Here is a 68678-nt window from a genome sequence, read left to right as displayed (position 1 = left end):
GCTGTGCTCAGAAAACATCTGCCCTGAGCGCTTGGATTTGGGACCGTGGGGCTCTGTCACTACCTCCCAGAAGGAGCGCTCCTGGGAGCTTCCATCCTCCGTGCCTGCACATGTGGACAAATGGCCCACTCTGCCTCTGGCAGCAGCCCTAGGGGAGACAAGTAACACTCCAAGGCCAAGGCCACACAGGTATGGAGTCAAGGCAGGGGCAGCATGACTTGGACTCTTCACCAAGTGCTCCTCCTAGCCCCTTATGGGGAGCACAGCTCTACTTTCTCAGGGTTCTGTGTGCCACCCATCTGCCCAACATGATCAGAGCAGACACAGTGCCGGCCTTCAGGACCACCAGCAGCAGCAGGAAGCCGATCTATGAGCACAGAGCCTTCTTTCCTCTGTCCTGCTTGGCTCCCGAGGGTCTGCTGAGAAGTCCCTAGCTCTCTCCACTGTGAACTGGAGTCTGCACACTCCAGGCTCCCTGTCAACCTGCTACCACTCCTCCCCACCGGGTAGCACCCCCTCCGCTCGGCCTCCATAGGGGCTTGTTTACCTCTGTCCTCACTGACATGAGGGGTGAAGGGGTCACTCATCACTAATCCCCCAGAGTAGGCGCCCCACAATGGCGGAGGTAAGCAGCCATTGTGATCTGCTCCCACAAAGGAGACTCGTCATGTCAGGGGACCAATGGCAGAACAAGACCAGCAATTCAGGAGAGTGAGTCCCATGTGTGCAGCTGGGGCCCGCAGGCCAAGCTGGGACAGGTAGAGCCATCTAGAGAAGGAGGAGGAGAAGGAAGAGAAGGAGGAGGAGGAGGAGGAGGAGGAGGAGGAGGAGGAGGAGGAGGAGGAGGAAGAGGAGGAGGAGGAAAGGAAGGAAGGACAGACGGACGGACGGACACGGGAAAGGTGGCCTGAACCAGGGGTGATCCTGAGCTTATTCAGCAAGCCAGGTGGACATATCATTCACAGCCCCCACGTGGGGCAGCAGGAAGGCATGCACCCCTTCCAGGAGCTACCCACAGACTGAGGGATCAAGTGGGTGTCACCTGCTGCCCCTGGAATCCTAGGGGCATCTGTGCAGCCATGTGACCTTGAGCATAAGCTGGGCCCCCTGGAGCACTCTTGAGCACCAAGAACACGTCTAGGGGAGCACAGCGCTACTCTCACTGGGAGACTGTGAAGACAGTTCCATGGGGCCCTGGGACCATTGTGAGGACCCAGAGACTCCTCTGGTACCGTGGATTCAAGCTGCACTGCCAGGAGCTGGCTATGTGACCTTGGGCAGGTCCCTGGCATTCTGTGCCTTCATCTGCACATCTATCAAAGAGGGCAAGCGATGGTGGTTCCCTTCGCGCTGTCAACATCTTAAGGGGGTCCAACCTGTGAATGCACCAAACAGTGCCCCGTGCAAATACAAGTCCAAAAAAAAAGAAATTCCAGGCACCACTGTTCCTGTGGTCACTGCCAGCCCTAGGCCTGCCCATGTCCCTGAGGCAGGTGATGCCACCTCCCTGAACAGTGACTGTGAGCACCTAGCCACTGTGGGGGCTGGGGGGAGTGGGAAGTGTCCCACCACACAAGGGAAGCCCTGCCTGGAGGGCTGTGACCTTCGCACTGTGACCTTGGCCAAGTCCTGGAAAGTGTTTGCCTGGGTCTTATCTAATCCAACCGTAGGTAGGTCCCTGTGGAAATCACTTCCCGGAGAGCCTTGTCAGACTCTTTATTTCCACAGGGATGGGAGACTGGGTCTGCTGCGACCCACCTGGGCCTCTCCTGACTGGCAAGGATCTGGAACCTGCTGGAAAGCTTCCTCCTTAGGCAAGCCAATCACACATGTAACACGGAGCAGACTGGGAGAAAGAGGCAGCCCAGGCTGAGCAGGAGGAAAGCACTTAGCACAGGTCCTGCCTCAGAACAGTTTCTGGCAAAGGCCACCACCTGCCAAGCAGCTGGGGCATGGAGGTCCTGGGCCAGGGAGGGCCCAGGTCATGCTCCACTAACGAGACAACTCTCACACACCTTCACAGGCATAAGCAGAGCAAAAGCAAAGGCCTCAGAGAGCCCCCTTCCTCCTGGGAAGCCCAGGATAAGCCAACAGCACCTTAGAGCAGCAGCTCCATCATGGCCTGAGGGACACAGGTGTGACCAGCTGAAACAACTCCAGTCAGCTCCCTCCCTCCCTTAGCTCCCCCCACCCCAAACACAGATTGCTGAGGCAAGGGATGAAGACACTGCAGGGCTGGGCCGGTCGCCTGCCTCACCAGGGGAAGAAAGAAGCCTCCAGGGGTGGGGAAAGAGCCTGCACCCTGCTGGAGGTCAGCAATCAGGTACTGGCCAGAACAAATGCAAAGGCCTGAGTCAGAGCCTGTTCACCGGAGACCTAATGAGACAATACATGGAACAGCACTTTGGGGAATGATAAGAGAGCTCCTTTGTGGTTATGGCTCTGTGTGTGTGTGTGTGTGTGTGTGTGTGTGTGCACAAACAGCAGGAGGATCAGCGGAGAAGCTGTTTTTGATTCCAGTTTTGCAGTGGCATTGTGTATTAACCTTGAATGTGAACGCTTGGCCAGAGCATCCTCACTGGGCAGCTAGTGGTCTAGAGAAAAGGGCAAGCTTTCCACTCTAGCACTGTGGAAGGAAAAACGCCGTTGGGCAAGGTGGATGAACAGTAACCCCAGCTGCAAGGCAATGGCCGGGAGTGCGTCGCCCCCCCAGCAAAAAAATCCAATGGGGAGGCTCACAAAAGGAACAAAGGCAGGGGCTGCTGGTGAGATCACATCCGAATCCGCACCCAGGCCTGGGAAGCCGCGGGGAGGAGCCGCGGTGGCCGGGTTTGGCACCGGGGCAAGCAGCTGCGCTCCCCTGGGCTCAGCCCGGACCCACGAACTCCTGGCCGGGACGCGCACGGCAGGAGCAGGGCGGGTGGGGCCGCAAACCTCACCCGGGCCGGGTGCGGACGCCGCCGCCGCCACCGAGGCGGCCCCGACTCGGCGTCGCCAGCGTCCCTTGGTGGCGGGGGGCGGAGGGGAGCGCACCCCGCGGCGGCGCGGGGAGCCCCTTACCTTCTCCGGGGGCGGGAACTGCAGCTGATTGACATCGAGGGGCGTCATCAGCGGGATGGTGTCGAAGCCGTCCTCCAACAGCGGCTGCTTGCTGCCTTTCTCCGCGAAACTGTTCCCCAACTTCACCATGATGCCGCGAGACCCGAGGCTGCAGCCTGCGCAGGGGGGCAGCGGGGCCGGGCGTCGGCGGGCGCCGGGGCGGGCGGCGCACACCCACCCGCGTCCGCGGTCGGCCGGGCCGGTCACAGCACGGCGGAGGGGATGGAGGGGGGTTGTGTATGTCCAGCTCCCATCTCCCACCCCATTCCGCGGCTCCCTCCAGACGCCGACCCCGTCCCAGGGGCGCGGGGCGCGGGTGACCCGCCCATCTGCCCCAGTCCCCGACCCCGAGGCGGCAGCGGCCCCCGCCCTCGATCCCCCACCCCCCACCCCAGTGCCCGGCAGGCAGCGTCCGGTCCCCCGCGCGGCCCGGCCTCCCGCCCGCACTCACCCCACGCCCGGCTCCGGCAGATCGAGGCTCCGAGCGCGCTCCGAGCCTCCGCGTCGCCCGCTCCCGCGCGCAGCAATGGCGGAGGCGGCGCCGCGCGGGCCGGGCGGGGGAGCAGCGATTGGGCTCCGCGGCTCCCGCCTCCGCGCCGCCGCCTCCCTTCCCGCCGCTCCCGGGGGCCGGCGGCGCGCGAGTGAGTGCGCGTGTGGCCGCGCGGCTGCGCCTCCGCCCTGACGCAGCGCCGCACAAAGGAGCGCGGGGCAGGGGCCGGGGCTCCCCGGGGGGCCCCGCGCGCGCCCCAGCCCCGGGAGGCGGGCCGGGGAGGCGGGAGCGCCCCCGAGGGGCGGCGCGGGGCGCGCCGGGCTGGGGGAGAGCAGCGCGGGGTGCGCAATCGTGGGGCGCGGGGAGATGCGGATGGAGACAGGGGAAGGGGGGATCGCGGAGGTGTAGTGAACCCCCAGAGGCGGAGGGGGGCGGGGAGGGGGCGTCAGACTGCAGTGATGGGCTGGAGAGGGAGAGGAAGCCGTTCGGCTCCGGGACCTGAGCGTTCCTTTGCGCCCGGCCGGCTTGGAGAGGGCGCGGGAAAAGAGGGCGCGTCCTCACAAGTGGGCACACTTGGGAAAGCAGCGAGTCTTTTCCGAGGGGCGGCACGCGAGCTAAACCCTCTCCGAGGACCGGTGACGCGCGTGCCCGAGGTGGAGCTCTCCAAGCACCGAGCAGTGCACGCCGCCTGGAACAAAGCAAGCGGAAAGGTTTGCGTGGTCTGATCAGTGGAGAAAGCGGGGACCCGCCCCCGGCCCCGCAGCCGCCACCCCACCCCACCCCAGCGTCTACGTCTGCGTTGCCCCTCCGATGGTACCCCTGCCCGCAAAGAAGACGGAGGTGCCTGAAGAAAGAGGTGCTTCGTGGGCGGGGAGTGGGGAGGCGCTGTGGGAGCTGCCAGGTTAGGGCCCCCTGATTCAGACTTCTAGCCTGTCCTGCCTGCCCGGCTGCTGCGATGGAAACCTGTGGGACCCAGGTCAAAATGGGGGAGAGGGTTGGGGCAGTCCGACGGGCACCTCCCTGGCACTTGTCACTACGCTGAGTCCTGCCCTGGAGGCGTCCTCAGCTTCTGGGAATCATCAGAAAATCCCAGGGAACAAAGGGTAACAGATGCCTCAGGGACAGCTGCTGCCAGCCAGGCCTTGAACCCCAGGCCCAGTCCAGGAATCTGCTCTGGGCCGCTACATTTTAAACTCCCAGGAGACTTACAGCTAGCTTCAGGGCCCTCACTGGCCAGCCCACTCCTCCAGCAGGTGGAACTAGTCATTGAGGCAGGTCCACCTGGCCGGGCCTAGAGCCCTGGAGGGGCTTCTCCAGGTGGACCCAGAGAGGACAAGGCTTGCCAGGGCCCCCGACTGGGGAAGCTTGAAGTCACCTCTGCCTTATAGGATGCCCTCACTCACAGGTGAGGAAGAGTCCTCAGAAGTCTCCCTTGCACTGGCCTGGCTCACTCCAGCTGTGCAGGTGGCTCTCAGTCTAAGAGCCTATGGCTTGGTACAAGGGAATGGCTTGGTCCCAGAGCCAAGCAGTTTACACCACACACACACACACACACACACACACACACACACACACACACACACACACTGAGGTCAGAATCCCACAGGTGGCAGTGAAGTAGGACTCTCCCTCCCCCTCCAAGACTTAGTCAAGGAGCCAAGGATCCTTGTTGTCCCAGAGAATCACAATTCTCACATTTCAGCATTCTGCTCTCCCCAACTGGCCCACTTGTAGCCTGGCACTGGCCCTTGGCACTTTTCTGTTTCCCCTCTGCTAATGACATCTGGGCTCTGGGAAGGGCACCAGTGACACAATGCACAGGATGAGGAGCTTGTGGAGAAGGTCCATCGACTCCTCCGCGGAGGGAGAGGGAACGCAGGAGGAAGCCCTTCCAGGTGGGGAGAGAGAATGTGCCAAGGCTCCGTGCCTATGGATTAGCTTCTTGTAGCTGCTGGAACAACCAACCACAAGCTTGGTGGCTTAAGAAAATCAACACCACAGAAATGTATTCTACAGTTCTGGAGGTCAGACATCCATATCCAAGCTGCTGTCAGGGCCACAGTCGCTATGGGGCCTCCAGGGAAGAGCCCGTTCCTCTTCAGACCTTGGCAGCTCCAGTCTTCCCTGGGCTGCAACTACTTTCCTCCAACCTCTCTCTGCCTGTACGACTCCAGCCACAGCATCTTCTCCCTTCGTACGTACCTCTCTTTTCTCCCACGGACTCACACGATAAGGCCTGCCTCTCAACTGTCCATCCATTGCCATAGAACTGATAGCCACTCTGCCCCTCGCGATGAGGGTCACAAGGACCCAGGGTGGGACATGGGCAGATATTTGTGAGGAATCGCTCCTCGACGTTGCTCCAGCCAGTGACCGTGTCACACCCAGCCTGCAAAGGACAATCCCTTAGCCCAGAATACACTCCCAACCGCCTTGGCCATTTGGTGAACTCATACTCACTCTTCAAAGCCTAAATCCAATGTCACATCCTCTCTGAACCTGACCTCTTCATGCTTCTCTACTCAAGAGTCTAGGTATTTCTATCTCGGGGAAATCCAGGCAGACCACTTGACCTTTGGCCCCAGCATCTCCTCTGCCTGGAACAGAGCCCAGAGCATACTGGGTAATCTGTTTGATTGGCACCACGTGAGCCTTCTGAATGCTCAGACTGGTGTGAACGCCAGCTCCAGGTGCCAAGTAAGAAAGGGGACAGTCCCATTCAAAGTGGCTGTGGCATCCCTGTGACATCCTCCCCCATGGACTTCGTTTCACCACAGTAAAGCTTATTTCTAGGAAATTCCAAGCATTATTTACAAAATACATAACATGGACACCAAAATATGAAGCAGTCCCCAGCAATTCCTAAGAGTTCTGTTTATTTCCATGTTCTCAGTACTTGCCCTACCACACAGTCAAGAGATCATTGGGGAAGCAGTGGGCTATGTTTTTATCACCATAGGAACTGAGTAAATACGATTATGGGGCCCAGAGAGATTTGTAGACCTATTATGTATTTAAACAGAATGGCACATGTTAGGTCTTTTGTTCTTGTTTTATTTTATATTATCTTAGATAGCCACTGCAATTGTTGATTTCTTGAAATGACTGCTAACTAAGGTCCATCTCACTCTAGCTGTGAGGCCCTCCCTTGCCTTTGGAGAGAGAAAGAGCCCCAAAGCTCTAGTCAGTGGCCTCGCCTGTGCCTCAGTTTCCCTTCCTGTGCATCAGGAATACCTGTAAAGGCATTATTTTCTCAGCTTCAATCTCTGGCCTAGAAGATGACAGCTTTCCAAGTGTGTCTCATTTTGAGTCCCAGTTTGGGATTTGAGAACACTTCTGTTCTGTGCGATGGCTGGGGATAGGTCAGCAGCAGCGGATTTATTTTCTGGGAGTGAGTGCTCTCCGGGATGTCGGGGCCCCACATTTCGCTGACCACTCCTGTCCTGTCGCCCAGCCAGGCCGTTTGCAAACTGCTCCACCCTCAAGGGCACAGGCGTGGGGAGATAGGTTAAAGCACAGGTGCCATGAAGCATTGTGCCCGTGTGACTGGAGAGAGAGCTATGGGCCTGGGGTCCTCCACTGTCCTCTGGCAGAGGAAGGTGGAGGAAAAGCCAGCTCACCCAAACATGGGGGTGGGATGATGGAGATGTCTGAATACCTTTGTGTAGGGGAGGAGTCAACTTTTTTGTGTGTGTGTGCCAGTCCTGGGCTTGAGCTCAGGGCCTGAGCACTGTCCTTGGGCTTTCTCAAGGCTAGAGCTCTACCACTTGAGCCTCAGCACCATTTTCACTTTTTTTTCTATGCATGTGGTACCGAGGAATCGAACCCAGGTCTTTGTGCATGCAAGGCAAGCACCCTACCACTAGGCCAAACTCCTGGCCCCAGGAGTCAACTTCTAAAGCTAAAACTCTACATGGCCAGGCCTGGCAGAGGCAGGAAAGTAGGATGCCAAGCCAGTGAAACAGAGTGAGGTACCCTAGATCCTTGCCACCATTAGATTCCTGGGGCCAGCAGAGAGGTAGAGCCTGTCCCTGGGTCTCTGGCCTGTCCCTTCCCCCAAGGGAGCCATGATGGCTGGGAGCTCACAGACAGATCCCCAGCCTCCTCCAGAAAGGATGAGCTAATGGGCAAAATTGCTATCGATGGAGTGATATGAACTGGACGTATTCGGGGAACTGGCTGGGGTGATTACAGAGGCCAGAAAGATCTCTGACCTCTGCAGGCCAGAGACCTTGGGAGCCAGTTGCCTGGCTCAGTTCAAGTGAGAAAGTTTTCAACCCAGGGAGCTGATGGTGGACTCTCTGTCAGCCAGAGAGCGCAGTGGAGTGGACGGGAGCCCAAAGCCAAACAGCCAGGAGCTCTGCCGGCCCAGGACAAAAGCAGAGGCTGCGGCTTCAGGAGACATGGAAAGCCATTCCTTGCCCTTCTGATCTATCAGGACCTCCAGATGACTGGACTCTGGCCGCCTGCGGACAGAGTGCCCACGCTGTCCACCTCCCCGCAGATTGGACTCGGAGCAGCTGATGATGACAATGACAACGGTGATGGTAGTGTGGTGGTGATGATGGTGGCGATGGTGATGAAGATGATAGGATGGTGATTAATGGTAAAAATGAACAGGAGGAAGATGAGGGTGATGACGGAGGATTGTGACACTGGTGGAGACGATGCTAACAGATGATGGTGGTGGTGGTGGTGGTGAAATCGCTTTTGTTTTCTTGTGTGCTTTGCCAACATTGCGCCATAGAGAGGCAGACATGATGGACCCATTTTTCGGGTGAAGGAATGATGACACTCAGTTGGAATGACCTCATTAATAGCAACTAATGTGCCACATATATCTAGGACTCCAGAGCTCTCTCCTGGCTCTCTCCACCGTGGTCTCTGCTTTCTCTCCGGTGACACTGCCAGGTCTGGGCGGCACACCTATGCCCTGCTGTGTGTTAGGGTGGAGAAGAGATGTTGGCAAAAGAGGGGAGCAGGGCAGACCATTCAAGAACTCAGTCCAAGTGGGGACCCCCAAACCAAAGACACGGCCCCCCTCTCCTTTTTCCCTGTCCTTGTATTCTCACCACTGCCTCCCTCTCTGAAATCTAAATTCTACCTAGGCCCCACTGGAGGAGGAAGATGAGGGAGGGAGAGCCTGCCAAAGCCATATATTAACCTCCTGGTCCTGACTTTATACCAGTCATTGATTTCTTCCACTGTGTGTAATAGCTGTGTGGCCTTGGGCAATTACCGCCCCCTCCCCCAGTCACTTTTTCCTTCTAGTTTAGCCCTCCTCCACACTGTTCACTGTTACCCTGAGAAGAATGGCCCAGGGTAAATTGGACCCATCATGGCTCAGAGAATGTTGAGGTAAAGCAGACACCGCACAAGACCTGGGGGATAAATTACAAGGACCATATAATTTCATTTGGCTCTTCCTTGCTTTTTTCCCCCTTGGCATTCCAATATCACCGAGTACCCTCTAAGTACCAGGTTTGTAGCTTGTAGCAATAACTTGTGTTAAATTATTTAACCGGTAAATGATTATAAAAGCACTTTGCCAAAGTAAAGAACCACGGAGAGGCCAGATTCTAATAACAGTCATACCACTGTACGCTTGAATTAATTATTGAATTTTTTAAAGGCCCGCAGATGGATGAATGCAATTCATTCTCTGCTGTGCAGAAATTGGAAGCCAGTTCCCGGGGGAGGGTGTGGGAAAAGTACAGGCTCCCTATGGGGCGTGGACCTCACCCAGCCCAGGGCTGAGCTGCACTGAGAGGGACCCAGGTGGGCCACGACTTCATGAGAAGGTCTAGGGGGGCGGGGGGAGGGGATGTGTGCGTCCCTTCAGTAGCTGAGGGTGGGGCCTTGGTACCTGCAGAGAGAAGGAAATGATGACACAACTTCCCTGGCCACCCTGATTCTTGGCCCATCCTTGGACTTGACATGATTCTTTTCATAACTCAGAACCTCTTCTACGTCCAGAAGGCTCCCTTGTTCTCCAGCCCTGCTGCAGAATGGAAGTCAGTTCTAAAGGAGATTTTCCTGAGATTCCACATTCATCTGTTTAGCTCTGATTTTCCTCCTCTGAGTCCAGAATTATTCTAAGATGCAAGGACAGGGTCTTATTTTCCAAAACCTTGAAAAAAAAATTAACCATACCCCAAAGAATCAGCTCTGTGAACCCCCAGCTACTAAGGTGGGCCAGGCAGGTGCCTTGCATCACACCGAATGTCCTTGGCTGCAGGGAGGGCTTGATATGTGGGAAAAGTTGAGGTGGGGGTGTCTGTTTCTGTCACCATCTGTGCCCTCCACATGCCAGGGCTTGCACAGCCATCCTTCCACTTGCCCCTCGTTTCTTGGCCATTTTTAGTCCACAATGAGCAAAAAGTCAAAATTGCCAAGCTTAGCAGAAGGACATCAAAAGTTAAAATGGAATGGAAAAGAGAGAAGAAAGAGAAAAGAGAAAGAGTAAGGACGCTGAAGGGGTGAAACTATGTCGTCCCCAAATCCACAAGCAGCACCTGGGACCTCAGAATGTGACCTTTTGTTTGGAAATAGGGTCCTTGCAGACAGACGTCACATTGTAAGGATCTTGAGAACATCTTGGGTTTAGGGTGGACCCTAAATGCAATGACCTGTGTCCTTGTAAGAAGGGACTTGGGGAGAAGGCCAGGGATGACAGAGGCAGAGTTGGGAAGATGGGGCTGAAAGCCAAGACATGGTGAGGAGACCCAGAGCCTCCTCACCAGCAGAAGAGGAATGAGCCAGGAGCAGATAGAGCCTCTTCCCCAGCCAAGCACAGCCTTGCGCTGAGGGCAGCTTGATCTTGTCCATGCAGCTTCCTGGACAGATAATGAGAGGATAGATTTCTGTTGTGTTTCAGTGGCACAGTTTGTGGTAATTTGCTAGGACTGTTCTAGAAAGCAAAAACTGGGATTCTTCAGTCCAAATAGCCTTTATGCTTTTCTAACGTTTGTACCCTTTCTGTTTTAATCATCTACTACATGTTTGATGTCACTGTTGTGGCTTAGAGTTTTGAAAGGTGTGCAGTCTGCCCCTCCCCTAGTGCCTGCACAGGACAAGGTGGGGCCTGGCTTTCCATCTCCTTGGCTGGAGCCTTGTCCTGGCACAGGGCCTCCTCTTCCTGAACAGAAGCCTCTTCTCTGGAATTAAGACCCACAAGCCTGGATTTTAGAACTGGGATAGAACTTAGAAAACTTTCACAGTTCAATATCCTCAGCCTTACCTATGAACTTGTAAGAAATGCAGGGATTCTCAGGCTCCAGCCTTGCTCTGTCAAAAGCTCTAATTTTGTTTCTTTCCCTGACATTACTAGGACTTGAACTTGGGCCTTGGGGTCAGTCACTCAGCTTGCTAGCTTATCTGGCATTCTACCAGTTGAACCATACCTTTGGGCCTGCTTTCTGTTGGTTATTTTCATGATTAAATCTCCCAGGTTTTTCTTTTTCTTCTTGAGCTGACCTTGAACCAGCTCACGAAGGAGCTGAGTTCAGTCTCCTGAGTAGTTAGGATTATAGACAGGATATGAGCATCTTGAAAACTACTTTTCTTTTGGGGCCAACCTGACCTTCAGCCCAGATCCCCTGACCTCCACCTTCCTGTAGCCAGGAAAACAGGAGGGGGCCACTGTACCCAACTCTACAGCTCGACTTGTGAAAGTATGGGCGGTGAATTTTCACCGGTAGATGCGCAGCAGGTACCAGCAGGTGGTGGAGGGAATCAGGGAAGGGGCAGGTTCACAAATCGTACCCAACTCCAGGCCCTGAGCTTGCGTGGCCAGCCCACTCTGCCACACTACCACAGATTGTCTTCTGTGGCCCTCCCCACCCTGGGAGGCAGCAGGCCCCTGGCTCCTGTGGGGACCCCAATCTGCCTTAGATCCTCTTGCCTGCTCCAGCCCTCCCCTCTCATGTGGGGGTTCAGGGAGGCCCAGAAACAGGGCTTCCTTCAGACAGAAGCAACCTACAACAGGCCAGGAGAGGAAGGAAGAGGGGACGTTGCCATTTATTTGGTTTCTTGGGTTATCCTGGCTCCCAAAGATGGTTTTTGCCCCCCCCCCCCGACAATGACCCCTGAATGTGAAATGGAAATGTTCTCCACACCAGAGGCTGGCAGGGATCAGCGGCTCTGGCTGGCTTCACCTCCACGGGAGGAAATGAGATTCATAAATGATACAGCTAATTGTGTTTTTCTACAAGATTAATTTTACTGTCCCATTATCTGCTCCTTCTGAGTGTGCTCAGGGCGGATTCCATCCTGGCGCTCATCTCTCATTGCAGGGCTCTCATTAATAATCAGGTCACCTTTGAGCCAGGCGCTCCTGGCGCCCTAGGCCTGCGGAAGCCAACTCCCGGGGTCCATGCAGCACCCCAGGCCTGACTTCGCGCCTGTGGGTCACAGCTGGCTGCTTTCCACATCTGTGTCAGGAGAGAATCAGAGTCTGCCCGTGTCTCCTGGGGCCCACTCATTGATCTGGGGTGCCTTTTGAACCCCACAACCACCTCCACAGTGGAGATTATAGCCCCATTGTACAGAGGAGAAGGCTGAGTGCGACCTCTGCAGGATTGTAAAGCAGGCGCCATCCACCCCATCACCCAGCACCTGTCGCCAGCCCCTCAGGTCAGAAGGCAGAGTCCACTCTGCTAATGTAAAACATCACCAGAGCATCCCACCACAGGACAGCAGGTACCAAGGCACTCTCAAGGCCCCGTTTCCTGTGGTGGGGACTGTGAAATCAAGATCTTGCTGAGAAGTGGATATGTCCTTCCTTTCCTCCTTCTCCCGCCCTCCCTTTCTCTCCTTTCTTTCTCCCTCCCTCCCTGCCTTCCTTCTTGTCTGCCTCCTTCCTGTCTTCTTTCCTCCTTTCTCCTTATCTTTCATCCTTCCATCTTGCCTGTCTTATTTCCTCCCTCCCTCCCTTTCTTTTTCTCTCCCTCCCTCGATTGACATTGCATAGGAGTAGCCTGAACTATACCTCTCAAGGGATCTAGGCTCACTGCCCAGGGATGCAAGTCCTGGCGCTTGGAAGGGCAGAACATGACCCTTCTACCTCAGCCTTCCAAGTACTGGAATTGCAGGTGGGGGGAGTGATGGCTGCTGGGTTATGAGGCCCTGCTGGGAGACCGAGGGTGAAGGCCACAGCTACTGAAATGCCCATGGCCTGCGGAGGTGGCCGGACTCCCTTCTCTCCCTCAAGTCCAGAGCTTCCCAAGCAGCTTTCCTCATCCTGCAGCCGCCCTGCAGTTTGCCTGCCTTTCAAGCAATAAATCAGGGTCTTTACACCATAAAATCAACATTTGGACTCCAGTCATGTGCAAGGGGCTCAGCCTGCATCTATGCACCCAGAAACAAAGCACCCTTGGCGGTGGGTGGCCAGGCTCCCTCCCCTGTGGGCATAGACAGCTGGGAAGATGGATTCAGTCCTGGGAGGGGGGCCACTCAGGGCCTAGGCAAAGCCACAGGCTGGCAGTTAGTGAAAACTGGCACCAGGTGGCACCCCTCCCAGCCAGGAGGCTCTGTGCTCTGCAGGCCTGGCCTTCAGGCTCCTATAGGGCAAAAGGAAGGAACTAAGATCACCCGAGTCCATGCTGAGGAACTGAGATCACCTGATGGGCCCGGGGGCCCTGAAGCCCTGGCCAAAGCCTTGCCTCTGAGCCTGGCTACCCTGAGGGGCAGAGAAAGGCAGCCTAGGTGCCCAGACACTCAGACCAGAGCCATCACTCCTGCAGCTGTTCTCAGCTTAATGCTGCTACTTCAGTACCCATTGCAGGAAGAAGGCACAGGAACCCCAGATCTAAATGGAGAGATGGAGGTCTACAAAGTTAAGTCGTGTGTCTATCTTTGAGGTCATGGAGGTTTTCAAAGGGAGCCTTCTGAGGAGGGCCTGGCACATGGCTGGGCCCCTCACCCACACAGGGGGAGGGAGAGTGGGCAGAGTCCAAGAAAAAATAGAATGATGACCTTATTTTAGGTTCACTCCCCTCCCCCACAAGGACTGAAGAGGCTGAAGCTTCAGGTGATTTGGGGGTGCTGGGAACATCGAGACCAGAGAGTGAGCATTTTTAAAACTTTGATATAAACAGATTCTGAAATGAACTCTGAATTAGTTTAATACTCTATTTTCCAAATAGTACTTAAGCCTTTGCTTAAGCATGAGGCCCCAAGTTCAATCCCAAGTACACTAAGGTGTCAGAAGCCAGAGAAAATCTGCAGAAAAACACCAGCAATTATCTTGATAATGCACAAAATCTTTCAGCTAGATTTTTGCAAATTTATTCAAGGCAGAACAATAGACCTAGAGAATTAGGTTCTACTTTTGCATCTGTAAGTTAGAGAGATCTTAGAAATTTTTCAGGTAACTCATATACCTAAGTTTTTTTTTAATTTGCGTGTGGGCATGCACATGTGTGCACATGCACTAGACCTGGGGCTTGAACTCAGGACGTGGGTGCTGTGACTGAGCATTTTTGATCAAGGCTAGCACTGTACCACTTGAGCCATAGCACCACTTTGGGATCTTTTGGTGGTTCACTGGAGATGAGTCTTGTGGATTTCCTGCCCAGGCAGGCTTCAGCCTCCTCAAATCTCAGCCTCCTGAGTAACTACCAGCACTCACTGTACTGAAGCTGTGGCAGCATTTGTGTCAGTCTTCTATGATCTCTTCAGACAGTCCTAAAAAGTTCTTTTTTTTCCTTCTAGATCTTTGCTCCCATCCTTGCCTTCTGGAACTATCCTTTGGGATAAGTAAAAGATACTTCATAAAATCTTCACTCATCTAAAGGCATTGTCTATTCTATTTAACTTCCATTTTACTCTGTCCTTTGAAACAACTTGTACACAACCTTTGAATCTAGACAAGAGTATTTCTTTTCCTAGGAAAATTACTGAACAGTCTTAATATTTCAATGAAGACTACAGAAGAAAGCAGTCTCAAATTGTCCTTCCACACAAATATTTACAAAAATGCATTTGTTCATTTACCTAAAAGCACTGTAAAAGAGAATCAGACTAAATTATAATTATGACAGAGTGAAGCAAATTAAAGCCACCTGTCCACATCTAATCAGACAATTTCAGAAAGCTTTGTTTTAAGGTGGTATTTTTTTTCCTTTAGCTTGAAAGTTAACTGTTGAATGTCTGCTTTTCAGTTACACTTGGCTGAGACAAGGACTTGTGGAGTGACCTATTTTTTTAAGACACAAGTTTTTATGTATCGACTTTGAAAGTGTAGTTGAAGAATCATGCTAAGGGAGCTGGACATGGCGGTTCATGTGTGTAACTGCAGCTACTGGAGACACAGAAAAAGAAGGATTGTAGTTTGAAGTGAGCCTTGGTGAAATCTCTACAGACTATCCAGGCATTCTTCATGGCTTAACCCTAGCTGTGTGGAAACCATAGAGGCAGGGGAATCACAAGGCTAACCGGAGTGGGGGAGGGAATCAAGATTTTATCTGAGAAATACTTGAAAGCAAAAAGGGCTGAGGGCATGGTTCAAGTGGTATAGCACCTTCTGAGAAAGTACAAGGATTTGAGTTTAGACCCCAGTACCAGCAAACAAACAAACACACAAACAATGAAAACAAAACAAAACAAAACAATAAAAAAGCCTATCTTATAGATGTTCATACACACATACACAGTGTCAAAAAAGATTTCAAGGGGCCGGGAGTTTGGCCTAGTGGTTGAGTGCTTGCCTAGCATGCATGAAGACCTGGGTTCAATTCCTCAGTACCACATATATAGAAAAAAAGCCAGAAGTGGTGCTGAGGCTCAAGTGGTAGAGCACCAGCCTTGAGAAAGTCCAAGGACAGTGCTCAGGCCCTGAGCTCAAACCCAGGACTGGCAAAAAAAAAAAAAAAAAAAAGATTTCAAGTTAGCCATGTCACAACCAAACTGTGCATTTGAGGCCAAAATGAAAATGGATACAGGTAGCCCATCAGTTATTTCCTATAATTCAGAAATTACAGATTAAATGTTGCTCAACAAGTTGAGCTCATGGTCTTCCATTCCTACGCAAATAACAGCAGATCTCCTTAAGCCTCCCGGGTTCTGTGTGTTGCTTCTCTGGCCTACTAATAACTTAGTATCCAAATTTTCCTGTCAAACAAATGGCAGAAACCCAAATCAGTCTAAAATTACTCAGATGGATCAGATCACTAAAATTGTAATTGGAGAGCAAAGGTCTAATGCTGGGGCATTTTAATGTCAGAGCCAGCTGTACCATCATTATAGAAAATTCATTTTTTCCACTTAATCTCTCTTCCCTAAAATCCCAATGCGTCAGGCATCAACAGGAATGCAAATGGTGCTTTTCTCTTCTTGTTTAGTCTTAAAAGTACAATCAAAGTCATGTGTCAGTGACTCCTGTCATAGGGAGGATTACAGTTCAGCCCAGGGAAAAAGTTTGAGGCTCCTCCCCCACCATGGGACCCGTTGGTCTCAGCAGCTCCCAGCAGTAGCTAGCGTTTGCTAATTGGCTGTTCCTTGGAGGTGGCTTCATAACCCAGGCTAGAGCAAGCCCGTGCTTCTCATTCTCTCTGGCTTCCCCTTTGTGATGAGCTCTCTTTCTCACACATGTGCAGATGGCATGATCTCACATAGCTGAGGGGTTCTCACCAGAGCTGGGCTGTTGCTAGCTCCCTGGAGAATGCAAAACTGTGAGCTAAATAAACCTCTTTTCTTTGCAAAATATCCCGCCTCAGGCATTTTATTACAGTGCTGTAACATAGACTCATATGGAAAATAGGTGCCAAGCAGTAGGGCCTTTATTGTACCTGAAAATATGGAGGCTGCTTTGGAGTGGGTTAAGGGGCAGAAACTTGGACCTTGGGGACGTTGAAGACAGCCCAGAATGCTACAGGTAGGCATTGCAAGGGATTCTGCTAAGAACTCACCATGGAGACCAAGAAGGGACAGGCTAAGAGGCGGTGACCAGAATCAGATGGGAATGGGGGCACAGGTAGAAGGGGGCAGATGGAGGGCTTGGTTAGAAATCAGGGTGACCTACACCCTGCATTTCCCACAGCCTAGAGCTTGCCTGCACTGTGTCCCTGTGCCAAGACTTGATAGGAGACGAAACGTCTGTAATGCCGTTGGACCTTACCTTTCGAATATTTATTCATTTAATTGCCTCTGTCTCCTCATCTGTTTGTCCTGCCACACTATGACCTTTAAGCAGTCATCAGGTCTTGAGAAGCCCTGAGTGGTTTGGTGGCTGGCCTCTGGGTTTGTCACGAGCATATGTTCTAAACGCTGATTGGCCCTGCTGTGGGAAACCCTAGGCCACCAAGGGACAGCCGAGCCCCCACCAGGAAGCCAGCTCTAGCCAGCTCTAGCCAGATGTGGCCCCTGGACCTCAAACCTCCCAGCCACCAGAATCCTAGCCTAGCGAGCCTTTATCCTTCACAAATTACCCGGTCTGTGTGCACAGCCACAGACCAAGGCTATGGAGAAGTTGCAATTTGAACTGGCTGCCTCTGCTCCCTGACAGAAGAGGTCTGCAGGGCCAGGAGTTTGGCCTACTGGTAGAGTGCTTGTCTAACATGCACAAAGACCTGGGTTCCATTCCATGGTACCACATACATAGAAAAAAAGCCAGAAGTGGTGCTCAAGTGGTAGAGCTCTAGCCTTGAGAAAGTCCAAGGACAGTGCTCAGGCCCTGAGCTCCACCCGAGGACTAACAAAAAAACAAAAATGAAAACAGAAGGGGTCTGCAGTGCGGCCCTATGGCTGGTCCTCCACCTGTCCCTTTATGACCTTCCCAACTCCGTTCACTCTGGATTTGACATGGTGACTTCATTTTGTTTCTGACGTCATCTACACAGGTGAGCAGACAGGTAAGACAGATGGACAGGGAGAGGCTTGTAGGTAAAGCCTCCAGGCCCTCTCCGGACACACCAGCATCCTTCTTGCCTGGTCTGTGGTCCTGGGTTAGGGGCCAGAAGGTCTGTGGTCTCCTTGAAGAAGAGATTCAGAGAAGAATTGACTTCGGGGTACCGGCTCTGTCCCACAGATCCCAGGACAATGGATGAAGAAGGGGCCATGCAGTGATCACCCATAATAAATTCATGTCACCATGGGAGCTGGTGGCAAGTGAAGCAGATGTCACTCTCTAGCTGAGAGGAGAGGCCGGTTCAAGAATGACCAGCCAGGCCTTACTTGGTGATTTTTTTTCGGGGTGGGGGGGGCTTGTGGAGACATGGATGGCCATTCCTGGAAAACGGGAGAGCATACCCTGGAAATCAAGTTAGGTGTGGCTCCTCCCGCGCTTCTGATGTCCACACGGGAGCTTTCCGTCTTCCAGCTGCAGGTCAAAACCAGCATGTCCTCCACAGTTACCCCCCAAATTGCAGGGATTTCAGAGCAAGAATCCCAGCACAATGACATTTTCTCCTCTGACATGCCCTGCCTCTGTGCTGGAGACCGAGCTACCATGCTTCTGGTAGTTTTGTGGTTTTTGTTTTCCTCTATTTTCCAGGCAGATATAATAGCATCCTTTAATAAAGGCCATTCTAATGAATGCCTCAAGTCCGTTCAGTCCTACCCAATTTTCTCCACATTTGCAATCCCTTTGGGAATGCAATTTTAGATCTTTTCTCATGGCATAAGCATTCTTTCAGGCTTAATATAAACTCCCAGTGAACATTTTTCTATCCAGCCAATACATTGTTGTTTATTTAAGTAACCCCTTATGGTTAGACATTTAAACTATTTCTAATTTGCTTTTTACCACGATATATATATATATATATTATTTTAATGCTGCAATCATATCTTTGTACAGAGATTTTGGCCGCATCTCTGATAACTGTCTTCGGGGAGATTTTTTAAAAGTAGAATCATGGAATCAAATGGAAAGAGCCTTTTAGAAGTTCTCAGGAAACAGGATCAAGTTACTTCCCCATAAACCCCTTGAGCAATGTGTGTAGAGGGGCTTTCCGTGCTCTTTTCCAGTATTCTGCCTGACCACTTTTTTTGGGAGGGGGAGGAAGGAAACAAATACAAAAATTTGGGGGGGGGTGGAGCAATATTTGGGTTTTGAACACAGGCCCCATACTTGCTAGGCAAGCCCTCTACTGCAGAGCTATGACTCCAGCCCTTTGCACACTAGTTATTTTAGAGCTAGGGTTCCACTTTGTATCTGGATGTGTGCTTGGACCCTGATCCGTCTAGTTTGGGCTTCCCATCACAGCTGAGATTACAGGCACACGCTCACCACCACGCCTACTTCTGTTGAGCAATCTTTTGATCGCTTTGTGTTTGGTTGGTTGGTTGGGTTTTTGTTGCTGGGGGCTGGCCTAGAACTGCAATCCTCGCAATCTCAATCTCACACAAAGTGTGAGCCACCAGTGCCCACCACCTCACCCAGCTATGGATTCGGAAGGGGACCCGTGAACTTAGCAGTCAGGACTGGTTCGCCTCCTCAGTGGCCATGGCATCCAGCGCGGTCTGGGTGGGAAGTTCCATGGAGAAGCTCATTGTTGAGAAAGAGCAGAGTGGCCTCTCCGAGCCCCACGGATGGGTGCATCTTGAGTGCAGGTCACTGTGACCTTGACTAGACGTTTATGAGAAGGCCTCTGAGGCTCATGGTTGTCATAAACCTCAGGATGTCCTTTCTCCCTGCCAAGTGGGACGTGAGCGCCACAGCACAGAGATGGCTGCTTCCTGTGCCATGCCAGCCACCTCAGCCAGCACCGGGGGACAGTCCCCACAGCCCACGCCTCGGAATCAGGGCCAGCAGAGCCCTGTGGTTTGGCAAAAACACACGGCTCCATATTCCCACATTAGCTTTTTCTTTAAAAGGAAAAATGATCCCAGCAGAAAAAGGAGAATCTGAAAACCACAGGGCTGCAGGGAAACGTAGCTTCTAAGTCTCCTGCTTTCCCAAAGGGGTGATGTCATGAGGAAAAAAATCCAGCGATGACAAAGAAATAAAGTAAACATTTGAAAGTAGGAAACACACCAGATGACATTGGTGTGTGTGTGTGTGTGTGTGTGTGTGTGTGTGTGTGTGTGTGTGTGGACATATTGGGGGTAGAACTCGGGGCCTTGTACTCTTGCTTGACTTTTTTCACACAAAGCTAGCACTTTGCCACTTGAATCACATCTCCAGGTCCAGCTCTTTGCTGGTTAGCTGGAGATGAGTCTTTTAGATTTGTCTGCCTGGGCTCGCTTCAAACCAGGATCCTCAGATCTCAGCCTCCTGAGTAGCTAGCATTACAGGCCTGGCTGTTGACATTTATTTCTAAATATTACCTGGTGCCAGGCTTGTGCTAAGCACTCAGATATGTCAATTTTACTTAAGAGGTAGCTTCTTCAGCCTGTATCAAATGCTGAGATTTTAACAACAATCCTTTCTTGCTTTGGACACCTGGAATCCTATGGCGTCTTAGTTGGGTCAACCATGCATGCATTCAATTGCTAGAGTGCCATACAAAGGACATCCCCTGGTTCTGGTGACCACAGTCTGAAGTCAAGGTGCCTGCAGGGCCTCGTACTCTCTGTGGGCATTGGGGAAGGGTCTGCCTCAGGCCTCTCCTCATTTCTCATCGTTCCTTGGATTGTGGCAGCAAACCTCCAGTCTTCACAAATGTTCTGCAGGTATCTGTGTCAGATCCCCATCTCTTCTTTGGGGAGTCAGGAGGCATAGTGGAGTAACTTATTCCCTGCTCAGCTGATCTCTCCAGCATCTCAGCCTAGCTTATTAGATCTGGACAATGAGCTCCAGCAAGGTCACGGTCTAAGGTCCTGGGGTTTGGATCCAGCATGTGAAGTCTTACAGGATATGGCTGCCTTCTCCCTTTGTCCTCAGATGGACTCACAGAGCCCCGGTGAGCTTATTTAACCTGCCCTGTTTCCTAACACCTGCATTTCCAAATACAGCCTCAACTGGGGTCCTTATGAATTTGGGGGCTCACAAGCGGCCAGCCAGCCCATCAATTCAACCTGTAACTGTACCCTTGATGTTTTGAATGCTTGGCCTTTGTCTCAGTCTCTACAGATGTTATAGCTTGGGGATTTTAAGACAGGGTCTGACTACGGGGGCCAGGCTAGCCCGGAGCTTTGGATCCTTCTGCCCTCCAAGATGCACCTGTAAGTCTTGAGATGTTTTAGAAATGTAAAATGTGTATGTTTCTAGTTTTCTTGGAGGCAGTCTTCCTCAATAAGGGAAGATGCCCTTTTTGCTGTACAGACTCCCAAATGACAGAGCCCTGGGTCCCACATTTCTGTCCCTGGTCATTTGAGAATTTGAGAGACCAAAAGTCTAAGCACTTGGAGTGGTTAGGCTGGCCCTGCAGCCTTGAGCGTCAGGATTGTGGCATGATGGGAAGATTTTTTTTTTTTTGCCAGTCCTGGGCTTGAGCTCAAGGCCCGAGCACTGTCCTTGGACTTTCTCAAGGGTAGAGCTCTACCACTTGAGCCTCAGCACCACTTCAGGCTTTTTTTTTCTATGTATGTGGTACCGAGGAATCGAACCCAGGTCTTCATGCATGCTAGGCAAGCACTTTAACCACTAGGCCAAACTCACGGCCTATGGGCAGATTTTTTTTATCGTGTTCTTGGCACACATTACAAGCCATCTCTGACAGGGCTCCTGGCCCCCTCTCACCCTCTACATATAACAAACACAGTCTTCCCTTGCCTGGTCCCCTGACCACTTCCGTTTTTCACTCTGTCTCCTGGGCAAGTTGTACCCCTGTTCATCCGTTGAAGCTTTAGGCCGAAGGCCCTCCAGATGTGCCTGTGAGGAGACAGGGCCTTGAGAAAGGTGAGTAGATTCAAATCAGGTCATTTGGGTTGGGCCTCATCCAACCTGCTTGGCTGGTGTCCTCATAAGAAGTCTAAATCAGGGCACAGATGTGCGCAGAGAACTTGGTCACCGAGAGAGGAGGCCCCCACAGGCCAGGAGGCGAGTTCCCCAGAGGGGCATCCACACTGCCCCAGTGAGATGGGAGGCAGCGTGGCCTCCGGTCACTGCTTCCCAGCTGACAGTCTACCAAGTTCAACCGTGAGCAATTCTGCTGAAGTGTGGGACTATTTTCCCTCTCAGAAAGCTGACAGGAAAAGGTGACCTCAGGACCCTGCCATGGGTGTCGTGACTTGCTTTGAAGATTTTGCGTGGCCATGGGTGAGGGAGGGAGTGGACAGATGTTCTAGAGGGAGCAGAGGAGCAGCTGAGCCCCAGGCACAGCGAGATCAGCGATGAAAAGGAGGCCAGATTGCTTTCTATGGCCAGAGCAGTGCGGGGCCTCTGTTGGACAGGCAGGAATCTGCCGGTCCCCAGGCAGGGAACGGGCAGGACAGCCTGGCAGGTGCCTCAGGCTCTGACTGGCAGGCATCAGCCTAGGAAGAGCACATGTGTAGAGATACCATGGGCTCTTGGTGGAGGCGTGGCGTGTGTGTGTGTGTGTGTGTATGCATATGAGCACATGCATGAATGCAACAACAGTACCTGGAATGGGAAACTTTCTCTGACTGCCAAGGCCCTTCCTCTGACCCGCTATGGTTTCCTCTGTGGTCACAGATGAAGCTTCGTGCAGCGCCTGCTGGGATGCTTTTCCTGCCCTCCAAATGGCTGCTCTTCTGTCTAAGTTCCCTTTGAGTCATTTTCTACCCCTTTAAGGTTCTTGTTTGTTTCATTTTGTTAAAAATATATTTCAGTGCCAATACCAGGACTTGAACTCAGGGACTCGTGTTCTTGCTTGGATTTTTCACTGAAGGCTGGTGCTTTATCACTTGAGCCACACCTGTACTTCAGATACTCACTGATTAATTGAAGATGAACACCCATTAGAAGGCAAGGGGGAAACAAGACGATTGGGAGGGGGAAGGGAAAGTGGGACAAAAACATGAGAAGGATGAGAAAGGTTATGAGTGTTCAAGAAGTGATGAACTCAGTACCTGAGGAATGTAACTGTAACCCCTCTATATGTGACCCTGACAATTAAAAAAAAGCCTCTTCAAACTGTGATCCTACTACTGAGTACTGAGACTACAGGTAAGAGCCATTGATGCCTGGCTTGTTTTATTTATTTATTTTTGAGATCATGTCAGTAGCTGGTCTTGAACTCATGAGTCTCTTGTTCTGCCTCTCGGGTGCTTGGATTACAGGAATGTGCCACTATGCCTGGCTCCGTAAAGCTTCTTACTGCAGGTAAGAATGACAGTAGTAATGATTCATTGTCATGTGCCAGGTACTTCGTCTGTGTATTTCCTTATTTATAGTTCATTTTCACTTTAAATATTTATATGTAAATTTATTCATTTCACGACATGCATAAACCCATAAAATAAAAACCGCATAAAATATAGGTATGTAAAGATACACATTATGCAACCTTGAAACAATTTATGTCTTTTCCATTCATGTAAATATGAGGAAATAAAATGTTGAAGTTATTGGGTTAGAAGAGAGAATGAAAGGAAATGAATGAGAAGCTTAATATTGGGAGGCTGTGAGCTATAGAGAACCACATCCAGCCAGTGGAGGGAGACACAGGCAGATTTCCCAGGCCCTGTGCACAGGAGGGGCCTGGCCTGGCCCACTCTTGTCCTTCCTGTCACCCAGGGCTGAACTGGGTTTGTGTTCTGTATGGGGCTGGCTTCATTCTATGGGGCACTGCACACCCCTCATTGTCTGCACACCCCTAAAACAGACAGACAGACAGACAGACAGACAGACAGACAAGCCAGACGACAACTGAATGTCTTTACCTGCTCAGCGATATCTAATGAGGAATAGATTTTCAGATCTTTCACGTGAGCCTTCCAAACATGTATGACTGGTTTGCCAGGGCTGTGGTGACAGAAAGCCTCAGACTCAGTGGTCAAAAACATCTGTGGGGGCCCGAGGCCGGATCACAGCATGGACCCTGGTTCTTCATCAGGGCTTTGCAGGCAGCTGTGGGGTTCTGGACTCTTAGGCAGCTCGCCCCACCCCTGCCTCATGCTCCCACGTCAGTCTTGCTGTGCCACAGGCCTTGCTCCAAGAACGCAGGGCACATGGGAGCAGAGGACGTCTGTGGTGCCTTTGCAAACCTCATTTTAACTGAAGACACCCGCGGTGACCCAGTTTCTAAATAAGGTCACACGGCCCTAGGTGCAGGGGTGAGGACTTCCGCAGATGAAGGAGGCAGAAGGGAGAGTGACACACTTGTGGCTGGGTTTTCGGTTGTCAGATCGGCGGCCATTTGGACTAGTGTAACAACTAGATTGGATTGTTTACTACACACTGCACTTCCGATCATCATTCACAACCACCGTCTCATACCTGTGGCATGTTGTACCTGCTCGGGGCAGGACAGGATGGCAACGAGCAGAAGTGTCACCCACAGGCTAACAAGGACAAAAGTCCACGTGGCCTCACCTTCATGCCCTTGGCTCTGGAAAGGCCCATTTCCCCCAGATGGGCAGTTGTCACCATGACATCCTGCACAGGAGGAGGAAAGCAAAGCACGAGTCATGGTGAGGTCACTCTTGGTGGCTCCCATCTTCACACCAATATGGGACAACAACGGGATGACCTCCACGTCAGCTGGTCCTCTACTGAACTGTCTTGACACAACCCTACCTATGCACAGGCCTGAGGCTGTCCCTGAACACCCAACTCTGGGATCAACAGCTCTACGGCTTCAGCAGAAGCAGAAAAAGGGTCCAGGCCCCTCGCTGGCTGGGTGGAAGCTGCGCAGAGCCTGTCAGCGGATGTGGGCAGCCAGGATGGATTTCACCCCAGGACTCAGTGGGATGCAGCTCATCGTGTAAAAGGTGATACATGGGATTTCCACAAGACAGATGGCTTTGTATACTTCTGGAGGCTGGAAGCCCAAGATAGAGGGAAGGCAAGAGGGAGGAAGGGAGGTAGGGTGCGGTATCTTCTGCTTAGGACACTAAAGATGACACTGCATCGTCCCCACCCTATGAGCTCATTCGCTTACCCCCTTAAAGGCCTGTCTCCTCACTTGGGGGCTTTAGGGCCTCATCCCTTGAAGAGGGATGGGGCCATGCAGGCTTTGACAGCCACTCCGGTGGTCCTAGATCTTTTTCATCTTCCCATACAGAAACTTTGTATCTATCCATCAAGCAGACATTTTCCTTGCCTCCTTCCCCCTAGGGCCTGGCATGCTAATCTGCCTTCCACCTTTCTGGCTTTTCCTTTCTGACATCTCATAGAAAGGCAATTGTAGTATATGAAGGACAGGGCCATAGGTGTCTGGTTTCTTCCATGGAGCACCCAGGATGAGCCAGGATCTAGACCCGAAGTCACACCCCGTTGGGTGGAGTCTCACCAAACCAGGACCGGGCCTTGTGTCCCCAGGGAGTCTCCAGCCTGGAGACTAGAGAGGCTGGGCTATAGACAGGAGCCTGAAAAATAAGGAAATGATTTCCCCCCTTGTAAGTCACATTCCTCCAGACAAGGGACAGGATTGTCACCCCACATAGGCTCTCAAGAAGGGTCAGGGTGGCTGGAGTGCTTTGTCACCTGCGTGGGGGAGGGAGGAATGAGGGTGGCCATTAGCTTTAGCTCTCAGGCCGCCAGGCCCCATCTCTCCTGCTGAGCGGTGATACTGCCATCTGCTGGCTAGAGGAAAACCCAGCACAAAGCTGGGCCTGTTCCTGCACTGCACAACCCTAGCCCTGCTGCTGGTGGACCTTCTGGGAAGCCTGCTGAAGTGCAGATTTCAAGGTTATCACCTAGAACCAGTGCTTACAAACACCCGCAGGCACAAACTTGCACTGAGCTTCCAGGGCATAGAGCAGGGCAGTGGTTAGTGGTTCTGAGATCCTTCCAGCTCAGACACTGTAAGACACAGGGTTTTCTGACACCTTTCCCAGTTTCCTGGCCTCTGCTCTCCAATTCTGTAATGATAAAGCAATGCTAGACCCGGTAGCTTCTAAAGGAACCTTGTTCTTAAAGGATTGTGGCTGGATAGAACCAAGATTGCATAGTATGTCATAGAAAAGGAAGAGCATTCATCACCCAGAAGGCAGAGACAGAGCTGGGAACACAATCCCTGGCCTCCTGGCTCTGAGGTCAGTGGTGTGGGCATGAGCATGTGTATGGGTGTCCGTGCATATACACACACATATATGCACACACACACACACACACACACACACACACACACACACACACACTCTTGCTGTGTGCATGGCAAAGCAAAGACCTGCCCCACCGTCAGGTTTGCTGTTGAAGGAGACATTGCAGGTTTTTCACCTGTTTGGATTGTTTTTACTTAGGGTAAGGCTTTGGGGACAATGCCAAAGAGAGGAAGGGAAGTTATGGGAAATGTAAATTGAGTTGGGTCTTACATTTTCTCCCTCGGGTTTATGGTCCTCACAAGCAGAGGGACATCAAGAGCTGACATCACAGAGCTGAGCCCAGAGGCGGGGACACAGGAAGCACCCAGTGGCTCACCTGCGAGGAGTGGCAGGTGCAGAGGCTGTGGCCCAGGTGGCAGGGTGGAGGGCTTGCGGAAAGCTCTTTTCCAGTTGTGTCTGTTCTTAGGGCAGTAGGGAGCAAGGCCCAGGTGGGAGGGAGGGGAATGACGCAGGGACTGAGGAGGTGGAGGATGGTCACCAGGACAGCAGGGAATGCAAGGAGGTGGGACAAGGCTTGAACAGGGAGCAGGGCCGCATGGCGCCTGCCTGAGCAGTCGCCGTGTGCAAGCACGGGGCAGAGCTGGAGCGTGCCAGGCCCGGGGGGTTGCTGCACCCAAGGCTTTAGCAACTGATGGGGCCAGGAGCTGGAAGGGTAGCGGGAGGAGAGCGGGAGGGAGGGAAGCTAGCAGCTGGCCCAGAACACTCCTGCTCAACTGCCCTGCCCATGCAGGCAGCCACCCTCTGGAAGTGCAGGCTCTCACAGCTCAGGGTCTTCCCAGGAGTGGCAGGGCCCTTGGGGGACCCTGGAGACCAGGGAAGGGAGGGACCCCGGATCTGACTTCGCAATGCACTGCTCCATGAAAACACTGTCTTCCTGTGAAGATGTCACCTGCTGTGGTAGCACCACACTTCTGAGAGGTGATAATGCAGAACCCGAGGGTACTCTACAACATTCTAGGGGTCAAGGATCATCCATGTTCCGCTGTACCGTGGCCAGGTTTCTTTCCATGCATCTGACCTCTGACCTCACCCCGACAGTCCAGCTACAGCACTGTGGACTTTGGGCCTGCGGAAGTGAGGAGGAAATGCACGGCTCAGCTTCCTTGTGTCATTAGAGCTATGGACGACGTGGATTACACTGAAGAAAACCCCTAGAGAGGGCTGCTTGGAGTCAGGGCGGGTGAACCCCCCCAAAAAGAACTGGCCTGGAGGAGGAGCAGCCACTCCCAGCACAAACGCTCCAAGTCACACCTCAGTGTTATATTTTATATTCCAGAGGTGCTGAGGATCCAGCCCAAGGCCTTACACGGTATTTTATACCACTTCCAATGAATAAAAATGCTGAAGAAAACATATATAGAAAAGATTCATTTATTCAAATTAAATTACTGAGTTTCATATCCAAATAGAATCTGTGTAAATATTTTAAAATACAAGGTGCTACAAATTTCCATTTTATAAAAATGTAAAAATAATATACGCATTATTATATATACTTCTTTTAACATGACAGGATGTACAGTAGTCGACACAGGACAGACTCACATTGGCGGAAGCTGGGGTGGTGGTTGGGCCCTGAGCTGCCTCCATGCTGCCCCCACAGGGTCTAGCAGGCCTTTCTCCTGCCCCTCGTCCCCCCCAGTCAGGAAGGAGATCATCTATCTCCAGAGGTGAGCGAAGACCTGGGCTGGCAGGATGGGCTCCCGGTGTGCGAGGCCACTGAGAAAGCACTCTGGGGCTGGGCGCACACCCTCACTGGTCCAGCTCGTTCTCATTCTGCAGAGTCTTCATTGCTAGTCCCCAGAGGGTCATGCTGGAGAAAAACTGGCCCTCGGGGTTCCTATAGGCCGTGGGGGCTGCACGGCCGGCCAAGGGGTCGCTGCAGTGGTGGTCCAGAGCGGCCAGGGAGGAGCGGATGGTGGCCATGCTGTCGGCCTGCAGGGGCTCGCTGCCGGCGGAGGTGTCAGCGTCTGGGTAGGTGAACGCCGGGGGCTGGCCGGGCAGTGCCTGGGGCTTCGCCAGCTTCATGGGATCCATGCTCAGCTTCTGCTCGCTCAAGTCAGGAGGGGGGAACATGGAGCGCAACTTACAGCAGGAGTCTGCAGAGTGGTTGGCAAACTCTGTCACAGCATTTTCCACTGCGTGCCCGGGCAGCTTGACTGACACTGGCATCAAGGTCATAGCCACGTCCTGGGAGAAGGAGTCGGAGGTCTCGATGGCCTGGCCGAGCTCATCCAGCACGTCTGGGCTCGAGGTGCTGGCCCTGCAGTGCATCTTCTTGTGGCGCCGGAGCACGGCGGAGCGGGTGAAGCACTTGTTGCACACCTCACAGGTGTACGGCTTCTCCCCCGTGTGCGTGCGCACGTGCCGGCGCAGGTCGCCAGAGCCCCCGAAACACTTCCCTGCACACGAACAAGGGGAGGACTTAGCAAAGCCATTCCCCAGTTCCACTGCGCTGCTGGCACTGGCTTACTTTGGGGCACACTCATCCAGCTGTGCCCCCCATGGGGCACAAATCCTCGAGGGACTCGGTCTCCTGCGCAGGCCACCATGGGAGCCAGCAGGCCTGCTCCCACTCCTGGCTCCACCACAGCAGTGCCATCTACCACATATATAGAAAAAAGCTGGGAATGGAGCTGTGGCTCAAGTGGAAGGGGCTCTAGCCTTGAGAACGCGCAAGGACAGTGCTCAGGCCCAGGACTGGCAAAAAAAAAAAAAAAAGAATCTCATGGACTTTCTTGCCTGGGCTAGCTTTGAACCATGACCTCAGATCTCAGCCTCCTGAGCAGCTAGATTACAGGTGTGAGCTGCAAGGTTATCTTTCAAGTGTGCACGGAGCCCAGCTCAGTGGTTTCTACAGGTTAGAAGTTTCCTACCCATTCATAACTGTTCGTTCTAGCAATTCTCACTGGTTATAACTTTGTACAAAGGCTTTGCATGAGCTCAATGGACATCTTTTGTTTTTCTCTCCCTCTGTCTCTGAAGCATCTTTCAACAGCGGACAGCGGGAGGAGGTGAGCCAGCTGCTCTTAGGGTCCTCAGTACGCATGCACCGTAGCCATAATTGAGTTATGGAGAAGGGGCTGGATGGAGTGGGAAGGAGGGCTGAGAATCTGCACACCCCATCCACAAAGCTTGAACCCCTCCCCCCTGCCCAGAGGGCTGGGGAGCCCCCAGAGGAAAGCTTGGGTGAAGTCAGGAGCGTCCCTGCACTTGGGAAGTACAGCACTGGAGGAGTGTGTGAGGAGCTGTGAGCTGCCAGTGCATGGAACAGCTTGAAATGGCAATGCTCACAGCAGATTTGCTAAGTGAAAGACTTCAGTGACAAAACACCCGTGCCGTGTGATTCCATTTACAGAAAGTTCTAGACCAGGCAAATCCAAGCAGCAGACTGGTGGGTATCCAGCTAGAAGCTGGATATGGAAAAGGGAAGTGCTTGCTAACGACTGTGGGATCTCTTTTTTTGGGTTGCCAGAAGTCCTAAAATTACACTGTGCTGAGTCACACAGCGTGGCGAGCGTACACAAGGAGGGATGCTGTGGTATGGGAATGTTATCTCAATACTGTGGACTCTGCTGGGGGAGGTGGGCGGGAAGGAGGGTGGGGGTGAATGCACGGGGAGGGTGAGTACAGTGGAACCTGCTAAAATTGTTTTACGAAAGGAGGGGCAGGAAAAGAGTGTGAAGGAGGGGAGAATTTGGTGGGGGTACACTATATGCATGTATAGAAATGTCACAGCGAACCCCCTGTGCAACTAATGTATACTATTTAATCTCAAAAGAAAAAAAGCTCAATTTGAAAAAAAAAAAGTGTTAGTCCTGGCTGGAGACAGGGGCGCGGCAGAGGCAGAGTGCTTGCCTAGTACGTGCAAGCCCTGGGCTCCACTGCCTGCCCTGTAGGAGGTGCGGGGTGAGGGGCACTCACCGCAGGCCGAGCAGCTGTAGGGCCGCTCGCCCGTGTGCCGCACCCGGTGCTTCACCAGCTTCCTCTGCATGTTGAAGGACTTCCCGCACTCGTCGCAGGTGAACACCTTGTCGGCCGTGTGTGTCTTTTTGTGTTCCTTCAGGTTGCTGAAGTTGCTGAAGCCTAGAGAGAGCACAGCACGGTGAGCTGAGGCCCGGCCCCTGTTGGGCGTTGGTGGTCCCGGGCAGGGCGTGGGGCAGGGCAGCTCCCGGCCTTACCTCGGCCGCAGGTGTCACACAAATGGGGCTTCTCTCCTGAGTGGATGATGATGTGGCGCTGCACATCTCCAGAAGCCGCAAACCTGCAACGAGGCCAAAAATGCCAGTAAGAGGCTGCAAACACTGCTGAGGACCCCTACACCTTGGTCCTAAGGCCGGAGAAGAGCTGCGACCCCACGCAGCATGACTCAAACACACAGGCTCCAACATCACCAGAAATGTGCTTTTAAAATCTTCCCTCTCCTCCAGAGAAACCAGAAAGGGCACACATATTGATTCTCCCTCCCTAGTGTCTCCCTTGTCTTTGTTTTATACAGCCCAGGGCAGGCGTGAGTTGACAGGGCTTCATTGGTTCAGGACTTACAGACAGAAATGGTCTTTGTTCATAGAAAATCAAGGCCTTGGGCTCTGTGTTCCTTCCAGGGCACCAGCAGCTCAACATGCCAAGATGCTAAAGAAAGCCTAGAATGGGTGTGACCCCAGCGGTGGCAGGAAGCCCTCACAGCAGGAAAAAGCTCTGGAGTCTGAGTAGCCATGATGTAGAGGGATCATAAAGGCTTCTGGGAAGAGCAGCTCCTCCTGTACCCCTAGAAGTAGTGCTCACCCTCTGGGAGCCACAAACATCTATCCTGCAGCTGAATAATGAAGGGAAGGGAGTGGGGAGTTAGCAGCACTCATGGAGCAGCTGCTGCAGGTCAGGTGCCACACCACCTGCCTCACACGGCCAGATGAGGAAACCCAATGTGCAGACAGCAGCCTGGTCAGAAAGTGCCTCCAAAACAGGCCTAAGGCAGACCAGGGTGAATGACACCCCCGATGCAGCCTGGTGGTGATGTTATGCCATCGGAGGAGGTCCATGGTGAAGTGACATCGTCAGAGGCAGTCCATGGTGAAGTGACATCAGAGGTAGTCTGTGGTGGTGCCACCATCAGATGAAGCTCAGGAAGTGACATCACTGGGAGCCGTCCACAGTGCTGTCATCTGAGCAGAGTGAGCAGAGGATTCTGAGCTTGTCTTCCAATGTTCCACACAGCTACAGGGGAATGTGGCTGGCTGGGCAGCTTCCATTTCTTCCATCAGTAAAGACAACTACACTTCTGGATGGACTGGGGTGGCACTTCTCTGCCACACCCGGGGTGAATGTTGCAGACTGTGGGAGAACTCTAACTTCTAAATATCCTCTCACCCCTGTCTGACCTCGAGACTCTTCAGTGTGAATTTGTCTGAGCAGAGAACCTGGACAATTGGTTTATTAATGTCTTTTTTATTAGTGTATGTAAGTTACGCTTGGTAGGCTACATTGGTAAATTTCCATTCATCTTTACAATATATTCCTGGCAGAAAACAGAACAAGTTTCCTGGTTCTAGTTTCACATTACAATCTACCTCTTTATTCACTCCTGCTAGTACCCTGCCCTCCATCCCAAACACAGCCTGTTTCTTTGCCCTACCAATCCCTTTCCCCTCTTTCATTCATGTTGGTGTTGGTGTTGGTGTGTGTGTATGTGTGTTTTGGCCTTGAATTCAGTTGTTCAGCCTTTTTCACTCACAGCTGGAGCTCTACCACACGAAGCATACTTCTAGAACAGCCATTTTTCTGGTTAGCAGGAGATCTGAGCCTCACAGCTTGCCCTCCCTCCTAGAATCTTAAGTCGTCAGGCTCTTGAGCAGCTGGGATACAGGTGGGTCCACCACAAGGGTTCACGGAGGTCCTTCTACAGTGATTGCACATGCTTGCAATGTCCTTCCCAGCGCACAGCACTGAGCCTGGCAGGCTCACGGAGTGAACACACAGGCAATGAATACGAAGGCCAGGGGACCCTTGCTCACTGGGTGACCTGGTCTTGGGTGCCTGTAGTCTAGCATAGTGCCTACCCGGCACAGTGCCAACCCTTAGATACCCAGTCAAGTTAGGGCAAGCACAGGAGGGCCCCTGGCACAGGAGTCAACTGCCACACTGCTCACACCCTCAAGAGGCAGATTCTGTGACGCCAGCTCAATTTTCACATGAAAACCCTAGGCACCATGGACTTTGATGCCTTTAGGCTTTGCTTTGTGTGAGGGAGCTCACAGCTTGTCTGGGATCCATAGCTCAGGCACCTCCTGTCACCTCCCCTCTGAGTTCTAGTCACTCAGGCTGCAAATACCATTCCCCTACAAGACAATGCCCTGCCTGGGGCAGCCACCCTTTGTTGGGGCTTTTGGACTGAGTGAAAGATTGCCATGAGCATGGCATGTGGTAGAGTGCTTGCCTAGTACACACAAAGCCCTGTTTGATTCTTTGGTACCACATATACAGAAAATGCCAGAAGGGGTGCTGTGGCTCAAGTGGTAGAGTGCTAGCCCTGAGAAAGCTCAAGAATAGTGCCCAGTTCCTGAGTTCAAGCCCCAGAACTGGCTAAACAAAAAAACAACCCCTCCCACCAAAAAAAAACCCCAAACCTGTTTTGCATAAAGCTCTATTCCCTCCTTACTCTCTCGTGGGTCATGTGAGTGGGGGAGGTATGAATGTACCTGTGCCCACGGTGGCTGGGAATCCTTAGGTAATAGTGGCAGAACACTGGACAGACAGACAGACAGACAGACAGACAGACAGACAGACCACAGAGGTCTCTCACATGTGGCAGACCAAGCCCAGCACTGACCTCTTTCCACAGATCTCGCAGATGTACGGCTTTTCACCAGAATGCCGGCGTAAGTGAGTCTGCAAGTTACCTGCCTGCAAAAACAGGGAAAGAGAAACACACAGATATGAGGGAGTTGGCTTTGGTTTTTTGAAATTACACAGATTCAAAGGAAAACTGATGGCTCTTGCCAGGCTCTTCCACCTGACTTCAAATGAAAACTACAAGCGCAGCACTAAGAGGCCGAGTGAGGACAGCCAGCTCCACCACAGCCGGCCTCCACTGCACACGGAGTCCTGGCTGGGGCCTCACACGCTTGGGGCCACGCCATGGCCCCTTTCTTGAAGATGGGCCCAGAGCCCTGGTAAAGGGGCTTCTGTCCTGAGGCCTGTATTTTAAACAGAATATGATATCTTTGTTTGGATATCTATATACATCATTTAGAAAAATAAGTACTTGGTACATGTTTCAGGTTTTTTTTTTTTTCTAAAAGGCATGCAATGTTCACAAAAGGGAGAACATGGGGCCGGGAGTTTGGCCTAGTGGTTAAAGTGCTTGCCTAGCATGTACGAAGACCCGGGTTCGATTCCATGGTATCACATACATAGAAAAAGAAGCCGGAAGTGGTGCTGAGGCTCAAGTGGTAGAGCTCTAGCCTCCTTGAGAAAGTCCAAGGACAGGTCTCAGGCCCTGAGCTCAAGCCCAAGACTGGCAAAAAAAAAAAAAGGGAGAACATTTCCACAAAATATTGCCCTGACATTACGGGTTGCCCCTGCTTGGCAGGCTTGCTGTACCTCTGTACAAAACATATCTCAAGAGAAGCATAGCAGTATTTCAGGACTTTTGTGTTTTACTTGGTAAAAGACTTTGCAAAGAATAACACTGAAATAGAGAATACCAAATCGATGCCATGTTTAAGCAATAGGAAATCAGTATTCAAATTGCCTTAACTGCAGTGAGATTACACTGGAAATGCCTCCGGTATTAAAAAAGCTACTTCGTAGGATTTGGAGATAAAACTTTCCACTGACACAGTTTAAGTCTCAAACTGTCATTTTCCTCATTCAAGTTTTTACAGCTTTCTGTTGCCCCAAACCAAAAGAAAACCACAAAATAAACTAATATGCTCATAGGCAATAATGTGCACAACAGAGCCAAGTGTAAGAATGGACAATATCCATGAAAAACACCTGGCTTTAAAGTGTGCAAAGTAGGGCAAGGACAGGTATGGTTATAGGCCCAAGAAGAATCTGATGTCCACCTGTGAGCAGAAATATTGTCTGATTATGCAATGTGGGGGTTAGGATGTCTATCAGGCCTGGGCAAAACAGCTAAACACTATGTTTAAGATATCATGAATACAGATTAGAGAAGGCTTAGGTTCATTTTCAATAACTAGAGATAGAATTTGCCAAGGCTTTGGGTGATAACCTGCTTTTAGCATCATGATCACTGAGAATGACAAAATAACAACACATATCAGCAGCAATATCAACTTGTAGGAATCCAAACTCAGCCCTTAGATGTCACTGGTAATTGGTGCTATTTGTTTTCTAGATGAGGAAACCAGTTACCCCAGAGTCGACGTCAAGCCAGAAGTTAATGCTGTTCTGTGACGCTAGTGTTTTCTTTACCGTGACTAAACTAGCATATTCTGAATAGCCCAGGCCACAGCTGCTCTGACACCCCAGACATGGCTTGCAGAGAGCCAAGATGGCACACCACTGTTTCAAGCTAGTCACTCCCAAATTCCCTAAACACCAAGCAGGGATGAAGCACTGTGAGCAGTACTGGTGCCACTATGCCTCCTGCCCCAGGAGGCTCTGTGAATTATGTGTTACCATTAACAGGCAGTCTCTGTCAATTATCAAGGCTGAGTCTTTCCTTTAAACTGGGGGCCGTGGCTCACACCTGTCAGCCCAGATGCTCAGGAGACTGAGGTCTGAGGATTGTGGTTTATGAAGCCAGCCTAGACAGGAAGGTCTATGAGACTTTTATCTCTAGCAAACTACTCAGGAAAGACTGGAAGTGGTGCTGTGACTCAAGTGGTAGCCCTGAGCAAAAGAAGTTTAGTGACACTGCCGAGGCTGAGCTCAAGTCCCAGGAAAGGCACTGCTTTTCAGAGTAAATATAAACAGCCTTCCACTTAAGATTTTAGTAAGTACTAATGAAATTTTAACATATTTCTTTACTGGTTTCGTACTGGAAAAATATCATCTAAATAATCAAGTGCTCTCTTCAGATACAGAAACTTGCATAAGAATGGATTAAGTAAACTCATGGAATGATTCAGGTAAAAAAAAAATCCACAATATGTGCAAATACCTTACATCAAAACTCAGAAATGGAACATTAGCCAGTGTTTTTCATTTTAGTAAATTTTCGTCAAGCCCTGGTACTATTGACCGAGCACATCTCAAAAACGGTCTATAGTTGCATTCATAAAAATTCTACCCTGTAGCAGTGGCTGTTCCATCACTTACCAACAGCTTCTTCTGCATGCAGCCGTCTGCAGGGGCTGCACAAGGTATTTAACTGGCCACTGTTGCATTGTGTCTCACGAAGTAGTGCCACCCCTAAGAGCGGGGTCAACCCAGGATCCGAGAGGGTGGAATCTGGCCTCTGTCATAAGACGGGGGACTGACCATGCTAATTCAGGCATATTGTTGATGCCAAAGCTTGTGCTCCTAAAACTTTGCTAAAGATATCAGCAAAAGAGGGATTTACATCAATTCTAGGTAAATACTGTTTTAAATTAAGATTGGAATGTTTAGTGGAAAAACTTTGCCAGAGAAAAAGAACCATTTGAACTGGATAATTTCTGTAATATACTTTCTGATAAGGACTTCAACAGCAGAACTTAACCATAAACAAATCCCGTCTCTGCTCCTGGGCATGAACATTCTCAAAGGCAGCTGTTACATGAAACAGTCAGAAAACCCTCAAACCAGAAGTAAAAGGCTTCAGACTTTCAAGACTTGAGGGATGGGGGAAGGGAGAAGATGGCAGGTTAGAAGCACCACCATTTTGACTCAGGATGAGAAGCCAGTCAGATAATACAGGAGACGACATTTTGAACAGAGAAAGGGACAAAGAACTCTCAGAGACTCAAAGAGGTGGCAGGGTAACAAGGAAAGAGAGGCAAAGGCATCAGAGAACAGCAGCCACAAGTTCTAAGCCCTGTCCAGACTCCCCTTGAGAGAGAGGTCAAGGGCACTGGCCAAATGCCTACATTTCTAGATGTGAAACAAGGCCCTACCTCAGGCAGCCTTCATTCTAGCACAGGTATTAGGTGGGTCAGAGACTGCTCTGGTGTACCCTATGATGCATAAACAAAATACAAGACAGCAGACCTGTTCTGCAGCTGGAGAAAGGCTCAGTGCACCTCACCTAATCCCTAGGTGCCCAAAGGGAAGCCAATCTTGAGCACAAAGTGCACATCTGTTTTCTTCTGTTTGCCTGTTTTATTTCCAATCCCCAAGCCCTCCCTACCTCTCCTAATGATGCAAAAGAATGATTAAGTCTCCATGCAGGCCAGGAGTAGCGGTTTATACCTGTAAGCCTAGCTACTCAGGAGGCTGAGATCTGAGGATCCTGGTTCAAAGCCAGCCTGGGCACTAAAGTGTATAAGCCTCTTATCTCCAACTAACCACCAGAAAACCAGAAATGGTTTGGTGGCTCAAGGGGTAGAGGGGATAGCCTTGAGCTGAAGAGCTCAGGGACAATGCCCAGGACCAGAGTTCAAGTCTCATGACCAAAAAAAAAAAGATCACACAATCCACTAACCTGGTAGGTAGGGAACTGGATGGGTTCACACAGCTAGCTATTTAATGACACAAGCCACAGGGTGGTGGCTGTTGGGACAGAGGGCCAGGCTGGTAACCTGGGATAAGAGAGCTGGTTTCCGTAGGCTGGGTTGTCACTTGCTGGATGCAGCCCACCTCATGTGCAAAGCTCCCAGATGTGACAGGACTCTGTCCTGCCCACCTAAGCCTGGGAGATCTCAACACAGCTCCACCCAGCATGGAGCTCCCCACTTGCCCATGGGCAGAGAGCCCTGAACCTTGCCTGATGGGGTTGGCATCATGCACATTGAAACTTCTGAGCCCTGAAGCTGTTGCCACGTACCTGGGCTATACCTGGAGGCAGTTTGTTATAGGGCCTGCTCAGAGGGAATCAGACCCAAACCCAGCCCACACGAGGGCCAAAGACCAAGACAGGGCTCAGCCTGTGGCCACAGCTCTCTCGGAGAGAAACAGGCTGCTTTGTTTTATCCCGCTCTTCTCCAAACCAATCTCTTTCTCTGTAATAATTATAGGGCTTCAAATATTATTTCCTAAATCTTTTTCCTCCCATATCCTTAACTTTCTACTTTTTTCCTTTCCTTATTCCTAACTCCCCCCCCCCCCCCGCCAAGTTTTGAGCTTGAACTCAGGGTCTGGGTGCTGTCCCTGAGCTTCTTTTGCTCAAGGCCACTCTGCCACCACAACGCCACTTCTGGCTTTTTCTGTTCATGTGGTACTGAGGAATCAAACCATGGCCATCATGAATGCATGCTAGGCAAGCTCTCTATCACTAAGCCACATCCCCAGCCCCATTTACCACTTTTTAATCCTTATGTATAAATAGCACAGATTAAACAGTCTCAATCCAAAGCTCCAAAATTTTCCAAATTCTGAAAATCATAGGCCAGCCCTCCTAATTTTTAATACCTAGGCTTTCCCCCATTTCCAGTACCAGGATGTGAACTCAGAATCTCATACTTGCACAGCTTGTCTCCTTGGCTGGTGCACTACCACTTGAGCCACAGCTCCAGCCCAACATTTTACAGGTTATTTTGCAGATGAGAATTTCAGACTTTTCTGTGAACTGCCTAGGTGAACCACAGGTGTTTAGCTTAGTACTTAGTTTAAACCCCTGTTAAGCTCCCAATCTGTTCCTTAAGAAATAGTGTTTCTATTTAGTGGTACACTGCTTGCACGCACAAAGACCCAGGTTCAATTCCTCAGTACCACATACATAGAAAAAAGCCAAAAGTGGTGCTGTGGCTCAATTGGTAGAGTTCTAGCCTTGAGAGAGCACAAGGACAGTGCCCAGGCCCTGAATTCAAGGTCCAAGACTGGCAAGAAAGAAAGAAAGAAAGAAAAAAGGAAAGAAAGAAAGAAAGAGAGAGAGAAAAAGAAAGAAAGAAAGAAAGAAAGAAAGAAAGAAAGAAAGAAAGAAAAAGAGAAAGAAAGAGAGAAAAGATAAAAAGAAAAAGAAGAGAAGTTGTGTTCCTCTACAAACGTACTGGGGAAGTAGCTAAGGGTTCCAGCTGTTTTTATATATCTAAATATCTGGTTTATTGCTGGTTTACTGTTGAGATGTTATTTTAGTGAACCTTTCACTGAAAGTTAGACTCCCCCTCAAGGCATTGAGATATGTTACTGTGAGAAACTAATCAGCCAGGACGACAAAGCTGACCACACACAGGAAGAATGAGAGGACTTGTATGTCAACTACAGGTTCAGGTGGGTGGAAGATGAACTGACACCTGCCACAGCAGAAGAATGCTGGAGTAGCTGGAGAGGGACAAACAAGATGGTATACACCACACTCCACGCTGCCTCCTTCCCAGAATGACTCACTGAGGTCCCACTCCCTGCTGGGGATCAGTCTGAAGCCATTGCCACACAAGGCCTCAACAGATCTGTCACTATGGACAGGACAGCAGTGCCAGCTCTGCCCTTTGCAGAACTCATTCTTGAGCCCTAGGAGGAAGCTGGGCCCTATTCGGGGCCATGTAGAGGGACCTTCTATTCAGACAGAAAAGTAGGTTCCCACCAGGTGCTAGTGGCTCAAGCCTGTAATCCTAGCTACTCAGTAGGCTGATACCTAAGGATTGAAGTTCAAAGTCAGGTAGGCAGAAAAGTTCCCTGAGACTATTATCTCCAATTAAACACTCAAAATTTGGAAGTATAGCTCCAAGTGGGAGAGCACTAGCTTTGAGCAAAAGAGCTCAAGGACAGTGTCCAGGCCCTGAGTTCAAGCCCCCCGACTGACAATAAAAAAAAAAGAAAAGCAGGTACCCAGAGCCAGACAAAGACATTCTAAGTTTCTTAGAATAGTACCATTCTAGGTTTGTGTCCAATGGAGTGAATGAAAAATAAACGTTTGCTGTGTCCACATGACATCCAGAATGGACAGCAGTGTAAATAGGAAATAAAAATAATTTTGTCTATTTTCTCACAACATTCTAAGATTTACAGTTCCAGGAAGAGTCAGATGATTTTGTTTTGCTCCAGCCAGCACTGCCTGCTGCCTCAGTTGAGTCACTTTGTCTGGGCACTGGGAACTTTATGCACCCAAGTCAGGACACATACTGACTGGGGAAAAGAAAAGGTACAGTGAGCAGCTGCACACATGACAAGTGTCACCCCGCTCTCCAATGAACTAAAGTTCTCACGAATGACCTCCTGATTCAGTCTGAAGTCTTTAAGTATCATCAGAGATTCCTCTCATAAGTATAAAAGTGTCTCATTTACAACACAAGTAAACACTGGTTCGGGTTTCCAAGTATTAACAGTAAAGAAGAATATTCCCACCTGAGAGAAATGTTTCCCACAAATGTTACATTCAAAAGGTTTCTCACCTAAAACAAAGCAAAACAGAACAGAACAATTTGTAAAAATCCATACTAGTGCTTGCATAATAATTTTCATTTAAAATATCTGGATGCTACTGTGTCCTCTCTTTCAAAATAAAACTTTATCCTGATGTGGGACAAGGGGAATCTAAATCAATCTCTACGTTCTTATTCTTATCCCCCATCTGAGAGGGTACAGACGTGATAAAAGTCTCTTTCCCTTTCCTCTAAAATTAAACTGTTCTCCAAATAAAAATCTACTGTGGCAGCAAACATTTATTTGTGGTCAAAGACTACCAGAGTTCTCCTTCTGCTGAAAATCAAATGGACAACCGTGCGCCACACCACGTGACCCTGTTCACATATTCTTCAACCTGAGTCAGCTTCGCCATTGAGCTCTAACCTACGCACACCATACGAGGTGGGAGTAGGGACTACACAGGGTATGACCTTCACAGGACAGGGAAAAGACCCTCCTCGACTGGGCTCACAGGGAAAAGGGAGATTTCCTTGTGGTCTTCTGAGGGACCTGAATTTTTAGTAACTAAAGTACTGAACTTCGGAGTAAAATAGATTGCTACTACAAGAAGCCACAGCTGCTCTGGGGATGGTTTGATGTAAAGTACCTGTCCGGGTGCTGGCTTTGGTCTACCTAACCCTGATAAATACAATGAATCTCAGTTCAAGGCTGGTCTCAAACTCATCCTCCTATCTCAGCCTCCCTTGTTTAGTTACAGGAAGGAAAGTAACAAAGTGGTATGTATGTATGTTTGTATGTATGTATGATACCTTAAAATAACTGTTGAGAAAAAGATAGAGTATATGAATTAAAATGATAGCCCCTTGAAAATTCAGTCTAAAACTGGAGAATATTCCATTTGAAAAGATCAAATACTTAAAGCTGATTCTAAATTTTCCCCCCAAATCACTATTTTTTCAAATCAGTATTCAAATTACTGAGAACTTATAGAATAAGCTATCTAAACTCTCAGTGACTTGAAAAATAAGCTTAATCTAATTCTAAAGAAAGAATACAGTGTATAAGCTTTATAGTTGTAAATTTTGAGTGAATCAAAATAACTGCACTTCTTAAGAGATGAACAGTTTATCAAAAACTTAACTGAAATCAAAACTAAAAGTTTGCCGGTTTTGACTGGTGCCAGTGGCTCACACCTGTAATCCTAGCTACTCAGAAGGCTGAGATCTGAGGACTGCAGTTCAAAGCCAGCCTGGGCTGAAAACCCATGAGTCTCTTAATCCTAATTAACCAGCAAAAAGCCAGAAGTGGATCTGTGGCTCAAGTGGAAGAGTGCAGCCTTAAGCAAAAATGCTTAGGGACAGTGCACAGGCCCTTAGTTCAAGTCCCAGGACAGGTACAGGAAAAAAAAATAGTAAATTTGCCATCTTTTTGAAGCAGCTCTATAAAACTAGAGAACTTCAGGATACATCACAAAACTTGACAAAAAAAAAAAAAACCCATCAGCTAGTGCCCTCGATTCTGTCAAGAACACCAGACGAGTCAAGAAAGAGTAGAGCTTCTTAGAGAAATGAGGACAGCAGGGCGTGAGGCCTGGCAGCTCCTTCCCGGCTGTGCACTTTGCCGGTGTACCTGTATGAGAACGTTTGTGCAGCTCCAAATTGCTCGGATGTTTAAAGGGTTTCCCACACAGTTCACACGCATATTGTCTCTGGCACTGAAGGGCCTGGGTCTGCTCCTCCAGGGTGGCCGGGATCTCTGGCCTCTCCATCCCACTGACCCCACAATTCAAGTCCTCAGAGGCGAGCTCTTGGCGTTCTTTTGCTTCAGTGCTTGGGCTGCTAGCTTTCTCTCCCCCATCTTCACTAGCAGGTTCTGCCCTTTTTGCCAAGCCATCAGTTGACTTGGGTTCCACTGCTGGCTCAGTTGATTTCTGTGCCTTGAGGAAATTTAATTTCTTCAGGTGAACAGCCTTTTTGAGCCTCATCTGCCTGGTAGGTGGCTGGCAAGGGGCATCTGACTCTGGGTCTGGGGCAGGGTCACTGAGTGGCGGGGCCAGGAAGGTAGAGGGTAAGTCTTCTGAAGACTCTAGTAGGCATTCGGGATGATTGACAGCACACGGCTGTGTTTCCACAGCTGCCAGGTCCGCAGAGGCACTGAAAGCGAAGGGCTGCTCTGCCACCCGCTCATGGCTGGGACAAGCGGCCTGTTTATAATACTGCTTGCTGTACAAGTCTCGCAGCTTGTAATAGTAATTCTGCTTGCAAGGCAGCTCTGCACAGCTGCCATCCAGAGCCTCTGGGGCTTGCTTTGACATTTCCCCTGTGGAATGGTGAAGACTGTCAGATGGAGCATGAGAACTCGATCTATCTAGAACCTTCCCAGGCTGGGTCTCGGCTGGACAGTCCTGCAGTAAGTGAGGAGGAAAGTGTTCGCTCATGACACAGGCAGCGTCTGGGGTGAGAGCGCCCTGCAGGGAGAAGGCCCCGGTGCAGGGCAGGCTGGGAGGCTGGTCTACGGGGGTGGACTTCAGAAACGTGTGACACAGATTCAGAACGTTCTGAACCTGCAGACACTGTGCCGTGTCCAGCATCACTTGTATGTTGTCCTGGTTGAGATCCAGGTGGGAAGTGTACATGAAGTCCAGGATCTGCCCTATGCCACTGACGTTTTTAACATCCAAGTGGAAAACATCGTTCTTCTGGCTTGAGGAGTTCTGAAAGAGGCTCCTGGTGGGAGGGATGACAGTCAGTGATGTGTTAACAACCAGCCCCTCTGCCAATACTTCCTTACGAGTGACACACATGAGTGCTGACACGAATGTCAACACCCTTATGCCAGGGACTCCTGTTCAAACTGAACAGCTATAACAACAGTCAGTACACTGAAACATGACTGCTAGTGTCAGTGAGTGTTTGTAATTCATGTAAGCAAAAGAGATTAGAGCACTCAAACTGAAGGTTTTAAATGGAACACAAAAACTAAATTCCTTAAAAAATAAAAAAGGAAAACATCATATAGGATATTTCCTCCACTAATTTCTTTCTTTTCTTTTTCTTTCTTTTTGCCAGTCCTGGGGCTTGAACTCAGGGCCTGTGCACTGTCCTTGGACATTTTTTGCTCAAGGCTAGCGCTCTGCCACTTGAGCCACAGCGCTACTTCTGGCTTTTTCTGTGTATGTGGTACCAAGGAATTGAACCCAGGGCTTCATGCATGCTAGGTGAGCACTCTACCACTAGGCTACACTCCCAGCCCCTCTACTGACTTCTTATTGCAGAAAAATTCAATACCTCAATTATTTTATGCTGAAAGGAAAAGAAATACAGAGTACTGAAAATACATAGAATTAAAATCAAGAGAAGCTTACAAAGTTTTGATCATTCCTCATACATCTTAGCCTTTTTTTACTAAAACAAAAGTGGTACTATTGTGGTACTATTGAACTGAAAAAAAAAAAAATAAGAAACACCACAGTCGTTATGCTTGTTTAAATTCAAAGATAAGGATAGAAAAATCCTTGAATAACACATAGCCAAAATGCTTCCAGGTCAAAAGAGCTCCCCCTGCAGGCAGAAGAAGCGATGGGATACACACCGGAAATACTGGCTGAAGGCAGCCAGCACATTCTTGTGGGCTTTGAAGCAGACTCCCCGCACCACCAGCATGCAATCACAGAGCAGGCCTTGAATCCGCTGCTCCTGCAGCTGCTGCAGGAGGTGGCAGCTGTGAGTAGCCACAGGGTCCATGCTTGACCATGAGACCTATGGGAGAGAACACAGGTAAGGGACACTCATGGGCACCACGGGGATGGAAGGAACTGGCACAGTGATCCAGCCTCTGGTCACTCCCACAAAACTGTGTGGCAGCAGTCAGACCCTGCAGTTTGGCAGCTACCTGCACGGTGAAAGGTGAAATGCTCTTTGCTCATTGTTCCATATAGCACCATTGGCCGTGTGCACTCTTTAAAGTGTTGGAAATGCTGTGAATTTATTTAAATGAGCAAATCTAGGGACTGGGAGTTTGGCCTAGCGGTAGAGTGCTTGCCTAACATGTACAAAGACCTGGGTTCAATTCCTCCGTAGCACATACATAGAAAAAAGCCGGAAGTGGTGCTGAGGATCAAGTGGTAGAGCTCTAGCCTTGAGAAAGTCCAAGGACAGTGCTCAGGTCCTGAGCTCAAGCCCAGGACTGGCAAAAAAAAAAAAAATTTAAATGAGCAAATCTAGAATATGACCGTGACAGTATACATTATTTTCTGAGATCTATTTAGAAATACGCCAACTTAAAAGATGCCAAATTAAAAAGAATACACATATATAAACATATATAAGGTTCTAAAAAAGCAAATCAATTAAGCTCAAAGCTTTACTTAGTAACCAACTACATAGAGCTCAGTGAATGAGAAGCTGGAGAAAATTAGAAGCCTATTTGGGGAGGAAATCCTCAAGTCAAAAGAACTCCTACAATCAGACAAAGGCCAAAGGAGGCCTTACAGAGGGGTGTGCCCCAGGGAGAGCACACAGGAAGAGCTCTCACATGGAGGAGCTCTGACATGCAGTGTAGAAGGTGACAGTTTATGGAAGAAGCCATGGGAAGAAATAAAACAAAACTGGGACAGACTATGGGGAATAAAATGTCAGTCAGCTACATTGAAAAACTAAACGTTGTTATTGGTTTTGGCTGACTACATGACCAGTTCACAAGCAATACCAAAAAAATCACTAAGCCCAAACCTAAGCTTCTCCTGCTTAGTAGAACCTGGACTGAACCCTGGGCCTCTCACTAGACAAACGTTCTACCACTTGAGTACTGCCCCAAGTCCCTAATCTACATGTTTTGCATGGCCCTTGCTTCCTTCCTACCATTTTCTTTAGTTATTTCCTGTTATGAGGTTTGGATATGAAGTGCCCCTCAAAGATTGATACACAGAAGGCTTTGCCTCTTGTGCTGCATTGTTCACAGTGGTCTTGGGAGATGACTGGATCATGGGTCTCTGACATCCATCTCTGACATCCCAGATATCACAGCTAAGTGGATAATTGTGGGTGGAGCTTAAATATACAAAGTAAGGCCTTGGAGGCATACCCTTGAAGAGTCTTCCCTCCCCTCATCCTTTCCTCCCTCTCTCTTTTTTCTCTCTCCTTCCTTCCCACCCTTCTTCCCTCCCCCCCTCTGCTTCCTGGATGTCATGAGATAAGTAGCTTCCTCTGCTACTCATTCCCACTGCCACCAGTCTCAGCCTTAACTCGGGCCCAAAGAGATGGATAGAGTCAACCATAAACTGAAACCACTGGAAGGGAGCCAAAGTCAACCTTTTCTCCTCTTGTTTCAGGTATTCTTTGTCTTGTGACAAAAAGCTGACTGGCATATTACCATATGCGCCAGCCAAAATGAACTACCTGTGGCTCCTCAGACATATGTCTAGGATAGTGGGCTGGAGCCTCAGCTACACTGACAATTAGCAGGACTTTTGTCTACTGTCCCCACCCTATCTCAGAGATTCACAGCAGAGGGGCACGGTGGCTCACACCTGTAATCCTAGCTACTCAGGAGGCTGAGATCTAAGGATCCTGGTTCAAAGCCAGTTCTGGATGGACACTAAAGTCCGTGAGACTCCTATCTTCAATTAACCACCAGAAAACTGGAAGTGGCACTGTGGCTCAAGGGGTAGGGTGATAGCCTTCAGCTGAAGAGCTCAGGGACAATGCCCAAGTCCAGGGACAGGGCCATAGCTTTGAGCTGAAGAGCTCAGAGACAGCACCCAAACCCAGAGTTCAAGCTCCACAACCAACAGACAAAAAAAAGAAAAAAGATTCACGGCATCCCAGGTAAACCTGGAGAACAATATCCTAATATCCTGGATCACTTGGGGAGCTGGAGAAACAGGCAGATTCCTGCGTGCTATGCCATCCCATAGCGTCTTCCTGCCAGTACCACTCATACTTTCAGACTTTTCAAGGTGATCAAATGAAAATGTGGGTGAGCACAAACAAGAATGAGACACACCAATGTACCCTGCGCACTGAAACACTGGGAACATACTGCTTTTTAACCTTTTGGCCATTCCGTCACTCTTGTTGCAAAGCTTTGTGAGTTCCTTCATATATGCTCATCTGTGCTCCTCAGCATTTCAGAATATGACTCCGTGAGGAGATCAGGCCTTTAAAGAGGTAATTAGAATAAAATGAGATCCAATTCCAGTCTGAATGACATCGACAAAAGAATGAGATACAGGGGCCGGGAGTTTGGCCTAGTGGTAGACTGCTTGCCTAGCATGCACGAAGACCGGGGTTGGATTCCTCAGTACCACATTACATAGAAAAAAAAAAGCCAGAAATGTCCTTGAGAAAGCCCAAGAGCCCACGAACAGTGCCCAAGCCCTGAGTTCAAGACCAAGGACTGGCAAAAAAAAAAAAAAAAAAAGAGATACAAAGACCCCAGTGGTGTAGCTGCAAAGAAGAAGAGGTATGGCTGGAAGAAGGCCATTTGCAGTGAAGGAGGCAGTTTCCAGATGCAAGTGAACTGTACAGGCTTCTTTTTTTTATCTTGGTCTTCCGCTCTCTGGAGATGTAAGAAAAGGCATTTCTGTTGTCTAAAGCCACCGGGTCTGCTGCGTACTGAAATGTCAGTCAGAACAGCTGGAGGAACCTATCTGCTCTTGCATGCCTGTCTCTCACCCTCCCATCATCCCCGGCCCCCTAGCCCGAGGTTCATTCTCACAGTTCCCCTCTTCACACCTTTCAACCTACCCAGCAAAGGCAGTGACTGACCAAGCGAGCTGGGGCCTCGTGAGGCTCACTGCGCGCTTACCAAGTGGCAGGCACTGGAGGAGTCCCCTACCCTCACTCACTCTTGACGGAATCCTTCAAGGTCCCCAACAGCACAGGGACCGTTGGACGGGTGGGGACACTGAGGCACGGGAGGGTCCTAGACGGCACGAAGGCCCAGCCAGGTGGGCCCGCTCGGTGGTCTCCGGCAGCTCCCGTCCTCCGACGTGACCCGGGCATCAAGCCGCCCACGGTGGGGACAGGGCCCGGAGGGGGCGGGAGGCCGCGAGGGGGTCCTCGGGTGTCCGCCTCGGGCAAATGGGCGCCGACTCCCGCCGCGGCCGGCAGCCCACGTCAGACGAAGGCGGCTCCGGGCGACCCAGGCCGCGCCACCCGCGCCTGCCCCCACCCGCCCTCGGTCCCCAGGGCCGCCGGCCACCTTACCTCGGGAGGCCGCGCCGCTCCCCGCCCCGCCGCTGCTGCTGCGCCTTCGCCGGGGGCCCCCGTGGAGTGCCTGGTCTCACAGGCCGCGGCACCACCCGGGCCACGCCCCCTCGGGGGACGGCTTCCGGTGTCGTCACTTCCGCCCCGGGCGTGGCCGCGGCTGCGCACTGGCGCGCGAGACTGCCCCGGCTTCATCTCTGCGCGGCGCGTCCCGAGGCCGGCGGCGGCGGCGGTGGCGGCGGTTTCACGTGTTCCCCGCGCCGGGTGGAAGCCGTTGGTGGCCCCGGCTGAGAAGCGAGAGGTGAGGGGCGGCTGCTCGCAGCCCCGGGGCTCCGGGGAGGTGGGACAGGAGACGGGGAGGCCGAGGGCTGCGGTCCGTCCGGGTGGGCGCCATGGGCGCACAGGTGGACGCAGCCTTGGCGCCCGTGTCCGGACGGATGGACGGACGGACAGTCGGTCCCTGCGGACCGGGCTTCGGGCTTGGGTCCGAGGCTGTTCGCAGCGTCTCGGTCCCTACCCGAGACCAGATGAGCGGCGATCGAATCCAGTGTGCGCCCCACTGGCCGGAGACCCGGCGAGGGCGCGCCCTCCCCACCCCTTTGCGGGGCTCCCCTCCCTCGTCGGAAGGGGGGGAGGCCCTGAGCCCAGCCTGGGGAGGGGGGAGCCGGGGAGGGTTCCAGGAGCACGAGGGGGCCCCGGGGCCGAGGGGCCTGACTTTGCTGCACAGCCGGCTCCCCCCGAGCCAGGCCCCAGGCCCGGCGCGGTGCCGGGACGCCGTCCTCACCCCGGGGATGCCACACCTGGCCGGGGCCCCCACCGCAGAGCGGGTATGCGTGAACCCACGTGCAAGGCGTGGGGCAGGGTTGGTGTTGGTCTGCACTTCGGAGCCAGGCCTGTCTGTAGTCTCTCCCCGCCCGCCTCGTGCGCGCCTGGCCTTGGATTGCACAGAGGAGGGAAAACTTTGAAGTTTTAAAGAGCACCGTGACTCGGGCTGAATCGGAATGCGTGTGGGGCTTTGGGACTGGCGTGGTTGTCCGCTTTTCAAGGTGAGCCGCTGGGGAATGGAGATGAGGGAAAGGGTTGGGCATGCATGGTGTCACTCCTGTAATCTTCACTACTCAGGAGCCCAACAGACATCAAAGGGGATCTGGACTCCAGGCCAGGCTAGCTAAAAAAAAAAAAAAAAATTTAACAAGACCCTCATGGCAACAAATAAAGCATAGTTTTGTTATGGATATGGGAGGTTTAGGTAGAAAGATCACAGTTGGAGGCTGGTGGTCCCAGCCAATTTACAAGAAACAAACCAAGTGGCACTGTGGCTCAGTAAGGTAGAGTGGTAGGTAGCCTTGAGCTGAAGAGCTCAGGGACAGCCCCCAAGCCCAGAGTTCAAGCCCCACAACCAACCACAATAAAATAAGTCTGCTGGATGCTGGTGGTTCACAACTGTGATCCTAGCTACTCAGGAGGCTGAAATCTGAGGATCATGATTGGAAACCAGCCCTGCCCGGCGGAAGGCAGGAAAGTCCCTTGAGACTCTTTATCTCCAGTTTAAAACTCAAAAACTAGAAGTGGAGCCGTGGCTCTAAGTGGTAGAGTGCTGCCCTTGAGCAAAATAGAACCCAGGCCCTAAGTTCAAGCCAACTGCAAAAAAATAATAATAATAATAATAATAATAATAAGGGGCCAGGAGTTTGGCCTAGTGGTAGAGTGTTTGCCTAGCATGCACGAAGACCCAGGTTCAATTCCTCGGTACCCCACATACATAGCAAAAAGCCGGAAGTGGTGCTGAGGCTCAAGTGGTAGAGCTCTAGCCTTGAGAAACTCCAAGGACAGTGCTCAGGCCCTGAGCCCAAGTCCAGGACTGGCAATAAATAAATAAATAAATAAATAACAAAAACAAAACAACAAAAAAGCCAGAAGATCCTGTCTGAAAAATAAACTAAAGGGCCGGGAGTTTGGCCTAGTGGTTAAAGTACTTGCCTAGCATGCATGAAGACCCAGGTGTGATTCCTCGGTACCACATACATAGAAAAAAGTCGGAAATGGTGCTGAGGCTCAAGTGGTAGAGCTCTAGCCTTGAGAAAGTCCAAGGACAGTGCTCAGACCCTGAGCTCAAGCCCAGGACTGACCAAAAAAAAAAAACTAAAGCCAAAAAGGGGGGAGGTATGGCTCAAGTGGTCTAGACCTTGCCTATCAAGTCCGAGGTCTTGAGTTCAAACCCCAGCTACCATCAAAAGGGGAGGGATGCTATTTTTATTAGAAAGCAAAAAATAAAACATGTACAAAAAGAAGATTTAAACTTCACTCTAAATTCTAATCCCTGAAGCAAACTTACTGGGGATGTTCTGGGAACAGGGTGAGAGAACAGGCAAATTTGTTTGACTCTGACTCATCCCAGGCAAGTCTTTCTGCAGTTGGGGAGGGCTCTGCTGTGTTCCATGCAGTGCTTTTAGGAGGAGATTAAGCCTGTTTGACGGATGGCAGAAATTAAGGTACCTTGAAGACATTGGGTTTTGGGGGATCTTTGGCATTGGCTGAGGCAGGTCCAGACCCAGTCCAGCATGCCATGGCCCACACCTTGGTAGGAGAAGACCAGGATGCTCAGCGTCCTTTGCAAGTTTCCAGTCTTGCTAGCAGCTCTTTCTGCCTTCCAACTCAGCAATGCTGCCTTCAACCCTGTGGTCACGCCTGTCACATGGGTGGTCTGCTGACCAGTGTGGGCTGGCTTTGGAGATATTTCAAATATTTACATATATTTACAAATATGTGAATGCCCCCCCCCCCAACAACTTTGGATGAAGATCTCAAATAGGAAGGTAGGAAGGTTAGAGATAGAGCTGGACCTGGGCCTATTGCCTGGACTGTCTGCCTCAGCCACTTGCTGCCAGTGGGGCAGGTCTCAGGTGGGCAGTGGTGGTATGGTCCCCACTCTCCTGGGGCTGGGTCATGAATGTGAAGTGGCTTTGTTGTGCACTCAGGCCCTTTCTTGGTGGCACTGGGTAGACAGGAACCTGGGCAGAAGTGCCCACGAGGACCTAGCTGCTTGCATGAGGTCTGTGTGTGTCTGGGTGGCATAGCTCTGATAAACACATAGTGCTCAGTAAATAAAATGTCCACTGAACTGCATGAGAGCTGAGCTGCCCCCAGCCCTCTAAAGGAAGACCCAGAGTTACCATGACTGTTAGGATTTGCTGGAAGAGAGGCGAGGAAGAGGGAGTGTCTGGTATTAGGTGCTTTGTGAAACTTGTCTTTTTTACACTGGAAGGATAAGAGTTGAGCCTCTGAGCCTAGTGTTTGATACACTGAGTGTTAATGCAGCTGAAATGATGACTTCTCATCTCTCTCCTGTCATCTGAATGATACATTGTTGCTTGTTTCCTGGAGCCATGTTTGCATTGTTGCTTTGCACAGGATCCTTTCAAAGCTGGTGGTAAGCCTGGACTAGGACAGGGTCTGCACACCTGCAGTTGGGTTGTTGATGGTTCTGAGCTTGTCATTCCCTGCACCCTCATAAGAGAGCACGTATTGTGGAATGATGAACATTCGTTAGGGTGAGGGCTTGAGTGAGGTGTCCTCAAGACTAAGCTCCTAATAGGTGTGATCTCATTAGCCAGGCAAGAGAAGCACTGCTGCATTTCATCCTACAACACACAGAAAGAGGCTGTCCCGCCTGCCTCAATATACAGACGCGAGACCAGCGTAAATGGCTGAAAGGTTTTTCGGGTAGACATGTGGCCTACTCCCATCCCCAGAGTTGGCAAGTATACTGTGCTTTTCTGTCCACATCCCTTGCTTCTTTTTGTTCTTGCATTTTACTTCCCTGTTTTCCCGCAGGCCTCTAATTCTTGACAGCACTTCCACTGCACATGGCCCTGTGGATGGAGAATGGAGGGAGGGATGGCCCTCCAGTTGGATCTTAAGGTCTGCTGAAGCCTTTCTATCTATCTACCCTTCTCCCCTTGAACAGGACAGAGTGGTCCTCGGTAGCCCAGGTGGAATGCATTTTGAGTCCCTGTCACCCCTTTCAACATTCTCTTGTCCCTTCAACCTACTCCTTCCTTTACTTCTATTAATTTTGTGGCATGTACAAAATTATATCCCTCACCTTTCTCTCCTTCATCTGCCTCTCTTTCCTTGATCCTATCCCCTTTCTTGCAAGTCCTTGTGTCCTAGTGCCTATTTTGTTGGGCTTTGACTTTATCTTTGTAAGGAATTACATTATTTGTATTCTCCTGAGTCTACCATATTTGTTAATACATTTGTAACTACTTGTATGCTACCTAGTATGTTTACTTATAGATGTGTAGGTGAATTCTAGCTGCTACAAATGAGGGACACTACGCAACTTATTCTTCTCTGGGTCTGGCTTATTTCACTTAGTATTATTTATCCGAGTCTTTCCACTTTCCCTTTCCTGATGAATGGTACAACTATCATTCTTTCTGATGGAAGTGTAAAATTCCATTTTGTGTGTGTGTGTATACATATATATATATATGTATATATATATATAATTTTCTTGATCCATCGGTCCATTGAGAGGCATCTGAACTGATAATCTTGGCTGTGCTGCATTGAACATGATTGTGCTGCTGGCTTTACTGTACCCTTGCTTGTGATCTACTAGAAAAATAAAAGGCTTTAAGTTTTTTAGTGAGATGTCAGTGGCTCATGCCTGTAATCGTAGCTTCTCAGGAGGCTAAGGTTCATAATCTGAAGTCAATAAGAAGTTCCCAAGACTCCTATCTCCAATTAACCAGCAAAAAGCTGGAAGCAGAGCTGTGGCTTAAGTGGTAGGGCACATTGAGTGAATGAACTAAGTAAAGGCCTGAGTTCAAGCGCCAGTACCAGCACACAAAAAGAGCTTTTGGGGCAGGTCATTTGTCTTGTCACAGCTGCTTCTACACTGTGTATCCATCTGCAGTCATTTGATTTTCTTCCATTCTTCCATTTGCTGGACCCTTCTGCTTTGCTTTGCCAAGAATGGGAGACTGTGTTTGTGGGAGTGTGGTCCTGCCTTTGAGCTGTGCCTGTCACCATCTCCAGCAAGCAGATGACTACCCTTCCCAGGCTCGTCCTGCGTGCTTTCCTCTGGTGGTGCCAGCTGCAGCTGACCTCATGAGTTTCCTTCCTAACCTACCCTGGTGTGGAAGGTGAGCTGGTGTCCACGGGTGGCCAGCTGGGTTTCCATACATGCTGGACAGCTAGACAGGATGCGCCTGTACATTTCCATTCAAGGTTGAGTGGGCTGGGCTCCGCAGTGAGCTTAGCAGCAGTGGCCTGGAGATTATAACAGGGGTAGCTCCTTTGAATGAGGTCAACAAGGAATTTATGTGGAAGAGTACTTGACCCTCACTCTGAGTCTCATAGTGAGGACAATTCTGATTTGAATAGTTCTCAGTATTTTTCCTATGAGACTTGTGATGGATGATTATGGAAGCATAGATAGTCATGGGGACTTCTGTAATATTTGTGACAGAGCACGCACACAGATAAGATTTTAAGTGCTTATATAATGACACATTTGATGTCAGGCCTATTCAACAGCCTGCACTTCTAGGGCTGGAGCCCTGCAGTACCCAGTACTCTGTGGCTGGGTACAAGCCTTGAGGAGGAGACCTTGCATCTGGGAGTCATCACTTAACACCTGTGGTACCAGCCACCCTACAGGAATGTCCATGCACATGCCTGTACTCGACCTGTGTGAGGCCTCTCGGCCACCCTGCACTCCCTCACTTGTGCCCTTGTGTTGGGGACCTGAAGTCTTTCAAGTGCACACCTAACTTGTGATGATGCCTTTTGCAGACTTGACTTTGTGTATTTCTTAAATGTTAACTTCTTGTCAGGGGTTACAGTTACATATGTAAGGTAGTGAGTACATTTCTTCTCGAACATTGTTACCCATGTATTTCTCCCCTTTCCCTCCCCTAATGTGTATATATATATATATATATATATATATATATATATATATATATATTTAATGGCAATTGTAGGGATGGATCAGGGAAGAGCTTGAGGGTATTAGGGAAAGGCAGACTTACCCATAACACCAGTAACCCAGTTTTTCTGTACTGCCAGTCTGCCACGTGTAAAGCCTGATTGTGTGACTGTGTGTCCTGGGCCAGGTTAGTGTCTTTGGACCTCCGTGTCCTCGAGTAGAATTTGAACAGTGACATTCCTCAGCTTATAGAGCCATCTCGAGGACTACATAAACTGACCCAGTAAAGCTCGTTAAATAGTGCTGCACCGGCTCAGCACACACCAGAGTGGTACCAGTGATACTTTACTTACTGGGATGATTGTATTTGGTGGTGGGTTCACTTTAAATCTGTTATTTTCCTGTGAAGTTATGGTTGAAAAGTTAGTTGAGTCGTTACGGGAATAGAAGTTTCATTTCTCTTTTTTTTTTTTCTTCCAGGACAAGAGTTAAAACCTCTCTTGGATTGAGAATATCTAGTCATATAGATAAAAATGGTATTTTTCACGTGCAATGCATGTGGTGAATCAATAAAGAAAATACAAGTGGAAAAGCACGTGTCTGTGTGCAGAAACTGCGAGTGCCTTTCTTGTATTGACTGTGGTAAAGATTTCTGGTAAGTTCTGTACATTTAGGCAGAGCCACTGTGGAGAACCAGGCCTCAGTGGGAGCCACTACAGTTCTGGAAGCCTTGATGCTGCTAAGCTAAGAATAATGTAAAATAAATAAATAAAATGGAAGAGTCAGGTAAAATGGGTGTGAGTCTTTAAAAGAGCTTTATCCACATGTGATCGTGCAGTGACACTTGCCCCTGTGGCCAGGGCCAGGTCTAAGGCTTTGGGGCGGTTTTTGTTACCGCAGGACTAAGATGTGCCCACCACAGAGGAGATGAGCCTAACCAGGAAGTAATCAAGGAACCAGGGTGTTTGTGCAGTGGGCAGATGGGGGAGCACCCCTAGGAGAGCCCCCACCCTTGGCTCCAATTTAATTGTGAGACTCTGAACCACTTTCAGGGGCGATGACTATAAAAGCCACGTGAAGTGCATCAGTGAAGACCAGAAGTATGGAGGCAAGGGCTACGAGGGGAAGGCCCACAAAGGGGATGTGAAGCAACAGGCCTGGATCCAGGTAACACCCTCCTGACCTGTCCTGTGCTGCTCTGACACCCTTGAGATCAGTGGGTTGCCAACGCATGCTGGTTCCAGAAGCATCATAGCTTGGGATAGACCTAGTGCAATCTAGGCCTTCATGAGAATTGTCTCTATTTTCACACTACTAATACAATTGCTACGCCTTTCGTCCTTGATCTCCGTGTTGACAGATTTGTCTCAAAAATAGTTGAGAATTCTCACTACCTTTTCAGAGCCAAATGTAACCTTTCTAATCTTTCTCTCCTAATCATAATGTGACTTTACAGCACAAACCATTTATCATACACGTCCTCAGAGTCAGACAAAATGGACACTCTCAAAATAAAGCGTTTTCTGCCTAAAATGAGAACATGTGAAACATAAATGACAAAAGCAATGAAATCCTGATGGGACTGAGAGGTATAGCTTCTAGAATGCTGCTGACCCTCCTCTGCAGGACAGAACGCTGAAGGAAGCCCCTGGGTTGAAAGTAACAGCTCCTCCCTGAGTTGAGTGATCCCCGCAGTAGTGCAGCTCCATTTATAACGGACCTGATATCTGCTCAGTGCTGTGCATGCTCGCAAACATTATCCTCTTCCCACAGTCCCCCTCTCTGGGGTTCTCAGACCACTAGAGGGCATCCTTAGGCTCCTCTGCTGTCATCTTCTCCATCTGCTCTCAACGGAGTCCTCTTAAGCAGACGTGGGACACACCAGAGCCCACAGGCCAATTCTTGTAAGTGAAGTTTCACTGGAACACAGCCCTTCCCACTGGTTTATGTGTGGTCTTTGGCTGCTTTAGTGGTACAAAGGCAGCCGTGAGCAGTTGTGACAACTTGCGAAGCCTGAACTGACGTTTACAGAGGAGGAGACTGGCTTGGTTTTGAACCAGCAGCTTCTTCCCTGGAGGCTGGCATGGCCTTGGCCATTTCATTCCAGCACTCTGCTCTTCTACATCTCGTGTTTTCTGAAATCATAATAATGCAGGAAGTACACAGAAGGAAGCAACCAGAATCCCAGAATCAAGCAGCCACAGGAGAATGATGTGAATGTTTGCTGGGTTTCCCCCAGACTGCAGAGGACTGGAAAAAGGTCTCTCGTGTGCTGTCTATTTTCCTCTGCTGATTGTTATACTGGTTGTAACCATTTTCTAACAATTTTTCTTAGAAAAAAATTGTGTGGACTCTTTTAAGATTTTATACGCATACAACCACAATTGGATATGCAAGTTACCAATGAATGAAAATCTCTTCTTTCCAACTAAGAAAGCTTTATTTTTCCTGCCAAACTGCTCTGGCTAGGACCCTAATAAAAGTTAATGTACACAGACTGGGAATGTGGCTTAGTGGTATGGTGTTTGCTTAGCATTCAGGAAGCCCTGGATTTGATTCCTCAGTACCACATAAACTGAAAAGGCTGAAAGTGGCACTGTGGCAAAAAGAAGCTCAAGAGACAGTGCACAGATCCTGAGTTCAAGCCCCAGGACTGGGGGGGGAGGGAGGAGGAGTTAATGTATATATTTCTAGCCAGGGACCTGTAATCCTGACTACTCAGGAGGCTAGGAGTTGGAGGCAGCCAGCCCAGGCAGAAAAATCTTCACTTTAAAATAACCAGCAAAAGGCCAGGTTGGAGGTATGGCTTAGGTGGTAAAGTGCCAGATTTGCGAGAGCAAGCCAAGCAAGAGCACCATGCCCTGAGTTCATACTCTGGTACCAGCATAGAAAGTTAAAGAAAAAGAAGAAAATCTATATATTTGTAAGCATAGACATAAATACAGAATTTGGACTTAGACCATAGACACCACTTTAATTGTGCAAAAATTTAGCTTTCGTGAAATTAATCCGTTGTTAATCTTTTTTTTCGTAGAAAATTAATGAATTAATAAAGAAACCCAATGTCACCCCCAAAGTGAGAGAACTTTTAGAGCAAATCAGTGCTTTTGACAATGTTCCTAGAAAAAAAGCAAAGTTTCAGGTACGGATTTAATTGACTTGCCAGGCTCAGGGGTGGTGGTCCATCAGTGACTAAGCTTGTGTGTGCTTGTCAAATGGGGTAAGTGCTTTTCTTTTTGCTCCTTACAGAATTGGATGAAGAACAGTTTAAAAATTCATAATGAATCTGTCCTGGAGCAGGTGTGGAATATCTTCTCTGAAGCTTCCAGTAGTATAAGTGTAAGTATTTATTTTAGTGATGTTGTAGGGCCCTAGGCTCTGTCTTTAGGCTTTTGATTTTTTTGCTCGACTGGTACTCTTATCATTTGAGTCACCGCTCCACTTTGAGCTTTTCAGCTTTCTTGGTGGTTAATTGGAGATAAGATTTTCACAGACCTGCTTGCTTAGGCTGGCTTTGAACCATAATCCTCACAGCTTAACCTCTTGAGTAGCTAGGATACAGGCATGAGTCACCAGCACTGGGCTTTAGATCTGGTTTTAGATTTGTGAGGTAGCAAAAGTAATTAGCAATGATAAAATGGAGTGTATCTGAAGATCAAGATAGCCTTATTTCTCAGAGAAAGGCCTCTTTGTACCTTTATGAGAAGAAACAAACTAGACTCAGTACAGAAAAGAATTCCTTATTATGTAGACATTTTTTTTTTTCTTGCCAGTCCTGGGCTTGAGCTCAGGGCCTGAGCACTGTCCTTGGAATTTTCTCAAGGCTAGAGCTCTACCACTTGAGCCTCAGCACCACTTCCAGCTTTTTTCTATGTATGTGGTACCGAGGAATTGAACCCGGGTCTTCATGCATGCTAGGCAAGCACTTTAACCACTAGGCCAAACTCCCGGCCCTGTGTAGACATTTTTAACTATAGACTTGGGTAACAGTATGAGCTAAGTCGTGGTGGATTTAGAAGTCAGGCAGGAGCTGCAGTGAGCAGGAACAGGCCTAGTGCAAATCACTGCTGTACCATTGCTCTATTCTCTCACTGGGGGCTTTGTCTGGGTCAGATCCCAAGCAAAAATATCAAATAACTTGGAAAGGAAAGGCAAACAGGCTGAGGAACCCTTTCACAAAGGTCCTCGGTGGCATGCCGAGCATACCCATGGTTTGGGGACACCAAGCCGTTACCATGACTGTGAAAATATTAGTGAAAATAATTCATGGTGTATGATCCCAGAGTTGGAGCATTCATGCAGAAGGTCTTGGTTTGATATCTTTTAAAGACATTATTAATTTTCAACTTTTCCCCACTAATTGAATTACATTTTTAAAGTTTTATCAATAGTTTCAAAACACAGTGAGGTTCTGACTGGTCTTATTCTAGTAAGACTTTCTTGGGAGCTATTTGCTCCCAAGTTTATGTAGAATGTGGGGTTTAAAATGGAACTTTATCATTACAGTACCAGGAAGCTGATAACATCCTAACAATTCTGTACCAGAAGAAAGAAACTTCACTGTCTTTAAGTCTTCCTCCTAAATCTTTTCTAGATTTGTTCTTGGCCTCTTTCCCTCAGGGGCCTGCCAGTTTTATGTCTGTGAACCCCTAGGGGGAAATCATTTATCTTCCCTTCAGAGGAGGAGAGGCGAGCTGTGCTGTGTCATCTGTGTGGTGAATGGAGCAAGATGGGAATGCAGGACTGCAGATGCCTGCTTCTTCTGCTTCCTCTGCAGGTGCAGGGCCCAGCTCATCTCTTGAGACCAGGGCTTAGAGAGTACTGCAAGGAACAGGACCCCTTTTCACGTGGGGTCCGTGTGCTCATTTTAAATGGGTCATAGGTGGAAAGTCTGTTTTATCCCAGAGCACATACTTAGTTTTCTGTGGTGTTATGTGTTCTGCGGCTTGCTGTACCTGAGGCTGTGCACTTCATATAGAAAATAGGTTTAGTTTGGGCAGCCCCAACTGTGGAGTGTCATGAGGGTCTCCCTGGCTGAATCACAGCGTAGCAGATGACTTGAGGTGGGAACCCTCGAGGAAGTAAAGATGCCGTAACATAGGAAGCCAGGAAGAGTCAGGGGCTTTGTGCAATGAGCACACAAGAGCTAGCTCACCAAGGGCAACACCAGTGACTTGACCTTCTCCCAGGAAGTCACCCCTTGAGGGCTCAACACCTCCATACTAGGGACCAGGTCTCTAGCACCTTACTCTGAGGAGCAGCCACACCACAGCAGGTTCATTACCTGCACAGGTGTCCCTGACGGTCCATTTACAGTGACCATCTCACCTGAAGATAGGACAGTAACAGTATCTTGTCTAGTACCTGAATGAGCCAAGCATCCCATGCCTTGGGCTGGCTTGTTGAGTGGCTCATGACCTGTCTCTGTCTTCTCTCTTCTTACTCAGAATCATCTATGTGAGGTAGTTAGGTTTGCCTCCGTTTTATAGATGAGGAAATAGAATCAGAGTAGATAATGTGTGCTGACTCACCTACGTAGTTCCAGATGGGCAGAACTGGTACTTGAACCCGGGTCTGTGGATTCCTAACCTGGTGACTTCTACCATACTTAAGTGCTCCTTTTTTTTTTTTTTTTGTAAATTTAAATAAGCTGAATTATGAGCAGGAATTCCATGACCTCATGCTTCATTCTTTTGTTCTCTGTGCAATGAAAATAATCTATTCAGTGCATGGTAGAGTGTGGGCATTTTGCCTATCTTATATTTAATTGCTGTACCTTAGCTGTTAAAAGGCCACTGATGGGGCCAGGAGTTTGGCCTAGTGGTAGAGTGCTTGCCGAGCATGCATGAAGACCTGGGTTGGATTCTGCCATACCACATATATAGAAAAGCCAGAAGTGGTGCTGTGGCTCAAATGGTAGAGTATTAACCTTGAGGAAAGCCCAAGGACAGTGCTCAGGCCCTGAGTTCAGTCCCCAGGACTGGCAAAAAAAAAAGAAAAGAAAAGAAAAAGGCCACCGGCATAAAATGAGAGGTTATAAGACCACTCATCTTGAGCAGTTTATTCTGCATGTACATGAATAATGTGGGTATCAATGTCTGTGCAGTTAGCTCTGCTCTTTACATGTGTGTGTCTTGGTTCTGCCTGATAAGGAGCTGGATCGGCAGCCACCCAACCAAGTAGAGAAGCCGCAGGCTGAAGTTTCCACCAAGGTTGAAGTCTCCACCAAGGTTCTGTCCTCAAAGGCAAATGGCCCCACAGAGGAGCAAGCAGAAGTAAAAAAGAATAAAAGAGAAAGAAAGGAAGAACGGCAGAAGAATAGAAAAAGGGAAAAGAAAGAACTGAAACTAGAAAAATGCCAAGAAAACGTGAGTGGCCAGAAGCCTAAGAAGCGCAAACAGGGACTGGAGGCAGAGGTGGAGGCGGAGGCGGAGGCGGCTTCCATAGCCAACGGCCTGGCCGGGAAGAAAGTCAAGAAGAAGAAGAAGGGCCAGTGTGCAGCGCAGGGCGCCACCCGAGCCAGGGCTCCTGGGGAGGATGCCAGCAAAGAAGAGGCGAAGGCAGTGGCGGGAAAAAGGAAGCGGAGGCCTACAGAAAGTAGGTGGCCAGCTGGTGTGCTGGGTCCTCATTTCCCAAGTGGTCAGGCTGTGGCGTGGGGTCTGCCACAGCCTCCGGGCCGCCTGCGCTCCGGCATCGCCCGAGCAGGTGACCTCACCCCACGGTGCTGAGCCAGGAGAAGCACACCTGGAGGGCGTGGAGCGCCAGGACAGCTCTTGATAATGGCCACGATACAGCAGCTTTGTTCTTAATCTTCCCAACAGCTGAAGCAGACCCTAAGAAGAAAATGAAGCTTCCAGAACAGGCTGACGATGGAGAAGTGGAGGCCCTGGAGGCTCCTGGGAAAGGTGTGTCTTCCGGCTTTTGAGTAGGGGAAGGGCCAGGAGAGCCCCCTGGGGAGATGGCTGGACACTTCTGGCAGCATCCTGCCTCCAGCAGCATGGTAGAGCATTTTAAAAGTCGCATCCGTGCTGTGGGGTAAGTGAGTAAGCACTGCTGGGTCTGGTCCCTTTGACTTTGGGCTGGGTTGGAATCTGTGTTAACATTCCATTATGGAACAGATGCCTGGGTCGTCAGTTGAAAGGAGAGATGCTTTCTGGGTGCCTATGGCTCAAACCTGTAATTGTAGCTACTCAAGAGATTGAGATCCGAGGATCATGGTTCAAAGCCAGCCTGGGCAGGGAAGTCTGTGAGACTCTTATCTGCAATTAACCACCAACAAGCCAGAATTGGAGCTGTGATTCAAGTGGTTAGAGAGCTGGCCTTGAGCACAAAAGCTCCGGGACAGCTTCCTGTCCTGAGTTAAAGCCTCAGGAATGACACTCCCACCCTCCATAAAAGAGAAATTTATTTTGGCTCACGGTTTCAGGGGTTCCAGTCCGAGGCCAGAAGAGAAAAGAAGAAGCGACCGGGTCCCCTCATCCCCTTGAAGGTCGGGGCACTCTTAAAGGTTCCATCCCTTCCCAGGGGTACCCATTAACGATGGGTTTTCTTGAAGACGTTGCAGGTCTGGCGTGTCGCACTGTGTTGCTGCTGGGATTTTAGACGAGCCCAGGGTGGCTTTCTAAGACATTGCTTTCCACCCCCTCTCCCCAGTAGCTTCTCTTGTCCTGCCTCGCATCGTGCACAGCTTCTGGCACTCATGGCTGCTGCCCTCTGCACTTCTGGCCCATTCATGGTGTCTCCTTGTGTAGAGCTATCTGGCCACCAGTGTCCCCGGCCTCCTCCTAGGTTTGCTGCATGGTATCCACTCTGTGTCCTCTCCTGCTTCCCCGCTGACCCTGGGTGCATGACTTGTGTGATTGCTCCTGTCGTAGCGCCTTGGTCAGGGCCCAGCTGCTTCACCTCCTCTTCCTTGCTGTGCTCCAGCAGCCCCCATCTTAGTGGGTGTCCAGTACATCAGACACAAGAGCATGTCATGGGTCTGTCACCTGTGGGAACGGGTACACAGGAGGGGCCCATGTACCCTCCGGGTTCCTGGGGTTGGACAGATGCATGAATGGCCTCGTGGTGCTTTGGCATCGTGTGTACAAGAGGACCAGGTCATGTCCCAGAATGCAAACAAATATACAGATTGTCCCTTTCCCTTTCTAATGATACAACAAAGCTGCGTCTTGTGTGTTCTTCACATTGTAGGTAAATTCAACTGGAAGGGAACGATTAAGGCGGTTCTGAGGCAGGCCTCTGACAACCAACTGTCGGTCAAAAAGCTAAAGAAAAAGGTATGGTGCATGAACTAACCTAGGGTAGGCTGGAATTAACCTTAAATGTACACTAAGATACTATGGAAGAGAGGTGGCAGACACTCCCTCCTCTGTTAGTGGTTTTCAGGCTGCTGTCTAAGCCCTTCAGGGGTTGGAGCTAGAACTGGGTCTAGGCAGGGCAGCTCTCTCTAAGGTTTGGGCTTGAAGATGATGGTTCTAGACACTTGCTCTCTTGCAGATTCTAGAGCAGTGTCTTAGCCCTCTGTGGGTGACCAGCACCTGGCCTGCTTTTACTGCACTGCTGCCCAATGTGGACACAGAAAGAACCTCTTGTAAGGTCTCTTTCCAGGACAGTTTGCTTTCTTGACACTGGCTTCTGTTTGTGAAGGTTTTAGCTCAGTATCACACGGTGATGAATGATCACCACAGATCCGAGGAGGAACTCCTGGTCATCTTCAACAAGAAAATCAGCAAGAACCCCACCTTCAAGTTGATAAAGGACAAAGTCAAGCTCATGGAATGAGATGTCCGTGTGACACTGGATTCTTCTTTCACTACTCTTTGTGAATGATAACTCAAATTTTACTTTCTGAACTGTATTTTTAAGTTAAGGAAAAAGTATATTTTTGTTAGAACTTTTATGGAAAAATGAAATATATTGTCAAATTATAAAATGTATATGACAAGTGCAAAAGTAATTCTCCCTTTGATCAGACTGAAAAGCAACCCTTTGAACCACATGATAGCAGAGATTGTGTGTGTGTGTGTGTGTGTGTGTGTGATTGTTCAGGGCGTGGGCCCAGGAGTGGTCAGTCAGGACATGTTGGGCGCTTTCTGGAGGTTTCTATTGACACCCCTGGTTGGCTCAGTGCCCCTTCCCACCGGCCCCCAGAAGATGGGTGGTGTGATCGCAGCGCCCAAGGCTGCTTACGGTCCAGCACTTGGAGTGCTCTGAGGGAGGATGGGAGCGGAGGGGAATGGCCTGCCTCAGCCATGCTCTTGACTAGTGTAGTTAGCTGTCACTCCCAACAGTTGGTGACAAAGGGGTGTGTGTATGGAGGAAGCTTTAAGATTTACCACTTAGTAAATCTCTTAGTAAGGTTAGTTGACTCCTTGGGAACCTGGCTTTTCCAGAACTGTGTTCCTAGTTGTCTGTTTGAACCTGCCGCACAGGATGGCTATGAAGACAAGTTCATAAACGCCAAGATTAATAGCGTCTTTACAGAGCTGCATATTCTTACGAATACCTTTAAAAAGCTTCCACATTGGGCTGGGAATGTGGCTTAGTAACAGAGTGCTTGCTAGCATGCAGGAATCCCTCAGTACCACATACATAGAAAAAGCCAAAAGTGGTGCTGCGAATTAAGTGGCAGAGTGCAAAAGAAGCTCAGGGACAGTGCCCAGGTTGAGTTCAAGCCCAAGGACTGGAAAAGAACAAAAAAGCTTTCACATTATCCTTAATATCTTATTATTTATTTATTTATTTATTTGCCAGTCCTGGGCTTGAGCTCAGGGCCTGAGCACTGTTCTTGGACTTTCTCAAGGCTAGAGTTCTACCACTTGAGCCTCAGTACCACTTCCGGCTTTTTTCTATGTATGTGGTTACCGAGGAATTGAACCTGGGTCTTCGTGCCTGCTAGGCAAGCACTCTACCACTAGGCTAAACTCCCAGCCCCAGTATCTTTTCTTTCAAAGTTAAAACTCCTGTAGAGAATACCTTTGGAGCTGAGTAAGAAGTTTTGAGACACCAATGTTATTTTTTTTAAGGTGGTCACTGTTGGTGACAACTCATTCATGTACCTGAGTTCCTTATTAATCCATTGAAACTGTTCTCTCCCCACATTGTGCTAGTACTTACTGGGCCTTGTGGGGGTTTTCTTTGTAGTTGTGGGGCTTGAACTTAGGACCTAGGTGCTGTCCCTGAGCTCATTTGCTCAAAACTAGCTAGCTCTGGCATTTGAGCCACAGCACCACTTCCAGTTTTCTGGTGGTTAATTGGAAATACGAGTCTTACAGACTTGTGCCCAGTCTGGCTTGAACTGCAGTCCTCAGATCTCAGCCTCCTGAGTAGTTAGATTACAGGCGTGAGCCACTAGCATTTGGCTCTGATCCTCTCTGGTTTATTCCCCATCTCTGGTGAATCTAGATTCCAGAATAGACAGCCACATGTTGACTTCCTGGATACAGAGCAGGTCAGGGCAGCACTGAAGTGCATCCTTTCCTGCAGGAGGAAACGGGAGCCTAGGTCGTTATTCTCCTGTCTAAGAGGAGGGAAAGGCATATTCTATACACTGACCAGTATCTTGTGCTTACTGGATCTCAGTGTACTCAGAGTTCCTGTGTCCTTCAAGAAATGGCTGAAATTAGTCTTGCAAGTTTCTGTATTTACTGAGCTATGAATAATGTATTTCCCATCTACAAGGTGCTGTTTTATAGTGGATCCTAAGTTACATGTAGGCTGGGGGTTGGTGTTAGAGTTCAGCCCCGATCTCACTCCAGCAAAGACAACCTGTTGTTCCTGTTTAATCCTGAGTCCTCTGGTTACCGTAAGGAAGGCCTCTTGTATTGAAACCATCCACAAGACTAAACAAAACCTTGAGACAGAGCCAGGCACTTGAGCTTTGTGCCTGTAGCTACTCCTAGGTGGGATCAGAGGATTGTAGTTCAAAGCCAGACAATGAGGCTTACTTCCAACTCACTAGCAAGGGGGAGAAATAGAGGTGTGGCTCAAGTGGTAAAGCCTTAGTGGAAAAACCAAGTGAGAGTAAGCCTTTAGTCAAGCACTAGTACCAGCAGTACTCACACCTGTAATCCTAGCTTCTCAAGAGGCTGAGGCTCATGGTTCAACGCCAGCATGAGCAAGAAAGTCTGTGAGACTTTTAGTGCCAAATGACCTTCAGAAAACTGGAAGTGGTGCTATGGCTCAAAAGTGGTAGAATGCTTAGCCTTGAATGAAAAAACTCAGGGACAGCGCCCAGGCCCCAAGTTGGTTTTTACTTGGTTTTGATCTTGACATACTTGGAATCACATGGCAGATTTCATTTCCTGTCTGGCTTTTACCCAGTGTCCCCTGAGCTCTAGCCATGGGGCGCTCTAGCAGGCATGCTATCTTTATTGCTGTAACCATTCATTCTTCTGGTGATGGAGTAGCCACCTGTCTCCAGGGTGATGGGGTTTCTCATGAGATGATGTCCTCATACATCATACCTGTGTGTCCTCTCTGCTGTGGAGGGAGCCTGTGGCCAAAAGGCATGGTGCTTTTTGGCTTTATCAGATATGGACAGTTGCCCATTCTTTTTACCAACTGACACTCATTCCCCCCAAATGTAGAAATGGCACTGTGGGGGGAAGGCTGGGGGTCAGCATTAAATGTAAACTGAGTAAGAGGGTGTCTTCCAGTTTTCACAGCTAACGTCAGTGTTAACTGGTATTAAATTTAAGAAGCCAGAGGCATGTCTCAATATAGAATGTCTATGGAGGAAACACAGGGCCCTGAGTTCAAATTCCAGTACCATCCAAAAATAATGTAAGACAGCATATGAACTCTTAGGCTTCAAGAATGGTCTTTCTACTGCAGGCCTGCACACATTGTAAGAAACTGGGTCTTTCTCAGCTCTCCTAGCCCTGGGCTTTTCAGCTTCTGTGATTTGGGGCTGGGCCTTTCTTTTAGCTATCTGTCTAGGGAACTCTGGGGGTTTTTGAGAAGAAAGTGTTACTGCTTGGTGAAGAGTGAAGTTCTTTTGTTCTCTTTTAAGTGCAAATGCTACTTTGATTTCTTTTGTTACAAGATCCCAGAAGCTTTCCTCTACTCCCTTTGATACAAGTGATTAAGCTGCCCCTTGGGTTGTTTAAATTGTAATTGCTGAGTAAATACATATGTTTATGGGAGTTAGACATCCTTCAAGAGGTCAGGCCTTTGTTGGGCCACAAAGTGGCTATTGTTTGGGGCTGAAATTCTCCCTGCAGGCTCTCCTCCATTCTGGGTGACATCAGGTTCTGTCTGTAAAAGGCTGCAGCCCACCACGTTTTAGGTTTCCCCATTACAGATCAAAGGAAGGTGAGGGAAGGGCCAGGTCTACTGGGTTGTTTCTAACTGCTTTGCTTTGGGGATTTTCCAGCAAGTCTGACTAGTTAGGTTAACAGCAGTGTCACAGGATAGCCCTGCTCAGCTTGACTGCAGAGCTGTATAGAAGGTATTGTACAGTTAGACTTGGGCTAGACCTGAATCAGCAATCTGTTTTCTCTCCTGGCATAATATTTCCTAAGCATCTTCTTTTTGTGTGTATATGTGTGCATGGGAGAACTACTGGGGCTTGAACTTAAGGCCTCAATTTTTCATTCAAGACTGGCATCTCCCAATTGAGCCATACATCCACATCAGCTTTTTGCTGCTTAATTGGAGATAAGAGTCTCAGACTTTTCTTGCCATCTTGGCTTCAAACTGGGATCCTCAGATCTCAGCCTCCCAAGTAGCTAGGATTTCAGGTGTGAGTCACTGGTGCCTGGCTGTCCTATATTTTGCCCACGATTTCAGAGGCATCAGTCACCACAATGGGGAGAATGTGGCAGCGCAGAGCAGCTCACTCACAATGGACCAGCAGCAGAAAGAAGCCAGAGAAGGAAGGAGCCAAGGCCAACGTAAAGCCTTCAAGCATAGACCCCAGTGATCCCCAGTGACCCACTTTTAGCCAGACCCCACCTTTCTCAGTTGCACCACCTCCCAACAGACCACTCACATCCAAACTCCATCAGTGATGAGATCACTCATTAGCTCATAGCTATGGTCCTGATGGATACACTTTACTAACCTCCTAGGCAATTCTCCAGGCAATCAAGGTGGCAGTCATGATTAACCACCATAGGCTAGATGCCCGTGGCTCACGCCTGTCATCCTACCTGCTCAGGAGGCTGAGATCTGAGGATTGAAGTTTAAAGCCAGTCTAGACGGGAAAGTCCCTATTGCCCATTAGCCATCAGAAAACTGGAAGTATCGCTGTGGCTCAACATGGCTAGCCTGGAAAACAAAACAAAACTCAGGGACAGTGCCCAGGCCCTGTGTTCAAGCTCCACAACCAACATCAACAATAAAAAGAGTAACCATTCACCATGGAGAAATGTTTCGTGGCATGCCAGGCTCAGGGCTGAATCCTTTTAAGTTACCTAAATCCTGATAAGGTCACTTTACAGAATTCATTTCACAGATTCGGAGCTGCAGAGAGCTCCTGACCTGTCCCAGTACAGACTCAAGATGGGTCTGCGAAGTTTTCTCCTCAGATTAAGATCTCATTCCACTTGCCTTGTCCTAGCATTGGTTTCCATTTTTATTGTGCAGTTATTCTAGATAGAGCTTGCTTATTTACTTATTTAAAAGGATCAGGATGGGAATTTGGGGTATAATACAGTGGGTCACTGGGTCAGACCTCTCTCTCTCTCTCTCTCTCTCTCTCTCTCTCTCTCTCTCTCTCTCTCTCTCTCTCTCTCTCTCTCTCCCCCCCCCTCTCTCTCTGATATAATCCGGAGCTTTGCACATACTAACCATGTTTCCATTAGTTTTTAAGCCTAGATCTTTAAACATTTTCATGGACAGTAACACAAGGTAGGGTATAGTCATTCCAAACATGGGATTATTTTTTTTAGGGGAAAGTGGGGTTTGTTTTATTTGATGTCTTGCCAAGTTCTGGGCCCTTCATAATGAGAATGCACCCAGCACAAGACTGACATCAGTGGCCTGGATTCTGGACACAGGACACCTCAGCCAGGATACACCTCCATTTTCTTCTCCGTTTGATAGAACTCTAGTAGCAACCATTTAGCTAAAAGAATTGTCTTTCCACAGGAAGACCGACCCAAGAGTTGCTCCCAGATGGTGGCTGCACAACCAGAAGTGGTCTGAGTGCTTAGGGACACTGATGTACTTGAGTCACTCCCACCTGGCCTCTCATGGCAGGCTAGTCCCACCACCCAGTCTCCCCCTCACTTTCTAGTTTAGGAATAGCCATTTCCATGCCTCCATGGATGCCAGGATCTGCCTTTCACCTGCTATATTGGCAGCCCGTTTTCTCATTTACTCTCCAACCCTTACCTCAGAAACCTGCAGTGAGGTGATCGCTCAGGCTTTGTGGTGACTGCAGCAGGTATCTGCCGGGCTTGCACTGACTTCCCCTTTGTGACAACCCATCTCTGTTTCAGTAAGGTATACCCACAGAAGGCCCCAGTGACACAGGTGCTGAGGCAGATAGGGTAAGGGACCAGCCATTCATGTCTACTCAGCTCTGCTCAGTCTGCAGCAGGCTTGGCTTTCCTTTTTCAAACCTGATAGACATCCTGCTTTTCCTTCAATCTTATCAAATTCTTCAGAGAGATTCCAGTAAGTTTTGTTTAATAAGGACCCATATGATCAGGACAGACGTAGAAGAGCACTGGAAGAGGCGACGCTGATCAAGATAAATTGGATTAGCAAACTGACACATTGCACAACTACCATGATGATGATGATGATGAGACATGATACTGGAACCATGGTTTAAGTGATAGAAAGGCCAGCCATGAGCATGAAAGCCAAGCAAGAGTATGAAGCCCTGACTTTTAACCCTAATACTGGTCCCTTGCAGTTTATGATTACGATGATGATGGTCATTATTTTGTGTACACTCATGGGAACTGGCTTCAGTTGTGGGTCAGAGAACCTATCCTAGTAGAGCTGAACAAATCAATAATGGATGAGGAACAAGGCTCCTTTGAGGAGGTCCACGCAGTGTGTTCTATATATGCTGTCCACTAATTGATAGACAGTAGTCTTCCATTATCTCTGGGGTTTGTTTCCAATCCCAAAAGACAAGGCCTGGAACCACAGCAGGTACTGAATCCTCCATGCATTATACTTTCTCTGAGTATAGATAGCTAAGGTTTCATTAGTCAAGTAAAGGGTTAACAGCATAACTAAAAGTGGAATGGTTATGACAGATGGAGATGTTATGTGAACATTCGCTTTCTTCCTGCCCTTCCATCCCTGCAGTGGGCAGCACATGCGGGGCAGGTATGCTGGCTGAAGGGAGGAATGAGACCTTGGGGAGGAGGGTGTAGTAGTGTGGAAGGTGCTGCTAGCAATGACAATTTGAAATTTATGAATTGTATATTTCTGACGGTTTCCATTCATATTTTTGGACGGGATAGTTAGTGAAAGCTTGGAAAGCAGAGCCAGGCACCATCCTCTTCCACTTAGAGTCCAGTGCAAATCACCTCACCACAGCTATGAGAATGGAAAACAAACAACTCTGCTGCAAAGATGACCAAACCTAAAGGTAGATGATCAAAGTCCCATGTATCTGACCTTCAAAGTTCTTATCAATCAGTATTTAAAAATTTCTAAGGATAGAGATAAAAATACCCAAAGGAGATGTGCACATGACCAATTAACATGGGAAATAAAACTGTTGACAAAGACAGTAATATTTAAATCCTCCCCACCCCTATCAACTGGGAAATAGTTATCATTGTCAGTACAAAGGTTTAAGCTGGCCTCTCTTGCTCCCTGCTGGTGGGAATGTGAAGTGAACCCTTTTTGGAGCATGTGAAAATCCTCATGTTCAAATGTTCATGTATTTGACCTTGTAAAACAAATGCTATAGCTTTAATTGGGAATAATCAAAGCAGTGCATAAAAGAGGTCCATATTTCATTCCATTTTTTAAAAAGTGACTTTAATAAAAGTATTTCCAGGAACAAAGGTCTGTATCAAATGATATACAGTACCATACACATTTTCTATGCCCCAGGCCCTTATCTAGGAGTTGTACATGTATCTTCTCACTATCCACCTGGGAATCGATGGGACATCCACAGGCCTTTATGGGAACCTATAGGGCATACAGAAGGACAGAACTACAATGACCTGCCCTCAGTGTTGCAAGCAACAGAAAATAACAGACACAGCTCAAATTAACACTAATTTGAGGCAGGTCACTTGTACCCCACGCCTGTAATCCTAGCTTCTCTGAAGGCTGAGATCTGAGGATTTTAGTTCAACGCCAGTCTGGGGAGGAAAATCTGTGAGATTTATCTCCAATTAACCACCAGAAAACTAAAAGTGACACTGTGGCTCAAAGTGGTAAAGTGCTAGCCTTGAGCAAAAATGCTCAGGGACATCACCCAGGCCCA

At 49.5% G+C, this 68678-nt stretch overlaps 3 protein-coding genes across 5 annotated transcripts in view; 1 reads left to right on the top strand and 2 right to left on the bottom strand.

Annotated features, from left to right (window-relative positions):
• Nsg1 (neuronal vesicle trafficking associated 1) overlaps positions 1-3725 on the bottom strand; it is a 14626-nt gene extending 10901 nt beyond the window's left edge. Inside the window, exons 1-2 of the mRNA XM_090343838.1 lie at positions 3551-3725; positions 3061-3215 (exon numbers count right to left, since the gene is read on the bottom strand). Coding sequence (XP_090199964.1) covers positions 3061-3189 — 129 coding nt within the window. The 5' untranslated portion in view covers positions 3190-3215; positions 3551-3725. The remainder of the gene's footprint in view (positions 1-3060; positions 3216-3550) is intronic.
• Positions 3726-27096: 23371 nt separating this feature from the next.
• On the bottom strand, positions 27097-42860 carry Zbtb49 (zinc finger and BTB domain containing 49). Its single transcript, XM_090343837.1, has 7 exons — positions 42704-42860; positions 40742-41838; positions 39092-39138; positions 32529-32602; positions 29884-29966; positions 29627-29788; positions 27097-28104 (listed from the first exon to the last, which is right to left on the bottom strand). Exons 1-7 carry the CDS (start codon positions 42853-42855, stop codon positions 27455-27457), a joined length of 2265 nt encoding a protein of 754 aa, XP_090199963.1. The 5' UTR covers positions 42856-42860; the 3' UTR covers positions 27097-27454.
• Positions 42861-46508: 3648 nt separating this feature from the next.
• On the top strand, positions 46509-61187 carry Lyar (Ly1 antibody reactive). Of its 3 annotated transcripts, none has more exons than XM_090343834.1 (10): positions 46509-46621; positions 52742-52916; positions 53314-53428; positions 55296-55403; positions 55511-55600; positions 58414-58858; positions 59083-59166; positions 59688-59768; positions 60455-60540; positions 60911-61187. In XM_090343834.1, exons 2-10 carry the CDS (start codon positions 52795-52797, stop codon positions 61043-61045), a joined length of 1266 nt encoding a protein of 421 aa, XP_090199960.1. In that variant the 5' UTR covers positions 46509-46621; positions 52742-52794; the 3' UTR covers positions 61046-61187. The 3 variants fall into 3 exon arrangements, with proteins under 3 accessions (XP_090199960.1, XP_090199961.1, XP_090199962.1); XM_090343835.1 differs by having other exon boundaries at positions 46510-46621; positions 59688-59750; XM_090343836.1 differs by lacking the exon at positions 59688-59768 and having other exon boundaries at positions 46510-46621.
• The last annotated feature ends 7491 nt before the right edge of the window (positions 61188-68678 follow it).

The sequence above is a fragment of the Megascapheus bottae genome, chromosome 13 (genome assembly GCF_031878675.1).
Source record: "Megascapheus bottae isolate mThoBot1 chromosome 13, mThoBot2.hap1, whole genome shotgun sequence".
Lineage (NCBI taxonomy): Eukaryota > Metazoa > Chordata > Mammalia > Rodentia > Geomyidae > Megascapheus > Megascapheus bottae.
This window is presented reverse-complemented; position numbering and strand designations above follow the sequence as displayed.

Bases quoted from the DNA above. Each gene is read 5' to 3' on its own strand.
- Zbtb49 (XM_090343837.1), bottom strand. From the start codon at position 42,855: ATGGACCCTGTGGCTACTCACAGCTGCCACCTCCTGCAGCAGCTGCAG. The intron at 32,603-39,091 runs GTGGGAATATTC...CTGTTTTTGCAG, and splicing joins GTGGGAAACATTTCTCTCAG to GCAGGTAACTTGCAGACTCA. The intron at 29,789-29,883 runs GTAAGGCCGGGA...TGCTCTCTCTAG, and splicing joins GTGTGACACCTGCGGCCGAG to GCTTCAGCAACTTCAGCAAC.
- Lyar (XM_090343834.1), top strand. From the start codon at position 52,795: ATGGTATTTTTCACGTGCAATGCATGTGGTGAATCAATAAAGAAAATA. The intron at 59,167-59,687 runs GTGTGTCTTCCG...TCACGGTTTCAG, and splicing joins CCTGGAGGCTCCTGGGAAAG to GGGTTCCAGTCCGAGGCCAG. The intron at 60,541-60,910 runs GTATGGTGCATG...CTGTTTGTGAAG, and splicing joins TCAAAAAGCTAAAGAAAAAG to GTTTTAGCTCAGTATCACAC.